The 72,089-nt window shown below is 34.0% G+C and overlaps 3 protein-coding genes across 4 annotated transcripts in view; 1 reads left to right on the forward strand and 2 right to left on the reverse strand.

Moving 5' to 3' along the window:
• LOC145586386 (protein TORMOZ EMBRYO DEFECTIVE-like) overlaps nt 1-6,389 on the reverse strand; it is a 12,740-nt gene extending 6,351 nt beyond the window's left edge. The window contains exons 1-6 of the mRNA XM_081643216.1: nt 5,973-6,389; nt 5,300-5,482; nt 4,266-4,415; nt 843-1,054; nt 422-707; nt 206-340 (exon numbers count right to left, since the gene is read on the reverse strand). Coding sequence (XP_081499342.1) covers nt 206-340; nt 422-707; nt 843-1,054; nt 4,266-4,415; nt 5,300-5,482; nt 5,973-6,269 — 1,263 coding nt within the window. The 5' untranslated portion in view covers nt 6,270-6,389. The remainder of the gene's footprint in view (nt 1-205; nt 341-421; nt 708-842; nt 1,055-4,265; nt 4,416-5,299; nt 5,483-5,972) is intronic.
• A 14,366-nt stretch (nt 6,390-20,755) lies between these two features.
• LOC145586387 (small GTPase LIP1-like) lies at nt 20,756-26,995 on the forward strand. 2 transcript variants are annotated; one of them, XM_081643217.1, is made up of 7 exons: nt 20,757-21,141; nt 21,952-22,043; nt 22,227-22,368; nt 23,711-24,015; nt 25,125-25,178; nt 25,345-25,472; nt 26,502-26,995. In XM_081643217.1, the coding sequence occupies exons 1-7, from the start codon at nt 21,051-21,053 to the stop codon at nt 26,692-26,694; spliced, it is 1,005 nt and encodes a 334-aa protein (XP_081499343.1). In that variant the 5' UTR covers nt 20,757-21,050; the 3' UTR covers nt 26,695-26,995. The 2 variants fall into 2 exon arrangements, with proteins under 2 accessions (XP_081499344.1, XP_081499343.1); XM_081643218.1 differs by lacking the exon at nt 25,125-25,178 and having other exon boundaries at nt 20,756-21,141.
• A 675-nt stretch (nt 26,996-27,670) lies between these two features.
• On the reverse strand, nt 27,671-31,296 carry LOC145585133 (uncharacterized). Its single transcript, XM_081641867.1, has 2 exons — nt 30,881-31,296; nt 27,671-28,072 (listed from the first exon to the last, which is right to left on the reverse strand). The coding sequence occupies exons 1-2, from the start codon at nt 31,253-31,255 to the stop codon at nt 27,857-27,859; spliced, it is 591 nt and encodes a 196-aa protein (XP_081497993.1). The 5' UTR covers nt 31,256-31,296; the 3' UTR covers nt 27,671-27,856.
• Between the last annotated feature and the right edge of the window lie 40,793 nt (nt 31,297-72,089).

Consider the following 72,089-nt stretch of genomic DNA (forward strand, 5'->3'; position numbering starts at 1 on the left):
TACAGTAAACAGTACCAATATTAAATTAAAATAAAAATAGGTCTATGGAAGTGAGTAGAGGATATCAGCTGTTCAGCTAGCCCATAGAAGATCTCTGCTGTCTAGATAACCATCAAGAAACTTTAGTTAATTTACTTAATAACTATTTTTCCGCAAAGGGCAACCAATAACAAACTACCGAAATAAACAATGAATGGCCACTTACACTATTGTCCTTGCTGCCAGTTACAATAAGTGTAGTTCCAGAAGTTGTTGTGAAGGTGTCAAGACACAAAACGATCCTGGTATGACCAGCAAGTACATAGGAGCATGACATTGAAGCAAGATCATAAACCCGTACCTGTATTTATAGAGGATCAATAGATTAATATTACATACATCATCTCCTAACTAAAAAATAAGATAGTAGAAGAGAGTCTACTTGTTCCAGGTTGGTGGCAACAGCAAGAAAGTTTTCATCTTCACCTAAGAACTTCATATCTACTATCTCTTCATTGTATCCAATCAGCCTCTTACAGAGACTCAAACACAGATCTTCTTCAGAATGCTTCAAGGGGGAATAAAAAAGAAACTGCTGATCAGCAGTAATACATAGCAATCCTTGATCTGAGGGTAGCATGCAGGCGGCAGTGAAACCTCTTCTTAAATCATTTTCATCTGGACTAAATGCTACATCTGAAGTCTTCTGCTCAAATAAACAAACTGCACTGTAGCAGAAAGAGGATGAGTAGATTATAAATAATATTATCAATAAATTGAAAAGTAAAACCTGCCTATATATATATAAATAATTAATGCTAAAGAGTAATGCAGGAAATAACTCAACAAAGTTGTCAAATTACCCTTCAGTGTTCCATATTCGGACAATCCCACGTTCACCAGCAGTTAAAAAATAAACTTCTTGCATGATATTTTTGCCCTTCTTAGGCCTTTGTGATGACAAACTGTCATAGAATACAGTTCCGGAATTAATAACACAAACGGCTTCAAGCACCTCATATGTCGGTATGGTTGTCTTGCATCCATAGCTTTTGAGGTCCCACATATTAACAACCTACAGTAATTTCCAAAGTCATTAAACTGCATATATAACATTTAAGATTACAGCCAGATCAATTATAGGCTTCATAAGTTGATAAGATAGAACACAAGCCAGCATATATCATTAGGGGTTACATAGCATTGTAATGTATCACATCTCAATGCTTTATTCATTTCCCTAAAGACAGGGGAGTCATAATGATTCTTCAATGTGTAAGTGAGACAAGTAAAAGAGTTACAATACTCCTTCATTGCCCAACGATTTGTCAAGTTACATGTGAGAAAAATATAATGACACCATTATTATTACACACCCCAAGCTTGTCTTTAAATCCAGTTTAGCACATCTTCCTTCTGTATCAATTTCTTAAGAGGATTTTGTTGTGTGGTGTAGTCATGGATTTTGCCTTATTCTATCAAGGAGCTTTTATTGAATTCTGGGGTTACTAAGAAAAAGGTCATGCAGCAATCTTTTGGTGTATTTGGTTAAAGAGGAATTACTTATACATACTTTGTAACAAAAATATTCAACTTTTTGGACCTATAAATTTCCTTAAATTAGTATTAGATACCTGATAACAAAATAAGAACATCGGAAAAAAGAAACTTGACAAAAATTAATGAACAGATAGAATATATAAATAAAGATTAAATATCAAGAGGTGGGAGTTTAAGAGCCACATAGCAGGTCAAAGTTCTTTATCAACACAATATTTTCTCATTCAAGTGATTATGCTCAGTCGATGAACTTAGCACAACAGTTGCAACTTGGCTTGGAAAAATTCAACCTGAATTTCCAAAACAATTTTCAGTGAACATAGATTAGCAACGACCACACAATCTACATTCTAAACAGATTTATTTCATAAATAAACATCAAGGTAACTAAATATATAGAGTTGATAGTAAACGAAGTTGGGAAATTGCTTTAAACCAGATGATTGAATCTAAATTTAACATCTCATTTTATAGTTGTATGAGAGCACTTGGTTCAGTTCTAGAACGGATGTAGTCTCTAAGAGCATCCAGGGGTAGGCTAATATATCTTCTAACTTGTTATGCCCTGTTATTTTCCCGAGCTAATTTATCTTCTTGCTACATTAATGGTTAAGCTAGTTAATTAATTTTTTAAAAAAAATTTTAAAATAATATTAATCTAATTAATAATTGCCAAGCTAATTAGCTTGCCAAAGCTAATTAGCAAGATGTGCAACCATGGTGCAGCTAATAGCTTGGAATTTTTAATGATTGCAAACAAGTCCCTTTTTTAAACCATTGGAGTTGCTCTAAGCAATTGTTGGGTCAAGCCAAAAGACCAATTTTTCAGTTAAAGGCATAAAGTTGAGCGCATCAACTGCAAAGCCTCCCCCCCCCCCCCCCCCCCCACACACACAGAGACAAGCTTTATAAGAAGTAGTTACTGTAAGTTAGTAGGGTAAGAATAAGTATAAAGTATAATACTGGAGTATATAAATTTCAGGTCCAAAACATCAGACTTCAGCAAATTGTGAAGAAATCTGCTTTCTTTATATCATGAACTTATATTTTCAAATCATAAATCAAATTTTAAGGTATTTGAATTTGTGAATTTACAGCAAGACTCAGAACCTTATAAGTAATTCTTGTCAAACACTCAGAACATTAGTTCTTATCTTCATTTACTTCATAATAAAATATCTGTAAGACTGTAACTGCATACTCATACAAAGATTATGAAAATTAAATATTTGGAAATGCACCTTGAGATGAATTAAACAAGAATCCATTTGATAATGTTTTTTCCCCTTATACATAAGTGTAAAAATACGGTCAAATAGTCAAACAATCAGATAAAACCTATTTTTTTCAGACCAAAACACCTTACTTCAGGTGAAGAGAACATCTATCTCTATGATTAAGATGTCTGGCACATAGTTGAAGTTCCCAAAGTCGAAATATTCTTCTACTTGAAGAGTGAAAGGAATATCAATCACAAACAATCAAGTATGAAGTATCAACTCCCTAGAATATTCAATTGCTACTTAGCAAGACCTCCACATTTTTAAGATTGATATGAATTTAAGACTATAACAAGAGACAGTGAGGATTCCATTTAAAACCAATTTCAGTTTTTTACATGAGAACTCACGAGCGGCCATAAACACCATGATTGAATGGTCTAAATCTTTTAAACAATTGAAAAGGCTCTTTCGACAACACAACCAGAAACCGGCACAACACGAATACAAAGTTAGTGAGAGAAAACACGAAGTCAACACAACACGACACGAAACCAACCCGAACACACCCCGTTTAGATGAAGTGGTCAAATTATGCAATTATCCAATATTTTACATAGTTTTTGATAGATTTTGTGAACAACACGAAATTGACAAGAGACCAAACACGAACACGACACGATTCAACTTATTGACAACTTTACTTTCATGCATGAATGATGAATTTAATGCATTAAGAAAAGCCTGAAGCGTATACAAAGGCAACCGACTGAGAGACACCATAAGACTTGCATGCATTTATCATGGATAAATCTACAAGCAAGACAATTATTGATAAATTTTCTTAATAATAAAGGGTTTGTTCACTTCACATGAAATAAGGTGTTGTGGTTTGATTCAATAAGGTCTAATCTGGCATGATAGTGGTCTAATGTACTCGTTTAACTAAAACTTTCACCGTATTTTTAGACTAATGTATAAAAAACAATATTATCAAGTGCGGTCTTGTTGAATTGTCTTAATGTAAACTTAATAATTTTCATAATTTTTATATATACGCAATCAAAAAATTTTAGCAATAAAAAATTAAAAATGGAAATCAAAATTTCTTATCTGAATATTTCTCACGAGAATTACTAACAAGTTTCCGAAATAAATTGAAGATAACAAGTCAAAAGTAGAAACACTATTAACATATTCAATTTGAGTGTTATTTAGGCCCAATAGGTTCTTTTTTATGGCTCATGGCTAAAAATTACTTTTCAGAATCTATAAAATCCACCTGTAATTGGAAGAAATGTATTTACATTTGAATAAGGGTATCAATAATTTATTTACTAACATTTAGCTCAAAGTATATATGGAAAACAAGAGGCACAATAAATTACTAAAATTAGTTTTTTAAATAGCGAAGAACTGAAAATCCGCATTACTGGTGAACTTGCAAATAGAAAGACTCAATAACTTTGAATTCCAATTATCAAACAGGAATAGGAGATAGCAAACCTTATCTCTTCCAGCACTAAGTAAGAACCTTCTATCTTCAGACATCGCCAAGGAAACTACTGCAGAGAAATGCTTTTCCATTGTTGCAGCGCACTTCTTAGTGATAAGATCCCAAACCCGGACAGATGCATCATCACTTCCAGAGAAAAGCTGTAAAACAACGCCAAATACTAAATTAAGACATGCAAGATATACATAAAACAAGCACTAAAAAGATATGCCTCGAAACAAGAAAATTCCAACAAATATAATAATATCAGTAGTACAAATGACTCACAGGATTTACAAGTCAGTTAGACAGTTAAAAAAAAAAAAAAAAAATCAAAAAGTTTAGCACCATCAAAGGATGAGACATATTGGAACAAGTCTACATCCATGCATACATCTCACACATATTCAAAGCTTCAAGCCCCATCCCGACGTATCAAAACCATGCCACTAACACTTAGACAAACAAAAGTGTTTGTCCCCTGTTCAAAGCACCTAGCTACCTACACACATCTAAAAAGTCAGATACCACCTTTTTCATAACTAGTAATTTACACTATTCACATTCTTACACTTAACCTTCTTTATTGTAAGAATGTGAATAGTGTAAATTTTCTCATGTGGGGTGTTGTTAGATTTTTTTTTTTTTTTTTCAATTTATATTTTCACAATATTTAATTCTTACATTTTTTTTTTTTACTTATCTATATTTGAAGGTACAGATAGTTAAAACTATGCATTGGCAAGCGTGAAAAGCAAAGTGTTGCAATTAAAAGTATATGGAGAAAGAACATCAAACAAGTCTAATAACTAATTCTAGACTAAATCTAAATGGCTAATGGTTCTAAGGCAACTTCAAAAGGTAATGCAACTTAAGCTCAAAATAGAAAATAAAATATAAAAACAATGAACATATATATCAGCACACTCTACAAAATGGACCAATGCACACAACAAATATCCTAGATAAAAGCAAAAAAAAAAAAATCACCCCAAAAACCAAACTCAAGTAATTAATTCACAAAGTCAAAATTGTTAGCACTTACAAGAAGGCAATCAGGATCAGGATGAAACATGATGCAAGTGACAACCCCTTTGTGACCTTTAAAATAATGCGTGCAGAATCCACCATCAACGTCCCATACAAGAACTTTCCTATCAGCTCCAGCAGTTGCTAGCAATCCTCCTGATGCATCACATGCCATAGCCATCACCGGCCCGTCATGTCCCTTCATCAAAATGTAACATCCAATTTTCAGACCAAGACAAAGTAACAAACAAAATCCTTTTGCCAATTCCAGATCAACACAAACTAACAAACAGATTTTAAATTTAATTACTCCCTCGGTTTCATATTATGTGCAACAATTACTAAAAATTGGTGCTTGACATTATATGCAACAAATGTTGTCATTTCTCTCTATCGCTCTCCTCATTGCATGCATCCCTACCTTTCTCTCTCCATTTAACACTCACAAATGAATTTTTATCCAGGAGTCCATAGGCCTTTGTTGCACATAATATGAAACGGATGTAGTACATAAAACCAATTTCGGTATTCACCAATCACCATAAAGATTAATTAAGCTACTCGCGCATACACAGCACAACACCAAATGTATAAAAACATTACACAAAACTAACCATTACACTAAGCAACACATATATAAGAATAATGAATCAAAATCTCAAATATTATTATTATTATTATTTATATACCTTCCAAGAACGAATACATTTGAGCGTAGAGAGGTCCCAAACCCTGATTTGACGACTATGGCTAGCAGAAAAGAGGAATTTATCATCAGGGCTAAGCGCAAGAGCTGTAATTGGCTCAGAATCACCTTCAATGGTGGATTTAATCGACGCATTCGATGAATCGACGATTTTGATAGAATCATCGCAAGTACAAACAAGGAATATGCCGTCTGAAGAAACAGTAAAGGGGCCACCAGTGTAGAACTGCTGCAATGATTGATTAGTACGGTAGCTCTTCTTGTAGCTTAAAGCCGCCATTGTTGCAGTTGAGCTCCAAGGTTTGAAGGTGAGAGAGAGTAGCAGAGGAGAGTTCTAAGAGGTTGGGACTGAAATTTCACAGTTCTGAATAGGGTTTAGGGTTTAACGTTTTGTTTTTTATTTTTTGTGTCTTTTTTTCATCAGAGGGTACAAACAAGTATTTGTATACTTTCTCGGTTTTTTTTTCACTGTATGTTACACTAATTTGACTTTTACACTATTTAATTTTGACTTTTACACTATTTAACTTTGATTTTGGACTCTTACTTTTTATAATTTGACTTTTCGCTATTTAACTTTGACTTTAACTTTTATGTAATTTGACTACTACGAGTGATATATGGGATAATTGTATACTTTCTCGATTTTTTTGTTACTTTTTATTTGTGTTTTTTTTTGGCGCAAGGTACGAGTAATAGGGTAATTACTTCCTCTTTTCTTTTATACTTAACCTGTTTATTTTATCATAATTATCTTGTCGATGCACAACTTTAACCATCAATAATTTTAATTTATCCCTAATCCCTAAACCTATAAAAGCACCAAGCATCAAAATATAAATGGCTCCTTATGAATAGTGCACTGCCCATATTACCCCTAAATTTTAACTAGCATTTCCTTATGAATAGTGCTCTTCCCAAATTGGCCCTCAAAATTTTCTCTCTCCTCTCACCTCATGAGCACTTTACTTTGACCTTTGGTCCAAATTTCTTCACTATCCTCTCTCCCCTCTCTCTCTCTCTTATTTCATTTTCACTCTCTACAAATTTCCTCTCATGAAAGGGTTTTACTCATACTTTTCTTTGAGAACCTCAATTAAAGCTAATTTTACTGTAGCATCAATTACTATGGCAATGTAGACTGAGAGAGAGAATAATGGTAGAAGGCTCGGCATCTTCGGCAGATGGGTCCAAGTACAAGGAGTACTTGGCTGGCTTGATCGCCAGCGTCGCCGCCGTCATCATCGGCCACCCCTTTGACATTCTCAAGGTCTAATCTTTCTTACTTCTACTTTTGCATTCCTCAATTTTATTCAATTTTCCACCAATTTTATACAATTTTGGCACCCGTGTTTTTGTTTCTTTAAATTTGTTGTAAGCCATGATTTTCTTCAGTTGGAAATTTGAGTTTACAACTACCAAAATTAGTATGCTATTCTTAAATCACGTTTACAACCTATTGCTTCCTTCAATTAACACTTTTTTGTCTATAAATAATGTTTTGTAGGCAACGAGTTTTAATAATTGGTGGTGAAGCACTCTGTAAATATTGGTAGGGAGAGTATCTTCTACGATATTAAGAAGTTAATTGAATATATTGTTGAGGTATAATCACCTTCCCATCGGAAGGTAATCTATGAATTAGGAAGTATTCTGATCAGAAATTTTTGATTTGCAGTTTGATTTCCTTCTCCATCGTTGCCGGAAAATTAGCCATCTAGCGCTGCACCCAGTGGAAGCACCGCCGCTATTAACGTTTTAAAATGCTGCAACGGAGGCGCCGAGAGTGTAAATGAAGGATCTTCAAGGAATTCCGACCTTCCCCGTACACCAGGTTGGCTTATGTTGCATCTCTCGCAAGGTTTTACTTTATTTTCTTTCCCAAATTTTTCTTGCACAATTCTCTGATTTTTAGTTATTCTATTTTGATTTCATCATTTTAATTGAATTAATTTTGTAGGCTGATCTGAATCGAGGCTATGGTAGGTACAACACCAGATGGGCATTGTTTCTCTAGCATCACTTTTTTCCACTAGTATTTTCCCTATTGATTTCAACTCTCTATAACCCAGATCAAGTTTGGGTTTCTATTTTTTAAAAAAATTTAATTTTATTTTATCTTAAAAGGGACATTTTTGGATCTCAGGGTATAATACCCCTTTTCATGCTTCAGTGTTGTGGTTCCTTGCTATGAATCCTCTATAACCTTTTATGGTAAGTATCCATTCATTTAATTCTTTTCCATTCTTGATTGCTCAGATATGTTCTTATTGTAAGATGTGATTTTGATGATTTGTTGTTGGGGCTTGGTAGATTGTTCTTAAAATGATTGAGCTTCGAGAATTGGACACTGTCCGAGCAATTTTGAGGCAGACCCAAGTGATGGGTATGATGAAGCAAGAGCACCCAGAGAGGTACTTGCAGTTGGAGCATCTTCTTGTTCGGACATGTTTTGATCCGCATGAGGTACTTGTTTTGATTCTAAATCGTCTTATGTTGTTATTACTTCCCTAGTGTAGCAATATTTGGATTTTTGAACTATTTATGACAGCTGGTGAGAATGAGATTACTGTTGGGTTTATTGGTGAGAGTTGAGAAATGAGAATAGTCCTATTTTTGTAGATAAAGATTTATGTGCAAGGGTGGGGCAGGGAGGAAAGGAACGGTGGCGTTTGAGGCTTGCTACTTGTTACTGACCAAGAGAATAGTGTAGGATATAACCTCTTGGAAAAGTTCATACAATGAAGGTTCGATCTTGGGATTGATCGACATTGAGTTAAATTCTGTGTATGACTTAAGTGGTTAATTTTGAGCTTAGCAGATGACGTCTACTTGGCTGTTATTAAGAATATTAAGAGCCTAAGAAGAATATTAAGAATTTAAGATCTTTGTAACTTGAATAAGAAGGATTTTGATGATGCTAATGTTTCATGAAATGATACTATGAGGAGCTTTGCACTTAATTTGATAGCTTAGAAGCTATGGGTTGTTAGTTCAGGAGCTAGATGGATTGTTGTAAAAAGAGCTGAAGAGTTGAGGAGTATGAGTAAGGAAATTTTGAAGTGGGTTAGGTTGTGAGAGGGAAGGATAAGTGGAGGATGTCATTGGTCATTATGAAGTACACCATCTCTTTTACAATATGATGATGCAATCCCGTCAAAAGGGATAATAATAGTATGCTTATGGAAGGAACATGTGGAAAAGTAGATTTGCTTACAAGTTAAAGTGCACATTTTCTCCTTTGAATATCATTTATGATGGTATGTTACTGTTGATCTTTGAAGCAAATTGTACTCCATTCCCTTATGTGCTTCTCTACAAACCCAATTGATCGACTGATGTTAATTTATAGTTTGTAGTTTACTGAATACTTCTATATTTTATATGTTCATTAAACTCATTAATATATTCTAATATCTACTAACAGTAAAACATGACCTATGTTGATGATGCTTAGTTATATATGCTTGTTGCATTGCTTATAGCATGGAGAGTGTTACAAATATATTCTTATTGTTGTGTAACTTACACTGACATTTTAACACTCCTAATCTTATAATGACAGCAGGTTACAAATTGGTTTAGTATTGAATTCAAAGTCTTCATCAGAAAACACGCCTAAATTAGCAAGGGAGAAGCCTTGGGGGTCTAAAGACAAGAGATAGGAATATGTTGGGAAGCTCTATTCGTGGAAAATTTGACAGTCTTGGGTTTTCTCTCCTAACCCAAACAGTGTAAAGCATGAGTATCAATATCTCATGGGAAAATGGCATGGAATTGTGTAACTAAATTTGAATATATTGTTGATCGTTTCTCTCAAATGTAATATGTAATCTTGCATATAGATATTGAGTTGGAGAAAATAGCATATGTTACAAGATAGGGATTATTCATGGACTTTTTTTGGGTAGTAATTATTGCACCTTTGTGAGACATTTTGGTATCAAAAACTAAGAATAATGCTAGGGAGAATGAGACCACTTAAGAAAAATCAATTAAGAAGAAAGACCACTCATTTAAGAAAAGAAAGATTACTTAAGAAGAAAGATCACTTAAGAAGAAAGGTCACTTAAGAAAAGAAATATCACTTAAGAAAATCAAGAGACCACTTAAGAAAAGGGTAATTAGGAAAGTTAGCTTGAGAAAAAAAATTAAGACAATTATTTTTTTAGGATAAGGAAAGAGTGATAGAGAGATCGCTTAATCTTTTATACGAAGTACTATAAGATATTCAGGTACTAAATATTGTGTCATGAAAATTACTAATAGATAAAATGTGTTACTCCTGCAAAATACTTACAATAATTAAATAAGTCATATTTCTGCTAAAAAAACAAGAATTTCATATGAGAGCACCTGAGGTCGCAAGAACATAATCAATTAATGACTTTTGACTCATCATAATTATTTACACAAACTTCATTATAAATATCCTTCATTATACAAAACTTGTATCTCGACACAACATATTATAACCTAACTACGTAATTCCCTATATGATTGATAACTGAGTAGAAAGAAACTAAGCTACGACACTAATTAGCACGCGTGCAACATCGACAACTAACATATTAAATGTCCTATTTTAAGAGAGAAAAAGAGAAAACAGCCACTTAAGAAAAAACATTTTTGAAAATAAGGACAATTGGCTTTAGAGAGATGAGAGATCAATTAAGAAAGATCATACACAAAAAACGAGGCAATTAGCTTATAAGGGAGAAAATGAGAGAGAAAGGGTCCACTTAAGAAAGATCATTTAATAAAAATGAGGCAATTAGCTTAGAGAAAGGGTTACTTAAATGAGATGGAGAGAGAGAAAAAGAGAGAGAGAGAGCATTAGTGAGAGAGACCACTGAGGAAAAACCATTTAAGAAATTAAAATCAGTGCAATTAGCTTAGGAAGCGACCTACTAGAGAGAGAGCATTTACGAAAAATCATTTGAGAGAGACCACTTTAGAAAGATCACTTAACAAAGAGAGGGGGAAGCCACTTGAAAGAGAACTTATGAAAATAAGAAAAATTAGGTTAGGAAAAAGAGTTACTAAAATGCTAGAAAGAAAGAGATACCACTTAAGAAATAACAATTAAGCAGAAAAATCCCTCAAGAAGAAAGAGAAATCAAGGCAATTAGTTTAGGTGAGAAACTTAGGGCAATTAGCTTAGGAGAGGAAAAGAAAGAAACCATTAGTGAGAGAGACCACTTAAGAAAGAAAACTCACTCAAGAAAAAGAAAGATTACTCAAGAAAAAGATCACTGAAGAAAGAAAGATAACTTAAGAAACTAGGGTAATTATAAACAAATAGTTTTGGAAAAAACTTAGGGCAATTAGCTTAGGAGAGGGAGAGAAAGAAACCATGAGTGAGAGAGACAACTTAAGAAAGGTCCATCACCTAAGAAAGTTAGGATGATTAGCTTATGAAAATACGATTAGCTTAGGAAAAAGACTTACTAAAATGCGAGAGAAAAAAGAGAGTACATAAAAGATCACTTAAGAAAACCAAAGCAACTATCGTAAGAGATAAAAAGAGAAAACAACCACTTAAGAATTATCATTTTTGAAAATAAGGTCAATTGGCTTTGGAGAGGTGAGAGACCAATTAATAAAGGTCATACGCAAAAATCGAGGCAATTAGCTTACAAGAGAGAGAGAGAGAGAAAGGGTCCTCTTAAGAAAGATCACTTAAGAAAATTGAGGCAATTAGCTTAGGAAAACACAATCAGCTTAGAAAAAGGGTTACTTAAATGAGAGAGGAAGATAGAGAGAGAGAGAGAGAGAGAGAGAGAGAGAGAGAGAGAGAGAGAGAGAACGCTAGCAAGAAAGACCACTAAGGAAAAACTACTTACAAAATTAAAATCACTGCAATTAGCTTAGGAAGCGACCTACTAGAGAGAGAGAGAGAGAGAGATCAATTACGAAAAATCTTCACTTGAAAGAGAGAGCATTTACGAAAAATCATTTGAAAGAGACCACTTTAGATAGATCTCTTTACAAAAAGAGGGAAGCATCTTGATAGATTACTTATGAAAATAAGAAAAATTAGCTTAGGAAAAAGAGTTATTAAAATGCTAGAAGTTAAAGAAAGAGAGACCACTTAAGAAATATTAATTAAGAAGAAAAGTCACTCAAGAAGAAAGATCACTAAAGAAAAGACGGATAACTTAGAAATTAGGGCAATTAGTATAGGTGAGAAACTTAGGGCAATTAGCTTAGGAAAGAAAAAGAAAGAAACCATTAGTGAGAGAGACCACTTAAGAAAGAAAAATCACTCAAGAAAGAAAAATCACTAAAGATATAGAAAGATCACTCAAAAAAAAGATCACTAAAGAAAGAAAGATAACTTAAGAAACTAGGGCAATTATAAACAATTAGTTTAGGAGAAAACCATAGGGAAATTAGCTTAGGAGAGGAAGAGAGAGAAACCATGAATGAGAGAGACAACTTAAGAAAGGTCCATCACTTAAGAAAGTTAGGGTGATTAGCTTATGAAAACACAAAAGCACACTAGCAAGAGAGTCCACTAAGGAAAAACCACTTAAGAAATTAAAATCAATGCAATTAGCTTAGGAAGGGACCTACTAGAGAGAGAGAGATCAATTACGAAAAATCCTCAATTGAGAGAGAGAGGGGGGGGGAGATAGAGAGAGCATTTACGAAAAATCATTTGAGAGAGGTACCACTTTAGAAAGATCACTTAACAAAAAGAGGGAAGTGTAACACCCCCGAATTACTAGCTAATAATAAACAATAAATGAAGGAAAAATAAACAACCTTTAAATACAATTGCGGAAGCATACACCTAAATCGGAGGTATTACCGCCACACTCGACAACCTGTCAAGTGTTAAGACTTACAAAATCCCAATAATTACAACCCAATAAATCTAAGTGAGCTATTTGTACAACTTTATAAACTCGTTATAACAAACTAATCGAAACACTTGAGCTCCTTTAGCTACGATCACTTGATCAACCTGTTTAAACAATCTTTTCTGCTCACCATTAAGGACAAATTCCAAAATAGATCGTCGCAGGGCCACCATAAGAAAAAGACATGGCCGCAAACACAAGTAGCACAACAAAATAACACACACACGTCAGCAAAAAGCTGAGTAATCACCACATATCAGAATACAGAGTATAGCAAAATAATCAACATTACTAGCTCAATTAAACAATGTAGTTCAAACTACATTACACATTGTACTCTGAGAAAAGTAACCATTGATCAACTCAACTTCGAATAATAATACGAACCTTTACTCAATCATCAACTCATATAACCCATAAGTGTGCCATGCTCATTGTTCAATACCTAGCCTTGGACATGGCTAATTCGAATAAAACCAACAAGTATAAAAACTTGAATACTCCCAATAACTAGAAAATACCTTAAACCAGACCACATACGGGCCAATTCCCACTGTAGGGGACCATAGGAAAATAATTAATAAAGATTGTACCTCATTCTTAACTTATGATCATTATCTCATTACCAACATGTCAAGGACTAAGGTCTATAACGCCGAGCCTCAAACCAATAATAAAATATAGTAATTCTCAACCTTTTGATCTCACACATCGATCAAATAATTATTCATAAACAATCTCAACAATGGCACATGTTCCCAAATAAATAACAAACAATTCAGTTCATAATATCTCAACTCTTAAAACACATACTAATAACCCAAATATAATCATATCTCAACCCAAAAATAATACTCTGCATTAATAACCCTAAAACCTCAATAAAACAATACTCCCTATAGCAACAACATTAAAACCCTAGAAATAACAAAACATAAACAGTAAAAGTAATACGATACTCATATCCAATCAAATCATCTAATACCACGCACTTATATATATATGTAAATCTTGATCATACGAATAACAAAATTATAAATTTACACATCAAAATACAAACAATACGACAATAATTAATTATTAAATAACTTCGTCAATATGCGTGTGATTACCTTGCCGAACTTATGAATTGTGTGGGTAGCAATTCAAGACATCATACGTAGAGCTCGGAATTACTTTGCATATAAAAGTATTTGGTCTCACATGTAGTGATAATTGTATACCCATAATAAAAGGGATGGAGGTGGTGAATTGATTTTCACGCACCAACAAAATAACAATGTCAACAAGAAGTTAACAACTTATGAAAGAAAAAAACACGGCTGCACCTTATATTAATAGGGTTAAAATAGTTTATATATGCTTAAAAGTATAGAGTCATATTTAAATTAAAAAAAATAGGGTTTTAAACCTCTCCGAACTCTAATATAAAAATATGAGATTAGGAAAGTTATATAATAAGTAAAAATAAACTATATTTTTATAAAATATATTATATAAAATCATAAAATATTTGGGTATTACAGGAAGCCTCTTGAAAGATTACTTATGAAAATAAGAAAAATTAGCTTAGGAAAAAGTGTTATTAAAATGCTAGAAATTAAAGAAAGAGAGATCACTTAAGAAATATTAATTAAGAAGAAAAGTCACTCAAGTAGAAAGATCACTAAAGAAAAGAAAGATAACTTAGAACTCAGGGCAATTAGTTTAGGTGAGAATTTTAGGGCAATTAGCTTAGGAGAGGAAAAGAAAGAAACCATTAGTGAGAGAGACCACCTAAGAAAGAAAAATCACTCAAGATAAAGAAAGAGCACTTAAGAAAAAAGATCACTAAAGAAAGAAAGATAACTTAAGAAACTAGGGCAATTATAAACAATCAAGGCAACTATCTTAAGAGAGAAAAAGAGAAAACAACCACTTAAGAAAAACCATTTTTGAAAATAAAGTCAATTGGCTTTGAAGAGGTGAGAAACCAAGCAATTGACTTTATTTTTTAACCTTACCAAAAACATTATTATCAATTTTTATTAAAGTTACCCAATATACATTTCTTTCCAAACTCATTACCTACTTGAAAAAAAAAAAACCCACTTTGCCACATCTCAAAGCAAGAATGACACATTAAAATTCACACTAGAAGGCGCGCGTAGCGCGCACGAGGTCCCTAGTATAAATAAAATAATAAAAGTTATTTATATTGTGAAAGGTACTTATTTAGATCATTCTAACAAGATCTCACATATACATGAGCATGTTTCTCCTTAAAAAATGCTCAAAGTTGGACCCGATTCGACCCGAATTCTCGATTTTTAGTCGGCTATTGCATAAGCTAGGTCCAATTTAATTTAGAGAAAGCCCAAGTTTATAACCTATATAAAAAAAATTATGTTTATCTAATTGCATTTTTTTTAAATAAGTTGTATTGAAAACTGTGTTTTTTGATTAAAAATATTTGTTTACTGTTCGTGGGCCACTATGACAAGTTGGACAGATTTTCAAAGTTAACACCGTTAACTCTCCGTTTGCTACTATTCATCATCTTATTCCTCCCACCTTCTTCTTCATGTTCATCTTCTTCATCTGTTCATATTTTTTCTTCCCACCCACCTTAATCTTCTCCCTCCAAGTTCTCCTGACTCCATTTCAACCGGCGAATTAAACGAAAACCCTAATAATAATGGCATAGTTAACCCTAAAGGGTAGTTGAGTTTTCCTTCCTCCATTAAATTCGATTTCGGACCACCATTTCTAACGGCTTCGCCGCCAAAATTAAACGAAAACCCAAATAACAAAGTGAGAATAACGGGCATGGTTAACCCCAAAGAGTAGATAAGCTTTTCTCCCTTCATTGATTTCGACTTGTTTGACGTCATATAGTGAAAAAGTGTACTTCTCACCATTGAAATTGAAGGTTGAAGGAGGAGAGAGAAAACAACAAAAGGTTGAAAGATGAGAGAGAAAATTAGAAAATTAAATATCAAAATACCAAAAGGTTGAAAGAGGAGAGAGAATGCAACAGTTAACCAAAGTTAGATGTAATTTACATATACACTTCTTGATAAACAATTCTTGTTTATCAAGTTTATAAACTTGTATTTTCTCTTTAATTTATGTGGTTAACTTTGATTCAAAGTGAAAAGCTCACATAACCTTAAGGATGCAGCACAATTACCGAAAATGATGGTGTCAATGGATACGAAGAAGATGAAATTGTCGGGGGCATAAACACCTATTTTGGGGTTATTTTGTTTTGTGTATAATTGTGTATGTTTGTTACGCGTAGCTTTAGATGAATAGTTCTTTTCAGCGTTAGTTTAGGATCGTGTTCCATCGCTGCGAATTATCATCCCTAGCTGCAATTGTTCATCCACTTTGATAGTGGATTCATGGCTCTGACATCTTTCTTTTATGGTTATTTCGTTTTTGCTTTTTTTTTTTTTTGTTTTCCTTTTTATGACTTGTTTATTTCAGTCTGGGTTTTGTATCCTTTCGTCAATTTTGATGAACATTGTTAAATAGTGAAGTAACGTTACCTTTTTTTTTTATCCCCCGCGGTTAATATGTATACAATAAATTTTAATTTGGATCAATGGTATCAATATTTATCTGACGCTAATTGGGACAGCTAGATTTCATACGCATCACATATTGCATATCACTATTCAAAACACTATTTGACACTATTCAAACACTATTTGACACTATTCAAACAGTATTTTCCGTTACTCTTATTTTGCCGACGTGAATTTGGTCTTCTGTTTTTTTTTCGTTTTCCTGTTGTTTTGATCTAATTTTGTATCTTTTATTTTTTTTTTCTTACGACTATGATAAATATAAATTTGTGTTTTAGTAGAGTGAGGCAAGATAAGAGTTTAACCTTTTTTTAAAGGCCATTCGGTTAAGGGAATATATTTTACTCTTGACTACCTTAAATTTATATCGTATGACTTAATATTGTATGATTTTACATGTGTATTTTCACTTTGACCATGTCAATCTTATGATTTTATATTATTTACCTTACTTTATACTTTTAGTAAGGGTTATTGTTTGTAATGCTCGTATTTATAAGATTTTGTCGTATGGTTAGATGTTTCTTTGGTAATTTATATGTACTGTCTAATAAGGGCAAGGGTTATTTTTTTTATTTTTATTTTTATTTTTTTTTTAAACTCTGAAAATATTTTGTCCAACCCTAATAGTATTGTTACCTAATGTCTTTGTGTAACTTTCAGAGCTGACATCTTGGGGAGGTGTTTATTCTATAAGTATTGTTTTAGTACCTTGGTGAGTATAATAGTCACTAAATAAATTTAAGCACTCTGTCATACGTGTACCATGTGAGTATTTTTGAGTTGTGACATGACTTGGTTATATATTTTCTTTTTGTAATACCATGGCATTTTAGAACCTTTTTATTATATGAAGTCTAATTTAATTGCGATTTTCTATATTTTTCAGTTTAAGTGTTGCAAAACAGATTAAGTAGTTTGTTACATATAAAACGAAAGAATTTAATATCAAGATTCTCATTATTACCAAAATCTTGATATTTACCAAAATAATCCTTGAATTATATTTTATTTACTTTTTTTTATTTACAACTTAACCCCTTTATTTTCCTATAATACCCCCCTAATTTTCTCATTTTAGGACACCCAAAATTTCCTACAAGTTCTCTCTCTAAAAATTCTCCTCTAATATTTTGCTTTTGTTAAAATCTCTCTAATTTAGCTTTACTTTTAAGTTATTAGCTTATTAAAAGCATCATATAATTAAGTTGTTATTTTTATTTAAATATTGTTATTATCTTCAATTCCTATAAAAAAAAAAAAAAAAATTCAAGTTCAATTATTGTTGTTATTTTCATCTTTGTTAAAAAATTAGTTTAATTGTTTAAGTATTCCTATTCTATATTAAAACCCAAAAAAAAAAAAGTTTTTTTCTTAAGATTTAGTTTTATTTTTCAAGTTTATTTTCTATAATCGAAAAGAAATAAAAAAAAAGTTTCATTAGCTTTATTTTGCACTAATTTCTTTTAATATCTCAAAATTCCAAAAAATAACACTTAGTCTCTTTTATTTCATTTTAATCTAGGAGTTATCATCTTTTCATCCTTGATGAACAAAAGAGGTTATCCAAAAAATTGCTGCATCTAGCTCAAGGTATTATCTTTATTCCTTTCTTAATTTCCTTAATTATTATTATTATGCTAACTAATGTGTTTGTTTCCATGTGATGATACCAATAGGGGTAATGACGATATTAGGTGCTAAATTAGCCCTAAATCTTTCATTACTCCAAATTAGACAGCCAAACCTATTGGTGAGGTGATAGGTTATAAAGAGGGGGGTTAATTGCATTTTGCATTGCATCTCTTTCTAATGCATTTTAAATATGAAAGGTTAATACATTTATGTGTTTGTCTAAGATATTAAGACCTAAGGAATTAAGAGTTTATGTAAAGAATGTTCAAGAGTGAAGTGTTACTTACCACATCCCAAAGATGGCCTATGAAACAACCCTTACGTCCAGAAGAAGTTCTATTTCTTTAGCTCAAGTGATAGAACTTTTCAAGCCAACCATATCTCACAATAATTTTTTCGATTTTTCTATGATTTTTAATGATTTTTTTAGTTTAAGCTATCAAAGAGATGAAAAAGGCACTTTTTTTTTCTCTTGATTGCTTTTTTAAAATTGTATTAATTTATTTTTAAGAAACTAATGGTGTCATGGAACCTATATTACACTATATTATGTATTTTTCATTTATGGAACTTAATTATTAAGAGTCTTAAATGCTTTAATTTTATTTAAGAGATGACTTTAGAAATAAGAGTTTTAACAAGCTTTAATTCTAAATGTTGTTTTAAGAAATCTTAATCTTATTTTAAAGATGACTTTAGAAATAAGAAATTTTGACAAACTCTAAATCCAAAAGATGTTTTAAAAAAAAATCTTAAATATTATTTAAAAGATGACTTTCGAAATAAGTGACGTCTTAGGGACTTTAATTTTATTTTAAGACGACTTCAGAAATAAAAGTTTTAACAAACTTTAAAAAATTTTATAATTTTGTGAACCTTCTTATTTCAAATCCTTTTGTAACACAAGAATGAATCATAACTTTGCTTGTTTATTTCTAATAATTAATGATAGTTAATATAAGGTTATGGCCTCATTTCTAAACATGAGGTTAAGATTAATTATATAGTTGTATAAGGTTGTAACAATTGTCCATCTCCATAAAAACAATCTTATATCCCATTATAATTACTCGATGGATTAATTGACAATCGGATATGATTAAATAGTTTATTGTTCCCTTTTATTTGGAAGTAAGGCCTTGACAGGTGTCGTGTTTTATTTGGTCAATTCCATTAAGCCTAAGCACATAACCCTTAAAACCTTACCAAAATTGTCCTTGAGTGTTTTTAAACCCAAAGTGAGATTATACAGCGAACCCTTACAGCTTCACTAAAAAAAAATACCTTCACCCACTAAAAAGTCGTCAATTGGGACGCATTTGTTGAATTGTCTTGTTCAGAAGACATTTTTGGAAATCACTAATCAGGGTGATTTTCCTCAACCAAGGTGGTTCATTTTACTTTTATGAGTGAATCCATCAAAGATCACTAAAATCCCACTTACAAAAATGACATTTACGTCAACTACCCAAATTAAAAACCCAATGGAATTAGTTATTTAAAATATGACATCTGTCCGAACTACGAAGGTTTTGATCCGTGAGTGAATTCAAAATCTCATGATGATCGGTACGTAGTGCAACTTTGGTGCTCAAACCTACCTTATATTAATTATTGTATCATTTTTTTTTGTGAATAACATGTCTTAAAACTTGACTTTTAACAACGCAATAGTAAGAGCCCGTTCCTTAGAACGGAAGGGAAGACGAGTTCCAGACGTTTGATTCTCTTAACCTAAACCCCGAACCCTGTGCCTTATTTATCTTTATGGAGTTAACAGTTGATTTTTTTCCTTAAAATTGACTGTTTTAAAATCCGTCCTTATTCGGATAAAAATAAGGTGGCGACTCTAAATTTTGTTTGTAAGTCTTATCAGACACTTAAGTGGAACCTTTATACACTAATCTTTATCCACTAAAAACCAGGTACCACAAATAATAATAATAATAATAATGATGATGATGATGATGATCACAACTACTAATAATAAAATTCAAAAAGCCACAAATAGTAACATTAACAATATTAATCATCACTATTAGAACACAATAATAATAACAAATTGACTAACATAACATTAAAAATAATAAAACTCAATATTAACTAATATAATAATAATCAGCATAATTATTTACAAGCTCAATAAAAAATTAAAAAAAAAACCTAGGCGGAATCGAACAAAAAAAACCGCTCGTGGGCGGTGATTTCTTAAACTTTTCCGATTTTCTGACTTGTTTCCTCATCAGCCTCGTGGTTGAATTGCGTCAAGTAGTTTTGATTCGTGGTTAAATTCTAGTAGTAGTAACGGTGTGGTGGTTGAATTGTAATAGTAGTAGTGTTGTGGTTTGATGAAGCGAGATCAGACCTAGAAGTCAACAAAGAGAAGTAAAATTAATTTTGAGGGTTAAAGGGGTTATTTATTTGAGGTATAAATAAGTTTGTTCATACAAGAATATGAGAGGTCAAGCACTTGGAAGTGTGGATAAGGGTAAGAGATCCTCATCTTCAAGTACCACAGTTGAGAGGATTCGACCTTGTGACCTCAAGGTTACAAGGTAAATTCCTCTCCAACTACACCAAGCCAAGCGTTACTTGGTTATACGAGCATGGTAACACGAGCATGGTAACACCGATACAATTATTTAAGACAAAATCAGATCAACTAAATAGGGCCTAGATGTAGCAACACACATTCACAAATCACAATAGGTACTCCCTATTTAGTTACTTGAAATGTGCAACCGAACCAGAATTCACAGATCTTAGTGCTCCAACCACCAGGAACTCAGGAAGGCAGGAACTGCATTAGAAGTCACCAAACCAAAGATTGCAACGTCTAATCATTTCCCTTTCATCTAAAAAAATCCACCAAACTGACCTAAATTACTCTCATTGAACTTTGCTGCTCTTCAATCTGACATTCAATCAATTTTTGTATTGTGAAGAGATGTTCTAACTCTGCTGCTCTTCAATCTGACATTCGAGATGTTCTGGAGAGAAAGAGAGAGAGAAATCAGGGATAACAATGGCGGCCCCCCTATTGGCACGGTCCGTGTCTTAGTTGTGGGAGATTCTGGTAATTATTTTTATCATCAAGTAGTTAATTTGATGCTGAAATTTTCTGGGTATTGTTTATTTTTGCTGTTTGATTTATTGATGTTCATTTATCTTTACAATTGATTCTTTTTTTGTGGGGTTTATGTTGATTTTTTCAAGTTTACACCTTGTTTAATATTGGAAGAAAATAGGGTTGGAAGAAGATATGATGATTTATATTATTGTTTCCTCTTATTATTTCATTTGTGGATTTTATAATTAGTTAGTTATGAACATTGAAGAAATGGTTATAAATCTTATTTGTGGGGTTTTGTTGGGCATTTCTGATCATTTTTGTGTTATGAACTTATGAACTTTTAACTGTATGTGCTGTAGCAAACATGATAGTGTAGTATTGCTTAGTCCCATCTCCGGAGACCCGTGTTTTGGTAAACAGTTGCCGGAGCGGCTTTTAATCTTTAGACCTATCCATATGATGTAAGTGCATGGAAGGTAGACATTGTTGGAGGTTCAAGCAATGTTTATGACATCGAATCGATGTTAAATTGGGAAAATCGGAAAACTGCTGTTTATTCTATGCAATTCAGTTTAAGCAATAAATTCACCATATTATTGCAATTGTATCTTTCCTTCTTTATTATGAATAGTTTGATTTGAGGTAAGATAAAATATGGACTTTTCATTGTGTTTACAGTTTGTTACATAGATAATTTATCTGCTCAGATATGGACTTTTCATTGTGCAACTTATTGCCTTCACTATAGTATTCTCTTCAAATGAGCTGCATTGGTTGTGAATTTATGAAACATCAAATTGGCTGACTTGGCAGGTGTGGGTAAGACATCACTTGTCCATCTCATTCTAAATGGTTCTGCAGTAGCACGTCCTCCCCAAACAATTGGTTGTGCAGTTTCAGTTAAGGTGCACTTCATGCTCTTTTCCTGAGTTTAAGGTGATATAGAACAGTGGAATATATATTGCTATCTCGGCCTTATGAATTGGAATTAAATTAATTAAACCTTTGTAGATTCATATAGTAGGTTATGCACTTATTCAACAACTTGTTCCACTTTCTTAAGGACCTATTCTTTCTTTTGGTGGCAGCATATTACTTATAGAAGTTCTGTGAGCTCATCAAATGGCTTGGAGGGAGATGTAGATAGAGATTTCTTTGTGGAACTTTGGGATGTTTGTGGGCATGAACGCTACAAAGATTGCAGATCTCTTTTCTATTCACAAGTGAATGGTAAAGGAGCCTTTTGCTTTATGGGTCCAGAGAAAGTATGGCAATTAAGGACACTGTGGTCAACAATCTGTTGACTACTCGTCTACTCATGCTTCATGATGCATCTAGATAAAAATGAAAGAGCAATATATAAATTATACTTATATCTTATCTACTGAAAAAAAAAAAAAAAATTCATTAACCATTGTATGGTATGTTTTAACTTGAACTAATTTTAATTTTCAAAACTCAATTGATAAAAAAAAAAAAAAGTGCAGTTACTTCTTATCACTAATTCAGTTTCTAAATACTATCATGTGTACGCAATTGTATCATTTGGAATGAGGGAAATGTAGACGTGTAGCTAATTGTTCTAACATGGGTGAGTGTTCACACAGTTAGTGATTATTGGATTGTTGTTGCTTCATAATTGCTGGTGAAATTAAATAAGAGTGTTATTCAACTTCTTTTCATCTAAATCTCCAGCTTCTGTACCTTACTACCCATGGACGGATCTTTAGAGGTCAGGACTTTTGCTTCACCAGTTTCATCTCTAAGAGAATAGGAGGTGGAACATCCATCTCAGCTATGTTAAATAAAATGTCCAGGAGCCTTCATCATTTATTTCTGCCTTTCTGGTTGTATGAATCTTCTTGTCTCCTGTATTGTACTTCGATAACCTAAGATTGCTGCTTCTACTGTATCCTTCACTGCAGCTGGTTATGCAAATGAAGCCATGATTCCTTTCTTTTACTGATAAAAGAACACTAAATTCTGTCCTTATATCCGGTTATATTCAACTTTTGGGACCCCCATTGTGTTAGAATGGAGATGTGTTTTGACACATATTATAGATGAAGGTATTTCTTTTGAGAAGAATGTCCCTGTAAGCCCCAGTCTAATGGCTTAATAGTTCTCTCCTATCCACCAAAGTTGGTAAATAGGCAATTTTGAATTTTTGCTTATCTGGGTTAAAAACTAGGCCATATTCTGCATTTTGATTGGCCTCCCTAGTTATTGTTCATCTAATTTGAAGTGTGTGCGATTTGGGATGAACAACAACCAGTAGGTGGCTGGATTCTGTATAAGTGTTGCTTTCTTTGGTTCCTGAATATTAACTCTCTGATAAATGACTTTTTATTAACTTCCTAGTGGGTAATGTTCGAATAGTGGAATCTTGAATGTTCAGGACTCCACATATATGGAGGAAGCATTTTTAGTTACAACCTTATCTATTTCCATGGAAGGAAAAATAACTTAACTTATTTGGCAGGTTCAAATTTTCAAGTAGTATCATCTAGGGGGGAATGTGTGCATATTATCATGCTGGCTTATGCTCGTATCTTTTGTGGAACTATTGCAGGTGTTATTTTTGTTTATGACATCTCTCAAAAGAGGACAAAATCAAGCCTACAGAAATGGGCTGCTGAGGTCACTGCAAATGGGACTTTCTCAGCACCTCTGGCATCTGGTGGGCCTTATGGGCTTCCTGTTCCCTATATTGTAATCAGCAACAAAGCAGATATCACAGCAAAGGAGAGTGAAAGAGGCAGCAGTGGTAATCTTGTTGATGTTGCTAGGCAATGGGTTGAGAAGCAAGGTTTACTTTCATCTAGTGAAGACCTTCCAACGACTGCAATTTTTCCTGGAAATTCAGCCCATATTGCTGTAAGTATTCAAAGTCTCAAACTTTGGCCTATATTTGCTCGTACTGGAATTTCCTCTTTATTTAATAAGCTGTTTCTACTTTCACTAAACATGAGGGGAGGGATCCTGGGAAAAAGTGAGATTCTTATTTCACGAATGAATTTATAATGCATATGTAGCGAAAGCTATATCTGGGTACATGTAAGATGCCTGCATTACCAAGGGTTTAAAATGTCTCCTACCCCAAAAACAGAATTTATATCAACTGCATGCTTCTCTAGTGAAAGCTAAATGCTATAAATTGAAATTTTTGGAGAAGGGGAAGTTAGGAAGTTGCATAACAAAATTGTCTAATAGCTTGTAGGAAAAGACAGCTAGTTAGTAGGGGAAAGCTTTATTTAATAAAGCTAACTAAGGAGAGATTATCATGCAGAGAGAGAAATTTTCTTGGGAGAAAATTCATCTCTCGAAAGTGGAATTATTTTATATATGGCTGTAACTTCCAGACTTTAATCATCAATCTCCCCCTTCTTGCATTATTCTTGCAATGTAATTCCAAATTTCAGTCCATGGTTATGATAATATATAACACTATCATAAGAAACTTTTATGATGAAATGGGCTAAAATTATTAAATAAATACTGTTTGCATTATTGTAGAAAACAATAAGAAAAGTAGGTATCGCTCTAGAGAGGGGATTTATAGACATGCACAAAAACACTGGGACTACTCTGTGTGTGTGTATGTGTGTGTGTAGGCAGTAGTTTATGTGCATGTGTATAGGTAGTAATTTTTGTGCTTGTGTGCACGTGCACGTGTGTGTGTGGCAAATATTCATTATGGGAAAAAAGAGTCTCCTAGTAACTGCCACAAAGCCCTTGCATTTGGTTTAATATTTACAGCCATCTGTTTCTTTGGAGTCATTGAAGTATTTCTGACTGCATTAGTTGTATTGCCTCATTAACAAAGAAGTGTTTGTTAGAGAGTTACATTTTATCTTCACTTCTTCCAGATTTGACTAGACTGTGTGAGGATTAGTTCTGTTATGACTGGATGGTTTATGTTACTGACATTTTTCCAATCATGCATATTTAATGGAATCTGATATCTGTTGTTTGTATTTACATAGGCTGCCAAGGAGGGTAGATTTGATAAGGAGGCTCTGATGAAGTTTTTTCATTTGGTAACCTTGAACATTATCTCCATTTTGGTCTGATCATGCTGTCCCTGGGTTTCTTTTTCTCTATTCCCTTCTGCGCTTTCCACTCTACAATCATAATTAATGTAAGTAGTGTGAACTGTGAATGACTGAAGGCTAACATTGACAAGTTTCCTTTTTTTTTTTCCAGTTGATCAGGAGGAGGTATTTTGCCGATGAAATACCTGCACCATCTCCTTGGGGTCTTACCTCGCAAAGAACTAGTCAGCATTCAACTGAAATCTCAAGTGATGACGATATTTTGCACCCATCTGCAAGGTTTGTTTTATGCTTTCCTTTTTAATCACTGCACTTCTTGTTTTTACCACCTTGAAAGGAACAAAACTGGTCTGACAGAGATTGCCAAGTCATATAACTTTCTACGAAAGTGATCTCTCTTCGAGGGTATAATTTATTTTACAGTGCAGTATCCCATTATTGCACTACTGAACCCTTCTTGGGGCAATTTTTAACGTGTAAAACCTTATTATATTTAGTGGAAAAGCAAGCCCAAAGCATTTGTAATTTCAGTTTTTCAGAACAGTAAGAACTAATTTTAAAAATGAAGAAGAAATGAAGAAAACAACTTCTTCAAAGGTCATGGCTTGGTAAAGATTATTGCATTGGCAAAATCAGGAGCGATGAGTTGATGGTTGATTAGTGTAAGATTGCGAACTGCTTGTACTTTGAAATATGCTCTGTAAAATGTCTTGCGGTCTTGCCACAGCATGAGCATTTGCAACCTGACAATAAATTCCAAATAACTAACTGGTTCAGTTTTTGAAGTTTTTCCATTGAATTTATTGAGGTTTTATGAGTTCAGGGTTACTGGAAGGGGTGAAAAGGTACACATGTGACCATGTGGATTTATATTAGCAAAATACCTCAAAAACAGTCAAGTTCCCCTTTTAAATTATATTTTTGATGTTTTCATCATTTGCTAAATATTTCAGTTGCTGGTTGATACTTGGTTACATACATTATCTACATCATCAAGTAGTTTCATTGGCTTTATATTTGAAGAAAGTTTCTGGCAGGGGGGCTTTAATGAAAGGAAGCTGATGTACTGTTCTTATTTATACTCATTGATCTACGAACATGGAGTGCTATATGCAGTGTGTAAGAGATACTATGTCATTATGTGGCATATGCTTGTTTTCTGATTTTCTTAGGGCATCGGCACCAAACATTGTAATCTAAGTTGACATTTAGTACATTAAACTGAAACATTCTCTGTTTGATATTGTTAGTTAAATCCAGACATTTGTATCCTCTTCGTAATCTTTAATCTCATGATGTATATTGCAGGTTGAGCAGTAATCTGTACAATCATAACGTCCATCCTCCTCTTCCAGCTCAACGTAATCTTCCACCTCCTCCCACTTTGTACCCTCAACAACCTGTATCCAATTCTGAGAACTATAGTTTCGCAAGAATCTATCAAAATATTTCTTCAGAGTTCAGTTACTCCAAATCTAAGCGAACTGATATTGATGTCTAGTTAGTAGGGAAGCTAACAGCCTGCAGGCTCGGACAGGCTCCTTTTAAATGCTTTGGTTAGAATTGCCAAATTGCCGGCTGGTTATCATGTTTGTTCGAGTGCAGCAACCTCATGTGGTATTTGTTTTCTTTTCCTTCTAAAACTAGCCGATGGGTGTTTTACAAGGCTAATAGAAGTTAGAGCAACATTGATCCTTTTGTTGTGTGTAAATGTGGGTGTTGTTTGTATATATTCTTCCCACACAATGATATGGCTGATGTACAGGGATGTCACTATAATGAAAATGAAAGTTATTTGTCAATTGTTTGTGTTAAGAGTTGAAATGACCGACTCTATTTGTATTGTATACTAGTTTATCTTTGAAATTGATGGTGGTTCCCATTCTACCGAGTGTAAAAGAATTTAACATTGTGGATGTCAACTAGAGGATGTCAATTAGCTTAGTTGGTTAAAATATTGGGGATGGTATACAAAACTTAAAATAAAATTTTGTCTACATCATTGTCTTTGCAGCTCTCTACACACCAAAAAGAATCTAGGAAGTATGGCCATTTAAAATTGCCCCCATATTGTTTTTCGCAAGATGGCTTATCAACTAACTTGTTTCATGTAGAACACTTCTAGTAATTGTTATTACCTTTGTGAAAATGTGACCTTTTTCTTATAGGCTATTGAATAATGGTAGTTCCTGTTCCTTTATCTTGGATGGTGTACTCTATTGAAGTGGTTAGCTATCTAATAGGGTTTGGCTTAGGCGTTAAGAATAGTATATAGGTAGTGATTGATGAGATAATTAAGATTGGATATCGAGTATGGGAGATGACATACTTGGAAAAGGAGAGAAGTATGAAGACATTGAACCATAAACTATGTATTTTTATTTTAAACAATAAATGACATAATTGCAACATTGCTAGCTCGAATTTATGGATGGTTGAGTTGCACCTTCAAATCATTGGTAGCATAGAGTTACCTGTATTTGGAAACACTGTATAATTTGTAGAGCAAAATCAGCAAATATTACTACACATAAGACTACCTTGGCAAAAATGTACAAGATATAGAGAATCTATATTTCTTGTTTAGTACACGTGAACTTATTGGAGAAAATATTGAACAAAAAGGAGGGAGAATGTTAGCTTTCAAAAGGTAACAAGGCCTGTTAACACCAGCCACGATTCTGCAAAAATTCCTTTGTTCTCTTCCTCATGCGAGTGAAAACAATGATCGCACAGGTAAGAACCCAGGGAGGGATTCTCCATCCCTTCATGTTAAATTTTTCAGCCCAGACCGGTGATTCAGTTACCACAACAGCTATCAAGACTGTCATAAGGGCCACACCAACAACAATCCTTGTAACAGGTTTGATCATGGAGTCCTACAAGAAAATCACAACAATAACAGGATTAGTCAATAGGCTTATAAACCAAGGAGAACAAATAAGTTAATAGCAACCATTGGGATTGGTAACAAACTCGTAAATATAATCTCTCTTAGTTAAGACACAAGCATAACAACAGGACATAATATAGAGATGGAAGCAGCACAAGGAAAGCTCCTTGCTTGCGATAAAAGTTACATCAGAGTTTTCACCAAGGATTAGGGGAGCTTGTAATCCTAATTTGCTAACAGCACAAAAGTATCTTTAAGGCTTGTAATCCTAGTTTGATAGCGAAGAGAATAGTTGTGTTTCACGTATGGCTAACAACGGCAAGGAGACCAAAAACACAGACATTTTGGAAACCATGAAACGGATTTAAGCACTTATAGGAAAATGCAGGATGTGCTTTCCTACTGTGGGATGGGGAAACAAAGACTGTGATATGATTGCAGGCTGGAAGGATGTAGATGAAAAGCTGAAGAGGAGGACTGCAATTTTAGCGTGGTGTGGTTGGGTAGAGAGAAACAAAAAATATTTGAAGACAAGAGTACCCCTGATGGAGTTTTGATGGACAGAGTGGCAAGATTGAGTACCCCTGATGGAGTTTTGGTGGACAGAGTGGCAAGATTGGATATGTTCAGCGAATTTATGCTAGACCAAACAACAAAAAACAGCAGCAGCAGTGTGTTTGGAGTGCTCCACCTCAGAATGTGGTCAAGTTAAATTCTGATGCAGCTCTGAATATTGAAGGATGGGTTGGACTCGGGGTTGTGGCAAGGGATGATCATGGAGAGGTTATTTTTACTGCTGTTCGTAGACAGCAGGCCTGGTGGTCTCCTAGCATCGCTGAGGCAAAAGGCATTGTTATGGCTCTGAGGCTGGACAGAAAGTATGGTTTGAGGGATGTGGTGATTGAATCAGATTGTGATCTGATTGTAAAGAAACTATGCAGGGCTACTATCTACTGCACTGAGCTTGATTCAATCCTTGAAGACATCCTTGTGTTGAGTAGGCACTTTAACTCCATTAGTTTTTCTCAAATTAAGAGAGAAGGAAACAGTGTAGCACATCATGTAGCTAGAATTCTCCCTTTTGGTGTTGAGCAGGTTTGGGAATGGCATAGCCCTCCGGAAATCGCCCCCTATGTATTGATGGATAAACTTGCTTAGAGTTAATAAAATTTGAGTTTGCGTTTTGTCAACAAAAATGAAACGGATTTTTGTAAAATGGTAAGTCTGTGGAAGGGCTCCAAGATTTGTTCAAATTTAAAAAAGCAAAGAATCAAAACACAAATTAAAAACTTATAAGAGGATTTTAACGAGATGGCTCTTGATATTGCATCTGATAATGATGACTGGATGATTAGGGAGCCCGAGGACCCAAATACTAGGAAAAAAGTCACTAAAGTCCAAGACCCAATTTATCAGGTTGTCACTATTGAAGATTCTGAAGATTAAAAAGATCAAGAATTGTATATCAAGACTTACGATGAACAGAAAGACAAAGTGTCAAACTTCATATACCATGAAGTTCCTAGTTTCAAAGATGGAGATTTTTACTAGTGTTCTCTTTTTATCATTATTATTGACTTTAAAAGTACTCTTATTGTTGTTGGTAGAGATGATACATTAGTGGGGTCATGTTCATTAGGGTTGTTGCATCTAAATCATCCAATTTATTATTTATGCTAATTTCCATCAGACTAATGACAAAGACATCCCGAACACTAAAGATTAAGTAGAAACATATCTCTCTAAGAATTAATACCTCATAAAATTCTCAAAGTGTCTAAATCAATCCGATCCTCACCAATTACAAGTTGTAACGAGTACCCAATAGCAACCAAAATATTAAAAATTGGATATCTATTTAATTACCACATAAAACCTCATGATCACCACATTAATCAAACAAAACGAAATTCAAAACAAATGCATCCCATCATATCAAATGAGCTATAAATACAGTAACCTACTTCTAGCATTCATTATTCATCATATTTGCAACACTTCCCTATTACGGCAATTTCCAATTAATTTCAACATCACTTTGTTTGGTAATTGCCTAATTGGTTCTCTCTATCTCTCCTCATCGACCTCATAAATAATGGAGCCTCATGGCTAGCACTTATTTTGGAACGTCGAAAGTATAACCATTCAGCCCCTCATATCATATATCCTAAATTCCTTATAAACATAACAATCTATGAATTATAAATAAAAGTCAAGGTGTTCATCACTTAAGCTCAGAGGCATAAAGCTAGAAAATTCAAATCAATTACCACGCTATTGATCACTAGAATTCCAACATCTTAAAGGAATCAAACCTAATTCAAACTTTCAAACCAAAATATTAAATTACAAGATTTGAAACAATCCACAAATACCCAGAAAATCAATCAAACCAAATCACACTAATATATGATGAGGAGAGATAGAGAGAACCAAACAAAGTGATGTTGAAATTAAAGCAATCATATTTAAAACAATCCACAAATACCCAGAAAATCTTAAAGCAATCAAATCTGTAAAACTCCCAAAACTAGAATTCTAGTGACCACTCAATAATTCCAAAACTAGAGTCAATCAACTCCAATTTAAACCCAATTAATAACAAAATCCCAAAACCCCAGCAATTTTTTTGAAATCATAAATTCAGAACAAAATGATTCAATAACAGGGAATGAAGAAAACCAGTAGAATCAATCAAATCCAATTCAAACCTTATTAATAACAAAATCCCAGCAAATTTTAAGTAATCATAAATTAAAAACAAAATGAAACAAAAAGAGGGAATGAAGAAAACCTTGGGTTCACCATCAATGGAAATGACAGAGCCATCTTTATAAGTAAGCAAAGAGCGGCCATTCTTAGGATGAAATCGAATCGGAACAGTACGACCACCATCATTAGGATTAAAGGCATAAATACATTTGAATCCATATTCCTCCATTATATCTCGAACTTCTAATTGATCTTGATCCCAACCACCAAGAGTTGATTTTGCCACCGCAATCGGACCCTTTCCTTGTCGATAAACATGGAGTTCAATCTCCGGTACTTTTGTTTTCACTGATCTTCGATTTTGTTGGGTTGGTGTTTCTTGTTCTTCGATTGTTGTTGAAGGGGTGATTTCTTCGGATGTGGGTTTTAGAAGAGGGGTTGTTTCGTTGGAATCCATTGCTGATTGACCTTCTCTCTCCTCCGCAATGGCTGTTTTGTGAGGGAATCAGTGAATCACGCTCAACAAGAATACTTAAAATATAAAAAAAAAAAAATAAATAAAAAATAAAGTGGTACAATATAAGAATGTTTTGTAATAGTATAAAATACGCTGAATGGAGAGCTGATACACATAGACTAAGGCCTTGTTTAGTTCACCTTATTTTTACTTATTTTAGAAAAAATAAGTTCAAATCAGATGAGATCAGAAAAAATAAGTTCAGATCAGATCAGATTAGGAAAAATAATTTTAGATCAGATCAGATCAGGAAAAATAAATTTAGATCAGATCAGATCAGATCAGAAAAAATAAGTTCAGATTAAATACAAATTATTATTATTATTATTATTATTATTACTATTACTATTACTATTATTATTATAAAAAATAGCACAAACAATAAACGATAATAATTAAAATTTCATTATAAGCTCCAAATCATAAACGTTTACAAATATAATTTCCATTACAAGAAGTTCCAAATTTCCTTCGCTATATTAAGTTGTACTTCGTTCATTACAGCCTTACGATTCTCGTTAAACAAATCATAATCTGCTCTTGGTTCGATTTCTATACCACTATCAATGTGTATATCCAACTCATGTAATCGAATAAAATGTGAAGTGTGAATGCAACAACCATAATCGCCAATTGATGTTTAGTGTCCATATTTGGCATCATTGTCAGTATTTTCCATCGAGATTTTAATTGTCCAAAACATCTCTCGATCGTTGTTCGGAGTGAAGAGTGAAGATAATTAAAATGTTCAAGTATGCCTTGAGGTGGTGGACCATTTCGAAATTCGGGCATATGAGTTCTAATATCTTTATCTTTTATTGGACTCTATCCAACGATATTCGGATATCCAAAATCTACTAGATAATATTTTCCTGTTACAAAATAAAGTTATACAGGATATTAGTATAGTGTTATTGTATGGAGTAAAAACATATACTATTCTAAATTATACCTAGAGGTGGATGGGGAAATCGAAATTCTAGTACAGTTAAGCAATGGTTCCATACGGTAATATCATGAGCACTACCTTCAAATCCAACGTTGATAAACGTGAAAAGTCTATCAAAGGAACAAGCAGCCAAAACATTCCATGTTTTTTTCCTGAACGCCCTCAATATGCCACACCATCATCATCACTCACAACTGCATTTATGTGAGTCTCATCCAATGCTCCAACACAATCCTAATAGTTCATAAACATTTAATGATATGATACATTTTATACGCAATTATATATTGCACATGCATAAAAAGATAAAATGGCAATGCAAGATTATAATAATATTTCTTAATACCTTGAAATATGGCCAATATTTTGTGTTGTCACTTATTTTTTTTGGCACCTTGCTCAAACTTTGGTATGGTCTTATGATCTCGGTAGACAAATGAACAATTGCTTGCAATACTTGTTTGAAGTACAACCCAATTGTTGCAACGGAGTGTTGAAATCGACCGGTAGCATCACGATAAGAACTGCCTTTTAGCCATGATATATAAAAATATTCCTACTTGCTCAGCCACAGATATGTGACGACTATTTGATAATAAATTTTTATTTTTCATGCAAGTAACAAGATCCACAAATATGTTTCTATCTAATCTCAATTGTTCTTTGCATAAATCAGGATGGACATGTAGTAATCTGTTTATGTATTTGCTACCAGATTCTCCACCTAACCTTAAAGGCAATCTCTCAATTGGTGTAAGAAGTCTCTTTAGCTCTTCCAATGCGATAATTGTTAAGCACAGTGGAAGTGTGTTATCCATTCTACAACATAAATCAACAAAATACCAACATCATTCAATTTCTAAAATAATATAAACAATGACTTTTTAAATAAAGACTAATTTCGAATGCAATAACATCACATGAAGCTACTTAAACCTAAAGGTCAGAAAAAATAGTAGCTTTATATGTAGAACCTTAATTAAAACTAGAATAACATCAAATAACTAACAAAGAACATACGAAACTGCAAAACAAGTCATAGGAAAACATAAGACAAAGTTAATTTCGAAAACTCATCAACCCGATAAACCTAATTAGGGACCTCCTAATGATGGATCTTGAAATGCCACCTTCAAATACATGATCTTCTGATCATCACTTCGGAGACCTAAGAAGAAATCTTCATTATCGCCAAGATGAAGAAAATTCATACATTGGTAAATAAATCCTTCTCCTTGTTGAACAATAGCCTCAATATTGTATAGAGCTTCCGAGACATCTTTATACTTATTACCACTCCCTTGCTTACAATTATTTTCAATAGAAATTTTCAATAACTCTATACAAGAGTCAATGTTACTACTCTTGTTTTTTTTTTAAGTTTACTAGTACACCCATCACTCTTACGTTTCCCCAATGAGGTACTTTTAGGAGGTGAAATGCTCTGTTCATCACCCGAATTAATTATTACCCTACTCATATCCATAGCTCCTATATTTTCATCATTATCCCCAGACATTTCCTCATTTTCTTTACCAATTTTTTCCCCACCTAATCCTGGAGAAAAACTCCATTTGCTAGTAGCAAAAGACCCTGAAAAAAGTGCTTGTAGCTTCTCTAGATGAGGCAATGGCCTCCTTAGGAATCTCGTCGGTATATCTTTATGTTTCTGCATAAATGCACAAGATTTCGATTTAATAAATTTAAAAATAAACATTGTAGAGGTCATAATGCAAGAAAATGGATAAGCAAAATGTCATACCTTCACAAATATCTTCCACCTATCATCTTGTTCAACTAGAGGACAACCAGTAATAGGATCAAAAGTAAGACAGTCCAATTGAGTTCCATTTCATTCCAAATTTTGAACTTTTTCCTTAAATCATCCCAATGATTTCTTGCTTGTTTGGTATTGAAATTCTTCCCACTTTTCACGTTCAAAGTACTCACTATTCTATCCCAATTAACCTTTGATAGTCCACCAGCTTTCATCTCCAAGCATATGTCCAAAAAAATTTCTGTACTATCATCAGATCATGCTACCCTACCAGCCATTACACTATGATCAAGAGCCTTTGAAATTATTAGTTTGATGCATGAAATATACAACAAAATATAATGTAATTTATGTTATATTAATAATTCTAGCCAATCAATTATGTTTCACAATATATTTCCCCCTCCACTGTTCACTATCTGATTTATTTTTGTAAAACCGTTCACTATATGATTCTGCCTCCACATGTTAACCAACAAGTACTGCATGATGATACTCCCCAATATATACATGTTGCTCTTAATATATATGTATATATATATATATATGTATATATATGTATATATATATATATGTATATATATATATTGTCTGTACACTCCACATAAAACATGATTCATACATAATTAAAACTTTTATACAATAATAATATTTGATTGATGATAAAAGCTTATTTTAGAAGATTTGATTTATTATCTTCATGAAATTGAACAAAAGAATACTGTCTGTACACACCAGCTAAACATGAAGTATAATAAAAATAAAAACAAAGAGTTAAAGTATTTACCTGCCGACGCTATTGTATACGAGCAATAGAAGGAAAATATTTGGGAGAAGTTGTTGTGGTGTGAGAATTATTGCAATACCCGAAGGATTATATATACAAAATCGAAACGGTACTACTAAACTACCAGTACTCACATTCAATGAAATTGTCGGCCAACCATGCAGAGTAGGAATGTTGTTCTAAAGTAAAAAAATATACATTACTTGATGTATAAAGTTTAACTACCAAAGTGTGCCAACCATGCAACATGCAATACATCTTGGTTGTCATTTCCTAGGAACATAAATTGTATATGTCATTTCCTAGTATAAATATACAGAGGTTTGGTCTGTGTCATTAATTGTCGGTAGTCAATTCCTAGTATAAAGTGAATTCCTTTCCTAAAAACTTGTCACTGATTCATTTCCTAGAACCATAATGTATTTTTTAATTAGAAAATATGTTAGTGTGCTTGTATTTTTCAACCACCTTTATGTTTTTGCTAAAACAATATTGCATGTTGACAGCTTTTAGGACAATATTATTTCCTAAGGTAGAGTTATATTGTCACTTCCTAAAAACAATTTAATATTTACGTGAATAAAAAAAGTATTGTCAATTCCTATAACAACATACTCCCTCCGTCTCTTATTAATAGCCATGTATGGGCAATTTTCACGGGAATTAATAAGCATAAATAAGTAGTAAAAATACATTGGAAAGATATATTTACATTGGGTATTCAAAAAAGTAGACGAATTTAAAAAGCAAATGGGATTAACCTTTTGGAACTAAAATTTAGCCAAAAAGGACTATCAAAAAGGGATGGAGGGACAGTGGCGGTTCTAGAGATTCTTTGTTATGGGCTCGAAATCCTTAAATACGTATAATAAAATCAAATAGCAAAATTGAAAATAAATATTACACATAATAATTCGGGTGTGCACATATTCAAATAATTACAATTGAACTCAAGGAGTCTTTCATAATATAAAAGTGTGTCTTATTATCAATTTATCACTTATCTCATCTTGATCTTGTTGAGCAATTTGTTCTTCACGTATACTAATTGGTTGATTAAAAATAACATAAATCAATTTGTTCTTCACGTATTACACATAATGATTAATTACTAATTGGTTGATTAAAAATAACATAAATCAATTTAATATAAAGTGGGTAGATGAAATGGAGAGATGGTGAGCATTGACCAAAATTACAAAAGGAAAATTACAAGATCAAAAATAATAGCAACACATTACTTTAATTGAAATTACTCCGTAGTATATAGTAACGTAGAAAATGTGGCCAGTTCAAACAAACGATAGAACCAAATACGGTACATCATAAATCCGATATTATTATTTAAGAACCTCTTGTGGTTGGATTTTTAAATGTCGCCTTTCAATTAGGTAACGACTTCACAAAATACTGATGGATTTTCAATTATCGCCTTTAATTAAGGTATTGGTCTCTTAAGAAAAAAGTGCTTGCATCTTCTCTCCATGAGGTAATGGTCTCTTAAGGAATATTCCAGGTATATCTTTATGTTTCTGCAAAAACAAGATTCAATTTAGATTAAATAAATTTAATAAAGTAACCAACAATGCACCGATAATAATAGAAACTTGTTTAAAACATGTCATACCTTCACAAATAGCATTCACTTATCATCTTGTTCAACTAGAGGACAACCGGTAATAGAATCAAATTTAAGGTCAGTCTAATTCAGCAACATCTCAGTCCAAATTTTAAATTTATTCCTCAAATCATTCCAATGATTTGTTACTTGTTTGATATTGAATTGCTTTCCACTTTTTACGATCAAAGTACTCACTATTCTATCCCAATTAAGCTTTAAATATCCAAATTCTTTCATCTCCAAGCATATGTCCAACAATATCTCCGTACATTCTTCAGACCATGCTACCCTACCAGCCATTACACTATGATAAAGAGCACTTTGGAATCAATATTTCACGCATAAATTATAGACATTAATGTTGAATTGGCACCAGGATTATAATCAAAAGGATTCTTTTGAAATAAATGAACTGAAGATAAAATATTAATTGTGCTTTACATTTTCATCGATATTACTTGCATTAGGTCAAATGTAAAATTCATGAAATCAAATAAATGTATATTTTCCTACATTATCAAAAAAACAATGGACAAATGATAAAATTAATGACATAGAGTGTTGAAGTATTTACCTATGATGGAAATAAAAGACAAACAACCTATTGAACAGATGAATAGAAAAATATTTTAGGAGATTAATTTAGACTGTGAAAATTATGACACTAAGATGTTGTTTTATATAGGAAAATAGAGGTGTTACCCATAGTTGTTCGGAATATTGGAATATGAAGTGATAATTTTCAATTCAATTTAGTCAACCATTTTGCATTACCAAAAAATTTGTAAAATTCCCTATAACAAAAACAAGTTAAATCTCTTTTTTCTATATAACAAAAAGCTATGAAAAATTTAATCTGTAATTTAGGTTTTGAGGATCCCATTTTAATACTTTCTTATAAACAAATTCATTTATGATGTGGGATATTGTAAATAATAAAATTATCAAATATTACAAGTCTATTACCTTGTACTCTATGATAATATTAATACTTCTAGGTTTCTTTTAAAATATTTGTAAGGGATCTAAAATATTTTATAATAATAATAATAATTTTCCTAATAATAATAATAATAATAATAGTAATAATAATAATAATAATAATAATAATAATAATAATAATAAATAATAATAATAATAAAACGTTAATTGATTAAAATTAAAAGTAGAATATTGAAATAATTAAAATAAGTTCAGATCAGAAAAGATAAGTTCAGATCAAATCAGATTAGAAAAAATAAGTTCAGATAAGATCAGATAAGATAAGATCAGATAAGATAAGATCAGATCAGATAAGATAAGATAAGATAAGATCAGATCAGATCAGACCAGACCAGATCAGCTTAAATCAGGTGAACTAAACAGGACCTAAGTCTATGTGTATCCTCACATATACATCCAATGAAATTGCGCAACGTCAACGTTCTTAAAAAAGAAAGAAAGAAAGAGAGTTGAGCGGGAGAGTTAAGCAGTAAAAAGGTGTGAGATTCCCACCTAAAAAGAGAGCAGCGGTAAAGGATGAAATTAAGGCGCCATTTTGTTAAAAAATATTACTTCCTCGACCAAGATATGTTATATGGTTTTAGAAACAATTTCTATGGTAATGGCCAATGAAGTTCTAGTCATTCGTTGAATCGAAACTGAATTAAGAAGGTCAAAATTTTATCGGGTGACATTGATAGTAAGTTTTTTAATCAATTGATTAGGTTTAAAATGTATAATTGAAAGTTTTTTTTCTTGATTTGACATAGTTGTAGCGAGTAAATTAGGAAATATGTTATATTTGATGAAAATGATTTTTACAAGGATATATAATTGGTTTGAGGTTATAAGGGTTGAAGAAGATATGCTTTTAGTTTTGTAATGGAATTCCAATCCATGGATTTATTTTTGATAAAATTTGGAAGTTTTTGTTTTGTAGGTAATAATGTATAATGTACCTTTCTTATGAGTTTTTAAGGTAAATTATTTTTAAGCAATTTTAGTGAGATATTAATTTTTTTAGTATGAATATAATTATAGTGGTATAATTATGTATTATTAGATGTACATAATATAATTATAGTGGGAAATAATTTATGAGTTTAATTGTGCTATGCAAGGTTGGGTTGTAGTGTAATGGCAAATGTGGAGGACAATTTGGAAAGAAACATTGATCTAAATGAGGTGTTTGAGGACTGTGAAGAAGAGGATCGGGGAATAGCAAATGATCCAGAAGTTGGAATGACCTTTGTATCCAAAGAAGAGTATGCCCAATTTTGCCACAACTATGCTTTCAAAAAGGGTTTTATGTTCTTCACTGAAACTAGCAAACTAATGGATGAGTTCAAGAACGACGGTGTTACTCGAATAGGGGTAGGGAAGTATGAGACAACGTACCATATGATGCAATGAATAAGATTTAAATGTAAAATGGGGGGGGGTGTAAACTGAGCAAAGGGTCAAACGTCACAGGATGCAAAGTGTTTATTGATGCTCGTATAGTAGATGGGAAGATGCAGGTATGTGGTTGTAAATTGGATCACAATCACTCAATTGATCCATCATGTAGCCGTTTAATGGTGAATTATAGAAGTGTAGATGAACCTACTTGTGAACGAGTCATGAATTTAGACAAGGCAGGGATTAGTATTAACAAATCTTTTAATGCCTTGTTAGTTGAAAGTGGTGGACATGAGAATATATCTTATAACATGAGGGACATTAGGAATATTGTCAACCTTGAAAGACGTTGTTCTAGGTTTCAAGGGGATGCAATTGCGTTGGAGGAATAGTTTCGTGTGCAAAAGGAATTCGATAGTACATTCTATAGTGCAATACAAAGAGATGAAGAGGGGAGATTAATGAATGCATTTTGGTCAGATGCTAGAAGTAGGGCTTCTTGGAAAGATTTTGGTGATATAATTACGTTTGATACCACATTTTCAACGAATCGGTATGATTTAAGAATTTAGAGTTTTTCACAATAAAAAAAATATAGAGTTTGTTACTTAAAAATAACTTTTCTTACTGAAAAAAAAATACTTTTGTTACTTTCAAAATAGTTTTGCTATTTGTTCGAATTGTTTAGTTGTAATTATAATTTGCATAGGTCATATAATATAAATATTGTTTGAAATAAGAAGTGTTTAGTGGTGCAAATTATAATGATTTGATTGTATAATGTTGTTGCATCTTATTGAAAGCATATGGTAACCTTGTTTATATGTAATTATTTTTGGTAGGTATCGTATTCCATTTGCTCCGTTTGTTGGGGTTAATCACCATGGTAAATCAATTGTTTTTGCCTCTACCCTTATTTCACACGAAGATTCCGATACATTTGTGTGGGTTTTTAGGCAATGGCTAGAATGCATGGGCAAGCCACCTTCCATAATTTTGATAGATCAATGTAGGGCAATTGGAAAGGTGGTGCAAATTGTATTTCATAAGGTTCCCCATAGGCTATGTTTATGGCATTTACTACAGAATGCTGCAAAAAGCCTTGGAAGTCATGCTAAATGGAAGGAGATTGATGTGGCCATACGAGCAGCTGTGCATGACTTTCTTGATCCCGACGAGTTTGATGAGGATTAGCAACTTATCATACAAAAGTTTGGGTTGCAACAAAATACTTGGATGAATGAAGCGTATGAAATAAGAGATCGTTGGGCTCCTGGATATTGGAGGGACACATTTTGGGCAGGATTGTCGTCCACACGAAGAAGTGAAGGAATGAATAGAGTTTTTAAAACATACGTGAGTTTGAATTCAGGGTTGACTCAATTTGTGAAGCAATACGAGGCAACAATGAAAGAGAAAGTTGAAGAGGAAAAAATCATGAACTTTGAGTGTGTGACTAAGCCCCTTGATGTGGACAAAAGTATCATAGTTGAGTACGTCTTCCACAAAGCCTATACTAATGCAAAATTTAGTGAGGTTAAAGAGGAGTGTAATGGTCTTAAACATGAATGTTAACAAGACGGGTAGCTTAGGATCAGTGTCGTTTACCCAATTTGGAGGAAAAGGTGGAAGTCATTCAACTTAAGTATAGATGTAGTGAAAGGAGACTTTTGTTGCTCGTGTAAGTTGTTTGAGTTAAGGGGAATTCTATGCAGGCACATAATCCATGTTCTTGAGGTCGAGGATATTGAATTCATTCCAGAGAGATACATCATGTAATACCTCGTATTTTTATACGTATTTTAATTAAAATAAGTATTTTAAGAAGTATTTAATTAAATTGAAATGTTTTATTTAAAGTAGTTTAATTATTTATTTTAATAAGTTTGGAAATATTTTATAAAAGGAAAGTTTATTTAATTAATTATTTTAATTAAGTTGGGGTGTAATTTAGGAAAGTTTTATTTTAAGTAAAGTTTTATTAGGGAAGGGATTAGGAAAATTAAAAGAGGAAAGATTTGGGAGAAGGGTTTCTAGAGAAGGGGTATAAATATCCCACATATGAGGCAAATCAACTTTTCCCAGAGTGGAGAAAACCCAAGGTAAACTTCTCTCCCTTTTCTTTTTTTTTTTTTTTTTTTTTTTTCTTTCTCCTTTTTCCCCTTCCCCTTTTCTTTTTTTTTTCGGCTGCTCCTCCCACCACCACTGCCGACCACCGGCAGTAGGTGGCTGCCGCCGCCAGCAGCATCAGCCGCCGGCAGCAGGTAGCCACCGGCGCGGGCATCCGGGGTGGTGGTTGCCGCTGCCTTCTTCCTCCCCTTTTCCGAATGTAAAAAAAAAAAAAAAATCTTCATTGTTAAAAACTAATCTATGCTTAAATCTAATTGTTAATTATGAGTTTTGGGATTTGATTTTGATGTTTGATTATAAGTATTATGTTAATTAATTTTTAGATTATATTTTTAATTAAAAAGCCCCAATTTTTGAAACCCTAGGTTCTTGATTTATAAATTATTGAAGGATTATGATATATAATGGTGTAAACCTTTGATTAAAGTGTTTTAAGACTAAATTACAGCAAGTTTTAATTAAAATATAGTGCTGGAATTTTTGGTAAAGCATTAAAAATCAAGTTTCTTTAAAGAATTTTAATTACCCATTAATTGGGATTAAAGTATGATGTTTTAAATAAATTATGAGGGGTTTTATAATAGTATATATTGGTGGAAATTTGTGTAGCGTGGATTTTAATACTCTTCTATAATTTTAAATTGTAGGAGACTTTGAAGTGAGCGATTTTTATTAATTGTGGCGATATTAAGATCGTATACAAGGTACGTTCGCGTACTTAGCATAATTATATTGATCTATTAGCATGCTAAATGTGGTTGATCGATTATAAGAAGTATCATGCTAGGTTTGGAATGGAATTTATGATTTGGATGTTATTGGTGAATGGATTATGAGGATGATTTATTTGTGATGGATTATTGATTGGAAAATAATAATTGGAGTATTATTTATGAACCTCATATTTATTTGCGGCATGTTAGAGGGCATGTTTAATTAAACTAAGTTTAATTTGGTTTGGAATAATGAAAAGGAATTTTATTATGGTTCATATAATTTTTATTGATGCTATAAGCATGAGGAAAGAGCTATATAAGTGTCTATGTATACCAGGAATAAATTGTATGTTGGTGCCTTAGTGCACTTAAGGTGTTTTTAACACCGAGGGATAGAATTTGTGGCGCTTCATGCATTTATGGTGTTTTTGACACCGAAGTAGAATTAAAAAGGGTTCAACATTTAATATTATATGGTCACTAATTATTCAAGAATTAAATTGTTATATTGAATTATTTGATTAATTATTGTTGATTGAATGATTATGGTTTGAGAGTCATCACCGAGTTTAATAATCTGTAAATAACGTAAAGTGAAAGAGATTACGCACCAAAACTCTTGAAACGTATATACCTTGAGTATGAACTTATGGGGGGAGTTATGGGGTTTTATATTTAACCATAACTTCTACTGGACTACAGGACGCTGTACATTCCTTTTATTATTATTATGCGCAGGAATTCTGCCACTTACGAGTGGTTTTGATGCTGGCACGGTTAGATCCCATGTCAGTAACCTCAATTTATTTGGGAGAGGTTAGTGGGAAACCCGTTCGATGCGTAATCAACGCTAAATAAATTATTTAGTGTCTAGTGAGAACTTTTATTGAATGTTGTATGCTTGAAAAAAAGGTGCAACAAGGTAAGTCGTGTGTTGATAGGGAATTGTATGCTAGTGTGTTAATTACGCTTATGTACTCAGCTTTGCTGATTGTGTGTTTTGTGTATTTGTTGGCCTTGTCTTTATCATGGCCCTATGATGACCCATTTTTAATGGAGAGTAGTGGAAATAGGTAGAGATAAGTTTTTCAGGTGATGAAGCATATTCATGAATGGGCATGAGTAAAGAGCGAATCATGCTAGTTTCTATAAGTTTATGATTGTGTTATTGCTTTATTTATTTATAACTTAATTATTATGCGTGACTAACGAAAAGAGTTTTGAGTTCAGTTTTGATTTTAATAAGGGCCTTAAATGGTTCCAAGTTGTAGGTTGATTTTATTTATTTCGTTTGACTTTGGTTTGAGTTTACTTTTGTTGATTGTCTTTTCAAGTTGACTTGTTTTGTATGGTTTTGAAATTAGTCTTCCGCTGTGTGTCTTTGATAGTTGCCTTAGCCGTTTTCACGGTGGCGATAATGTCTTAGATATTCCTATTTAAGGTTTTAAAAAGGGCAAAATATGTATTTTAAAAGAAAGGAATTTCTAGGGTGTTACAAAGTGGTATCTGGGAGCTTTGGTTGAGATTTTATTACCACTTAAGCCAAAAACGTGTTTTAATTTTAAACTTGGCTAAGTACTTATTTATTGGTAAAATTTTTAGAGAATTAATTTTATTCTATTTTATTCTAATTATTTTATTTTATTTATTTTTTATTTATTTTTTATATTTTTTTTATAATTTTAATAAGGTCTGAAATTTTTTTTATTTGGCCGAAACTTCTTGGTCTTTTCCCTATTATTTTAGAAAAAATTAAATTAAAGAGAGTCAAAAATATTTTTAGTTTGTTCATTTTGCACGAAAGCAAGGATTAAGGTAAGTATTATGTGTTTACGGTTTTAAAAGCATGTTGGTGAGAATGGGTAGGAAAGAATTTGGGCACATAAGTTAGAAATAATCATGTCCTTGTATGCATTAATATTTAGGTTGTGAATGTTTAATCATGAATGTATTGCTTGAGGATATGTATTTATGTGTTTAGAAATAAGAAAATTGTTTGATTGAACATTGAACCTATTTCATGCAAGAACTGTATTATTTTGTTTTCTTTGGGAAAGGGAATTCTTTTCTAAGTCTTTTCTTTACAGGATGCCGAATCTTCCTAGCAGATACACCGAACTAGGCACTCTCACTAAGAAACCTAACACTAGTAGAAAAACAGCAAGGGCACCGGTTCAAACCCGGCCTAAGGCACCGGTTTGAACTGATTACAATGTGGGGGGTGCCAATTACCCCTATTTTTGCCACCGGTTCAAAACCGGTGCCATAAACCGCGCAATTTATTTTGGCCACCGGTTAGCCGGTGCCTTAAATATAGTCCCGCGCAATTTTTTTTTTGGTGGCAGCAGTTTTTGGCACCGGTTAACCGGTGCCTTTTCAATTATATATATATATATTTATATTTATATATATATATATATTCCTTTTTTCTTGCAATAATATTAAAAAAAAACACCCTGTTATTCCAGCAATAATACCTGTAATTCCAGCAGTAATATTAAATAAAATAATTAATAATATTATTGTTATAATTACTAATAATAATAATATTATTATTATAATTACTAATAATAATATTATTATTAAATATTATAATAAGATACAAATAATATTAAAAACAAGAATTCATATATGTATAGATATAAATATTCCCAAATGCAATACAATAAAAAAAAACGTGTTATAATATATACAAATGATAGTAAGTAAATAATGAATAATAATATATAGTTAAAAAGTTAACATAAATTTATAATTAAAATGACATTTACATGTTGAAGGTGATAAAAGACGCCAACATGTCACGAACTTCATTAAGTTCCTTGATTGTCAACGGGCCATCCTTTTGTACCTTGCAAAACTTGAAATACAAAAAAGTTATGTTAGAATTAATTAATTAGGCTAAACAATATGTATTTTATCAAATATGACCTATATGACTTCTATTTAGCCCATTTCCTACATTTCTTATCAAATGAACTATTTCTTTCTCAAAACATGTCAGTGTCACCTAGTTTTATGTGTCTAAGCCCTTAAATTGAATCAAAAGACCATTTTATTAAGGTTTAAGACGCTTTTTACTCAAAATGGCCCAAATATGGCCTATATGACTTTACTTTGCCCATTTCCTACATTTCTTATCAAATGAACTTTATTTATCTCATAATATGTCAATATTATCTAGTTATAGGTGTATAAGGAAAGAAATCACATCAAAAGAGCGTATTAACACAAAATGGCCCAAATATGGCCCATATGACTTCTATTCAGCCCATTTTCTACCTTTCTTATCAAATGACCTACTTAATTCTCATAACATGTCAATGTTGGATAATATTAGGTGTCTAAGGCTAGAAATCACATCAAAATAGCATTTCATTAAGTTTTAGGACTTACCTCATCAAGCTGTTGACTGTCCGTACAATGAGTCACTATGTCAATCATGAATCTCATCACATACAAAGCACAATCAAGTCCATTTTCTTGTTATGCGCACTATCATATGATGAACAAATCACATCAGTGAAACATGCAAAGGAAATTAGCAAATATTTACTAACATAGATTTTGAAGATAATCACAATATCATGTAAATTACCAACGGTGACTTCCATGTTGGACCCTAAGGAGCACGACAATGTAGCTTCTTCATAACACTGTAGTAAATAAAGTACATTCAACTTTGATTAGTTGTTTGACTACTAAATTAGTTATTATTAGCAATAGTCATCACTAGGTAGCTATATATATTTACTTTTGCAATATAGACTTCACTAGCCACTTCTCCGATGATCGAGCTGAATCAAGGTGATAAATTGTGTTATTGGAATTACAAATAACCATGAGGCTCCAATGCTCCCTACATAAGTTCACAATAGACAAGCAAATTAATATTTAGGAGTTAACATATAATGAGGCCAATCGATTGAATTTGACATGGTTAGACTTACTCTCTATAACATGGAGCGAATATGAACTTGTCTCCCGCACGCACTAATTCCCTGATACTCTGTTCAACATAGTATAACACGTCACGGGGGTTGCCTATGATTCTAGTAGTGGATAATTGCTCGGGGCATAACCACCCAACTTTACAAGGAGAATTAGTTTCAGTTAAGTGCTCCTATAGTGCTCTGCGTGCATGAACATTGAATAATTAATCAAATGAAGGATAATCACCACAAATTTGAATAACTTGAAAAAATTGTAGATTATGTGGGCATTGAAGTACCTCATGAATGTTTGAATGAGGGAAATGTTAAGCTTTGCACCACGTAGAAATTCCTTCACATCTTCTTTGTTGATCCATGCAACTGCATCCTCATCATAGTGGAACATTGCCTTAGGAAGTGCAACTTCCATGGGATCGACCAAATGACAAGAACGGTTGTGAAGAAAGGTCATGTCAGCAGAGAGCGATTGAAGAACAATGTCTTCAACAAGTGGAGTAGGTTGCATGGGTGAACCTTTCGAAGAGTGCAACTTCGACGCTTATTCACTGTTGGACCGCTGTTCACTTAGCTTCTTGTTAGGTTGATCAATGCATTTAGGCTTCTCCACCCTCTTTCTCTTTGAAGTTTTGCTTCCATGTGAAATATTATATAGTTTGAGAAAGAATAAGTTTATAAGTTGAGAAATGAAGAAAATAGGCATATTATAAGTTATTTTGGCTTAAAATGGTTTTATTTTGATGAAATGGACCCATAAACATAGAAATGATCTTCTTTTATGTAATTTCAACTAACAATCACTTATAAATATGTAATTATGAGATGGTTTGAGAAAGAATAAGTTTATAAGTTGAGAAATGAAGAAAATAGGCAAGTGAGAAGCCATTTCGGCTCAAAATGGCTTTATTTTGATGAAATGGACCCAAAAACTTAGAAATTAGCTTCTTTTATGTCATTTCAAGTCACAATCACTTATAAATATGTAATTATGAGATGTTTTTAGAAATAATAAGTTTATAAGTTGAGAAATGAAGAAAATAGGCATGTTAGAAGCCAATTTGGCTCAAAATGGCTTTATTTCGATGAAATGGACCCAAAACTTAGAAATTAGCTTCTTTTATGTCATTTCAAGTCATAATCACTTATAAATATGTAATTATGAGATGGTTTTAGAAATAATAAGTTTATAAGTTGAGAAATGAAGAAAATAGGCATGTTAGAAGCCAATTTGGCTCAAAATGGCTTTATTTCGATGAAATGGACCCAAAACTTAGAAATTAGCTTCTTTTATGTCATTTCAAGTCATAATCACTTATAAATATGTAATTATGAGATGGTTTTAGAAATAATAAGTTTATAAGTTGAGAAATGAAGAAAATAGGCATGTTAGAAGCCAATTTGGCTCAAAATGGCTTTAATTTGATGAAATGGACCCAAAAACTTAGAAATTAGCTTCTTTTATGTCATTTTAAGTCACAATCACTTATGAATATGTAATTTTGAGATGGTTTGAGAAAGAATAAGTTTATAAGTTGAGAATTGAAGAAAATAGGCAAGTAAGGCAAAATGGCTTTATTTTGATGTAATGGAGCAAAAAACTTAGAAATTAGCTTCTTTTATGTCATTTCAAGTTACAATCACTTATAAATATGTAATTATGATATGGTTTGAGAAAGAATAAGTTTATAAGTTGAGAAATGAAGAAAAGAGGCAAGTGAGAAGCCATTTTGGCTCAAAATAGCTTTAGTTTGATGAAATGGACCCAAAAACATAGAACTTAGCTTCTTTTATGTTATTTCAAGTCACAATCACTTATAAATATGTAATTATGATATAAATTCAACGACTGAGTGAGTTAAGAAAAAAAAATAATGGCTCAAAATATTAAAAAAAAAGTGCACCTTCCGCCGAGGCCGGAACAACCGAGCCGAGGCCGGAACAACCGAGGGAGCCGCCGCCGCTGCCGGAACAGCCCAGGAAGCCACCACCGAGGTTGAGGCCGCCCTGGCAGCCCCCGTCGAGGCCACATCAGCCCCGGTAGCCGCCTGCCGAGGCTGCAGCAGCCTAGGCAGGCTGTTGCCGACGCTGCAGCAGCCTAGACAGGTGGTGCCGAGGCTGCAGCAGCCCAGGCAGCCGCCTGCCGAGGCTGCAGCAGCCCAGGCAGCCGCCTGCCGAGGCTGCAGCAGCCCCGGCAGCCTGCTGCTTCCGAGGCCGGAGCAGCCCCGGCAGCAGCTGCCGAGGTCGGAGCAGCCCGAGCAGCCGCTCCGGAGGCCGGAGCAGCGCAGGGAGATGGGGGCCGGGGAGTCGTGCTTTTTCGGCGGTTTTATTTTCGGAGGTGCAGTTAGAGAGTGCCTAACGGTTATTTAACACTAAAAAAAATGAAAATAAATAAATTACCTCGTTAATCAACCTCACCCACGCACGTGGCCAATCAACGAAGCTACCTATCACTTGCCAAAGCTTTGTTATCTCAACCTCCTCTATCGGTACGGGTGGTGGGATGTCTTCGAACCCCTCAACCACCGAAGCGATCCCAACCGAGTAATGATGTGGCCTCGCCGTAGCACCAGTCGTCGCTTGTGCACTACCATACGCCACGAAACTCAATTGCACACTATTTGCATGCCCCGGGGCTAGAAGTGCACACCGGGTGTCTTCCTACACTTGTACAAAAAGAAGTTATCTAAGTAGGTCTTTTACTACACCATTGATAATATAACGAAATTCATTAAGGTAGAGGGTTACAAATCACCTGTAAATCTGGATATTCATGCGGTGTTGGATTATCAATCTCCCTCGAGTCCGCATGTGTAGGAGTAGGAACCTGCAACATTTCATCAATCATGCCACCTCAGATCTCAATTAACTTAGTATTTTAAAACTTTTAATAATCCAATTGAAATTACCTCAAGTAGCACATTTTCTCCATGTATCTCATCTCCTCCATGTCTATCACCTTTTCCTTGTCCTTTTGGTTGAGAACATGAGTCGACCGGTGCAGTCGCGAGGAACGGCAAAGTCGGTAAGTTCATCTGCTTCGCCCAAGCATTGAATTCACCTACTAACTCGTTGCGTACTTGTTCCTTAATTGATGCCACCTTGGCATCCAACTCCCCCGGTGAGTTAACACTGGCTCGAGATCTACCCGATTTCGTGTATTCTGGACCCATCACCTTTTGCCATCCTAGCAATGGCCCTCCCGAACCTACTACTCATCCTGGATGGTATGGCCTTCCCAAAGCCATGGTGAAAGGGTCATTCTCCACACTTAGGACCAATTTTCCCTCCACCAGTTCTTGAGTGTGCTCAAGCTGTAGCAAAAGGAAGAAGGATGTCAGTAATACAGTTAATGGTTTGTATAGTGATTTTGATGCAAAAGCGACTTAAAATTCAACAGTTCATAGGTAACTTACAAGTTTATCTGCCATTTTTTTGGTTTCCGGACCCTTAATGACCCATTTTCCGGTTTCCTTATCAAACGTATGGAGAGAACAAAAGAAATCACCAGCATGACTCACCAAAGTAGTGACCGTGGAACTAGAGGGTTCCTTCGATGCCACTAGAAGCGATTTAGGGTATAAACCCTTTTTGATCCACTCAGGTCTCTTTTCAGCAAATGTCTTAGCCCCCATACAATGGGTGTACTCCTTCTTCAATGTATTTTTTTTATTTTGCTCTCGAAGTTCCTACATAAAAACAAATGTTAGTATCAGTACTACAAAAAGAGTAAAGCTATTATTCAATTGAGATTAGATTTACACAAACTTACAATGGCTTTCTTTTGAGTCTTCTGAATAACAAATTATTCCCAGTCTTCTTTTGACACGGTCGGCCATTTTTGCCACGGGAGAAGGTCATCCTCAACAACTTTCTTCTTCTTTGATTTCTTCTTCTTGTAGATCCATCCATTAGTCAAGGTGGTCTTAAAGCCTCTGAATCTTTCCGCTAATAAAGATTCAAACACCCTTCTCTTCTCGGCATCATTAGGAATAGAAAACAGCCTCTGCAAGCACAAATACAAACCGATTATTAGTTTCTATTTACTAACAACCATAAGGTGAAGGTTTCTTAAATTGTCTAAATGTGCCAAAAACACACTTACCCTTGTATCAACCCAAAAGGTTTAAATCAAACTCGGAGGTACTTGCCGCATTAGAAGTGTAATGGGGATTTCCCGCGCACATATGCCAACATGATTAGCACATTGTCGACGCCATTCGCCCCCGGGTTGGCCATTGTTGTCATACTCCAAGACCATGGGACCGTCCGGTTTCTTAAAACTTCTCGTCGGACCCCTTCCCTTTCTTTGAGCCGGTGCCTTAACCCCCCCTCCACCACCTGTGTTGTTTTGATCTTCTCCTTGGCCATGAGTTTCAGGAGTCGGGTTCTCACCAACAATCTCACATGCTGTATTTACAATAGGCGGTGCACGTTCAGCTGAAATTTCAAATTCTTCAAGCCTACGCTCAAACTCATCTTGACCCTGATCCTTTGGCTCACCCAAGTCAACCTCCTTGTTCACATCATAAGGCTCATCCTCGTCCTCATCCTCGTACTCGTCATCATAGTCATCATCCTCAATGTCCTCTACACAATCAGGGTCATGATCGTCCTCCATGAGATATAAGCACCTGTCAAAACAAACATAAAACAATATTAGTGTATAGTAAAGTATTAGTGCAAATGAGTACACTTAGGCAATTTCAAACTACAAACATGTTAAATATAATGAATATGAGTTGTTAGAATGATTAAATGTTAGTTCATACACAAAACAAAGGACTTGGGTTAACTAGAAGCTCATTTAAGCCATTTTCACCTTCTTATGGTCCTATAACCTTGTATATGCATGATAATGAGTACACTTAGGCAATTTCAAACTACAAACATGTTAAATATAATGAATATGAGTTGTTAGAATGATTAAATGTTAGTTCATACACAAAACAAAGGACTTGGGTTAACTAGAAGCTCATTTAAGCCATTTTCACCTTCTTATGGTCCTATAACCTTGTATATGCATGATAATGAGTACACTTAGGCAATTTCAAACTACAAACATGTTAAATATAATGAATATGAGTTGTTAGAATGATTAAATGTTAGTTCATACACAAAACAAAGGACTTGGGTTAACTAGAAGCTCATTTAAGCCATTTTCACCTTCTTATGGTCCTATAACCTTGTATATGCATGATAATGAGTACACTTAGGCAATTTCAAACTACAAACATGTTAAATATAATGAATATGAGTTGTTAGAATGATTAAATGTTAGTTCATACACAAAACAAAGGACTTGGGTTAACTAGAAGCTCATTTAAGCCATTTTCACCTTCTTATGGTCCTATAACCTTGTATATGCATGATAATGAGTACATTTAGGCAATTTCAACCTACAAACTTACAATGGCTTTCTTTTGAGTCTTCTGAATAACAAATTATTCCCAGTCTTCTTTTGACACGGTCGGCCATTTTTGCCACGGGAGAAGGTCATCCTCAACAACTTTCTTCTTCTTTGATTTCTTCTTCTTGTAGATCCATCCATTAGTCAAGGTGGTCTTAAAGCCTCTGAATCTTTCCGCTAATAAAGATTCAAACACCCTTCTCTTCTCGGCATCATTAGGAATAGAAAACAGCCTCTGCAAGCACAAATACAAACCGATTATTAGTTTCTATTTACTAACAACCATAAGGTGAAGGTTTCTTAAATTGTCTAAATGTGCCAAAAACACACTTACCCTTGTATCAACCCAAAAGGTTTAAATCAAACTCGGAGGTACTTGCCGCATTAGAAGTGTAATGGGGATTTCCCGCGCACATATGCCAACATGATTAGCACATTGTCGACGCCATTCGCCCCCGGGTTGGCCATTGTTGTCATACTCCAAGACCATGGGACCGTCCGGTTTCTTAAAACTTCTCGTCGGACCCCTTCCCTTTCTTTGAGCCGGTGCCTTAACCCCCCCTCCACCACCTGTGTTGTTTTGATCTTCTCCTTGGCCATGAGTTTCAGGAGTCGGGTTCTCACCAACAATCTCACATGCTGTATTTACAATAGGCGGTGCACGTTCAGCTGAAATTTCAAATTCTTCAAGCCTACGCTCAAACTCATCTTGACCCTGATCCTTTGGCTCACCCAAGTCAACCTCCTTGTTCACATCATAAGGCTCATCCTCGTCCTCATCCTCGTACTCGTCATCATAGTCATCATCCTCAATGTCCTCTACACAATCAGGGTCATGATCGTCCTCCATGAGATATAAGCACCTGTCAAAACAAACATAAAACAATATTAGTGTATAGTAAAGTATTAGTGCAAATGAGTACACTTAGGCAATTTCAAACTACAAACATGTTAAATATAATGAATATGAGTTGTTAGAATGATTAAATGTTAGTTCATACACAAAACAAAGGACTTGGGTTAACTAGAAGCTCATTTAAGCCATTTTCACCTTCTTATGGTCCTATAACCTTGTATATGCATGATAATGAGTACACTTAGGCAATTTCAAACTACAAACATGTTAAATATAATGAATATGAGTTGTTAGAATGATTAAATGTTAGTTCATACACAAAACAAAGGACTTGGGTTAACTAGAAGCTCATTTAAGCCATTTTCACCTTCTTATGGTCCTATAACCTTGTATATGCATGATAATGAGTACACTTAGGCAATTTCAAACTACAAACATGTTAAATATAATGAATATGAGTTGTTAGAATGATTAAATGTTAGTTCATACACAAAACAAAGGACTTGGGTTAACTAGAAGCTCATTTAAGCCATTTTCACCTTCTTATGGTCCTATAACCTTGTATATGCATGATAATGAGTACACTTAGGCAATTTCAAACTACAAACATGTTAAATATAATGAATATGAGTTGTTAGAATGATTAAATGTTAGTTCATACACAAAACAAAGGACTTGGGTTAACTAGAAGCTCATTTAAGCCATTTTCACCTTCTTATGGTCCTATAACCTTGTATATGCATGATAATGAGTACATTTAGGCAATTTCAACCTACAAACATGTTGTGGTCATTAATAAATTTTAATCATACTACCTCAATCTGAAATTCCTTCGTTGTGGTCTGATCGCATATAACCTGCTTCGTTGTCTATGTCATTTAGTACAACAGGTCTAGGAACAGTGAAAGGTGCAGAATCATCAAATGCATCATATTCTTCCTCATCCTCAACATCTCCAATTCCTAGGATTCTTCTTTTGCCAGCTAGCACTATAGACCATTTTGAATCGACTGGGTCAGTTATGTAGAACACTTGCTTAGCTTGAGATGCAAGGATAAATGGTTCTGCACTATCATTCAATTGGCCAAGATCTACAAGAGTAAAGTCCTCATATTTGACGTTACGCCTGATATTATCAACCCACTTACACTTGAAAAGAGCAACCGTGAAGTTACAATAATCAAGCTCCCATATTTCTTGAATTCGACCATAGTATTACAACTTTGCATCGACAGGTGATTTATACTTAGCACTTGCAAACTCCCTTGACGATGCCACAAGCGTTACACCACTGTTTTGGGTGGAGGAAGATTTCAAATCATGACCCTCGGTCCAAAAAGTGTACCCATTGATGTCATATCCCTCAAATGAACGAATATCATCCCTAGGACCGTACGCAAGCCACCGTACTGTATCGGTCACATTAGTATCATCCAATCGACTCATTACTCGATCACGAAACCAATTAACAAACCTCTTATTATGCAACTGCATAAGTGCCCTTTTACCTTTCGATGGAAATTCGTCACGCAAAATAGCCATGTGCTCGTTTAAATACGGGTGCGCACTGAAACATGGTGCAACACATAAAGGTGTGCTTGTAAGAACTGATCTCGATCAGGTGACATTCGTTTCGACCCAATTGTTCCATGACCATCAAGTCTACCTTCATGTCGAGAAGTAGGAAGACCAATAGGTTGAGCAAGGGCTATGTAGTCCGCCACAAAGTTACCTATCTCATCACCCACGGTCCCTTGCATCATACTTCCTTTAGGGTGAGCCCGGTTCCGTACTTTATCTTGTAATATACCCATGTGTCTTTCAAAAGGGTAGCACCACCTCATGAACACTGGACCGCACAACTTAATCTCACGCACCAAATGAAGAATCAGATGAACCATTATGTCAAAAAATGAGGGTGGGAAATACATCTCAAATTTGCACAAAGTCACAACCACATCTGCTTGTAAAGCATCTAGTGTACAAGGATCAAGCACTTTGCTACAAATTGTATTGAAAAACGAACAAAGGCTTATAATCGCTTCCCTCACGTGATTCGGTAGAATACCACGGATTGCAATCGGTAGGAATACTTGCATCATAATGTGACAATCATGGGATTTCATACTTGTCAGCTTCAATTCTCCATTCAAGGTTACAAATCTTTTCATGTTAGATGAGTACCCTAATGGAACCTTAATGCCGTACAGACATGCACAAAACATACGTTTCTCTACCCTTGACAATGTATAGCAAACCGGGGGTAAATAAGTCTTTTCATCCTTCCCTTTACCCTCAACTTTCTTCTTTGACGCATCTGTGGACTTTCCCTTTCCCTTTCCCTTGCTCTTCTCCTTCCCTTTTTTCGAAACATTTTCATCTTCTTTTCTCGGTTCCTTCCCCTTTCTAACCTTTTCCTGAGGCCACAATTCTGGACGAATCCCCATCTCTTTCAAATCTAACCGTGCACCCTTTCCGTCCTTTGTTTTGCCTTGGATATTCATAGGCGTTCCCAAAAGAGCATCACACACATTCTTCTCTATATGCATCACATCAAGACAGTGCCTAACGTCATGTTCTCTCCAGTATGGAATCTTCCAAAAGATTGATTCTTTCTTAAACAGAGCAACTGAGACCACAGTTTTTTCTGATTTTCCAAACACTGTTCGTATCCCTTTCACCCGAGCACAAATCTCAGCACCAGTCAATGGTCTAGGCGCAGTATCCTCTTCCACTGTTCCATCGAAAGCCTTTTTCTGCCTACGGTACGGGTGATCACGCCTAAGGAACCTTCGAGTCCGCAAGTAGACATCTTTGCGAGAATGAGTAAGGTATACGCTTGATGTGTCATCACTACATATTTGGCATGCTTTTTTCCCTTTGACCTTGTACCCACACAAGTTTCCATATGCAAGGAAGTCATTCATGGTCCACATAAGGGCTGCACGCAATGTGAACATCTCGTTCTGATGAGCATCAAAAACGGAAACCCCATCGTCCCACATCTTTCTCAAGTCGTCAATAAGCGGTGCAAGGTAAACATCTATGTCATTTCCAGGTTGCCTAGGCCCCGTTATTAGCAATGAAAATATTACATACTTACGTTTCATGCACAGCCAAGGAGGCAAATTATAAATCACTAAAAGTACCGGCCATGTGATGTGTTGGGTACTAAGAGTGCCAAATGGATTCATCCCGTCCGTGCACAACCCAAGCCTTAAATTTCTGACTTCATCACCAAATTTCTCAAACTTCAAATCAATGTTCTTCCACTGTGGAGAGTCAGCTGGATGCTTCAGCATTCTGTTTTTCTTTCTTCCCTCTGCATGCCACCTCAAGTTTTTAGCGTCTTTTGGTATTGAGAATAGACGCTTTAACCTTGGAATAATGGGAAGATACCACAACACCTTAGCAGGAGGTCCCTCCGTACCAGGATTGCAACTCATGCGCTTGTAGCGCGACAGCTTACATCGTGGACACTCCTGCAATTGTTCATACTCATTTCGATATAGATTACAATCATTAGGACATACATGTATCTTCTTATACTCCAAACCAAAGGGACACATGAGCTTCTTTACGTCATAGTAAGACTTAGGAATTTCATTCCCATCAGGCAACATATCACTTAATGCGGTCAACAAAGAAGTAAAACTAATGTTCGTTCACCCATGCTTCGACTTAATGTTGAAAAGTGTTAGCACGGCCGATAGTTTGGAGTATTTTTTGCACCCAAGATACAAAGGCTTTTTGGAAGCCTCCGATAATAACTCAAACACTCCACCTTCAACACTATGCAACATCTCATCCACGTGTTCATCCTCAACCTCATCCGCCTGATCACCATCGGCTCCATCCTCACCATTATCAACAATATAGTCATCATTCTCGTATTCCTCGTCTACATGAATCTCACTGCTTCTAACACACACATCAATCCGATCAAGATCCCCACTGTACTCTCCACCTTCTCCGTGCCAAATCCACACATGGTATTTATGCCTAAACCCACGACATAATACATGATCTCTAATGATTTCAACACTATCGACCACATTCACATAATTACAATCAACACAAGGACAATAAAGGCCTTTGTCACCCAGTTTGCGTTGATAAGCTAAAGCCTTCTCGCAAAACTCTTGAACCCCATTCCAAAATTCCAATGTATCGCGTCTACCATACATCCAACCACGATCCTTCTCCATTTAGTAAATTGTCTCTAAACATATATAGCAACATATAATGAATAATGTGTAATTGCTACATATTTTATGTAAATCAAATTCAAGTACAAAACGTGAATATACCATTCATATAGTGAAAAAATGCATGTTTCCAAAGGGTCCTTATCACTCCAACATAACCCATCCTTGAATGTCTACTTTCACTAGTGAATGTATGTCAACTTTCCAATTTTAAGGAAAATCCGGCAGCATTTCCCCCTAGTTTTCCAAGTACACGATGTAAATAATTAACTACCCACATATGTACCCAGAGAACATGGTGAGGAAATGGTAAGCCAAGATGTTCCTCAAAATCGAAAAGAAAACATACATTCACCCCCTAAGTGAGAGTACACATTCAAGAACAGTCCCAACCGGGGACTATTCAAGACTTTCTCCTAATGAGAAAGCCATGAACGGGTATCTAGGCATATGATGATGTAAGTATTCTATATATTGTTGTATTTATTTGCAATCAAACAATACACAAGTTGCAATATCATGAATAAACTTTTATTAAATGGATAAATAGAAAGAAATTTAGCTTAGTAAAGTTTATAAGTCATACCAATATATCAAGTACAATGGATGTACACTTATGAACTACCCACTTGAGCTCAATATGTAGTCCTCAAGCTAAACTCGTGCTTCAATTCACATATGAATCTATTAAAAAAAAACAAAAATTAGCAACGTCACTAATTCTCTAATATATTCACAATTCTCTAATGTATTCACAATTCTCTAATTTATTCACAACTAATTAAGTGGCAATATCACTATTTCTCTAATTTATGCACAATTCTCTAATTTAATAACAATTCTCTAAATTATTCACAATTCTCTAATGTAATCACAATTCTCTAATTTATTCACAATTCTCTAATTTAATCACAACTAATTAGTAGCAAGGTCACTAATTCTCTAATATATTCACAATTACCCATTAAAATAACCTAAAATTACACATTAAAACATACCAAAATTCAACTAATTAAGTAACATTTTTACTAATCTCTATTATATTCAAAATTACTCATTAAATCAACCTCAAAATAACCCATTAAAACATACAAAATTTTCAACTAAGGAACAAGGTAATGCAAAATTACTCTAATCTATAATATGTATTCAAAATTACTCTAAACATACAAAATTACTCTAAACATACAAAATTGCTCTAATCTATAATATGTATTCAAAATTTCTAAATAAACAACCAATTCAAAAATTAAAAAAATTAGGGTAAAATTATATACATTCCTTGACTTTAATTTGCTTAACAATAATTGTTCAAAATGCTATTGAAAATAATAGAATTACATATTTCAAAATAATTGTTCAATTTTTAACAAAAAAATAAAAACTTTACCCTAAACTAGTTGGAGGTGGAAGAAGCTAAGGGGAGGAGAGATTGAGGACGACCCTTGGTGGTGGAGGTAGCAGCGGTGGTGCGCAATGGTGGAGGCAGCGCGGCGGTGGAGTGGTGGAGGCGGTGCGCGGCGGTGGAGCTGCTGTTTTCGAACAATGCTGGTGGAGGCAGCAGCTTTGAAAGAGAAAGAAAGGGAAAAGAGAAGGGCAGGGGAGAATTGAAAGAGAATGGCGGTGGTTTTCGACACCCCTGGTGGCCGATGAAGGTGACGGCTGTGGTGGAGGGAAAAAGGGGGAGGGTTCGTTTCTCTGATGAAACAGTGAAGGAAGTCAGGGAATTGAAGCTAGGGAAATAAAAGAGAAAGAGAGGAAGGAGAAGAAAAGGTGCGTTTTTTTTTTTTGAAAAGGCACCGGTTCAAACCAGTGGCCTTTACATTTTTGCCACCGGTTCACACTGAACCGGTGCCAAATGTCTAGCCCGGAACGCTGCTTCAATCTTAGCCTTTTTGCCACCGGTTTTCCTTGAACCGGTGGCAATATAGGGGTGCCCTTTGCTGTTTTTCTACTAGTGTAATGAACATCCCTATGATTATGTTCAAAAAATTCGCTTTTACTGTTTCTACAGGAGCAATGTTTTAAGGGACAGAGTTTTTGATAGCCCTGATCGTATTTCAGCTATGATTATCCGTTGCTTGCCTGATGAGCCCCTTTATTATGCTGTCAAATCCAAATTTTCTGATTTCTATTTACCAGGGGACATCCCGAACTACTACAAATATAGGGACTATTATGGACAATGGTACCCGGATTACCGATTTTTAATTTCCTATCTTGTTAGGGTCGAGAAAGCCCATTGTCGACAACTTCACCTTCCATACCATGACTATTATTTCGAAAATCCAGTGGGGCAAAATCCCCCTTCTCCTAGTCATCAATCAGGAAGTTCTTCTTCCTCTTCTTCATGGGGAAATCAAGCAGAAAATGGGGAACAACAATAGGTTGATAGCTCACTTATGGAGATATCAAATCCAAATCCACCTCCAACTCCGATTGTGATAGACATCTCATCTGATGAGGAGGAAGAGAGAGAGTTTGTGCAAGTAGAACCCGAACCTGAAACACCTGAACCTATGGAAGAGACATATGATTCTGAGTTCGATCCTGAAAGCTACAAACAGTCCACCGACAAGCGAGACAACGTCCGAAAGGATTAGATTTTAAAGTTTTTCTCGTTTTGGATAATCAGCCTTAATTACAATCTATTTCTATTATTTCAGTTTTAAATTAATAAGTTGCATGACCACATTGAGTCAGTGAGCTTATGTAGTACATAAGTTCTAGAACTTAATATTATTTTGGTAATTCTAGTTTATTTTAATTAATAAAAATCCTATTTATTTCTTTGTTAAATGAGTTATATTGATAAATAATTTATATTTATTCTCCAAAAAAATCTTCCATTTCACATCACCATCCCGATAGCCAAAATTCCAAGCAAGTTAATTCTAATAAATTAATTCTAAGCTATGGGGATCCATGGGAATTACTTTTTATTTTTGATGTGATGCTTTATTAAATGCATGGTTGATTAGCAATCAATAATTGATTGACAAAGCTACAAATTTAGGGAATTCTTAGCTTTTTCTATCCCAATTTGTTAGCTTCAAATTTTACTGTGAATGTTTCAAGGGTGTTAAGTAATAGATGAGTGTATGTCTTGAGAGCTAACCATAGCCATTTTTAATATAGAACCTTGTTCTTAATTCAGGAGAAGCAAAATGGCAGGGGGAAGTAATTATGGTAATGATGGAAACGATTTGAGTGAGGTAGTAAGACAGTTGGCAGTTGTAGCCCAACAGTTGGCCAGGAATTCAACCAACAATGTGGATGCTCAGGGAGAGCTTTTCAAGAAGGTGGCCCAAAGCAAACCACCAACCTATCAAGGAGAGCTTGACCCTACCATACTGGAAAATTGGTTAAGGGAGTTTGAGAAACTGTTTGGGGCAGTTGGGTGCCCAGAAAATTCTAAGGTGGGCTGTGCTACTTATTACTTGAGAGGTGAAGCTGATCTTTGGTGGCAGCAAAATGAGAGAACTATTAGAGCGCTACCTGGATTCAATTGGACTAAGTTCCAAGAAAAGGTGAGAGACAAGTTTTACCCTGGCTTCTTACAGAAGCAAAAGGCTTAGGAGCTCTCAAACCTCAAGATGGAGGGCATGTCAGTGACTGAATACTATACAAAGTTTATTGAGGTGTCCCGTTTTGCCGAAGAGTCCGTCTCTATAGAGAAGGCGAATTCTAGGAATTTTGAAAGTGGTTTGACTACTGATTTGCAGTTGAAGTTGTGTGGACAAGTGTTTGAAACCTTGGATGAAGTGTATGGCAGAGCTGCACACTTGTATGCTTTGGAGTTGAAGAAAAAGAAGGAACTGGCTGATGTGGAAGTGAAAGAGAAGAGGAAAGAGATGGGACAGAACTCTGGGAATCAACAGGGTAACCAGAATAACTTCAAAAAGCATAAGTACCACCATAACAACAACAACTTCCACAACAACAACAACAACAACAACAATTCCCAAGGTAGCAATCATCAAGGAGGACGTAACTTCAATGGAGGGGTTAGAAACAATAACCAAGGGAATAATAGAAATGAGAGGCGTTATTTTTGCAGGAGGTGCAAGAATAACCATCCTGGAAAAGATCGTGAGGGCAACTTGGTTACTTGTCGTGCTTGTAACAAGCTGGGGCATCGAGAGTATGAGTGTTTCTCTAAATGTTCTAATGGGAATAAGCAGAATAATAATTCAGGAGGGACCCAAAGGAACTTTCAGGGAAACAACAAAAATTTCACTGGGAATAAGGGAGCACAGCAGAATGGAGCAAAGAATAACAACAACAGCAGGAATGGGAACAACCAGCAGAAAAGTGGAACTGAAGGAAAATTGAATAGGTTGAGTAGGCATGAGGCTGATTCCGCAAAAGATGTCATCACTAGTACTTTTTCTATTCACTCTTTTCCTGTTAAAGTTTTATTTGATTCTGGTGCAACTTTTTCTTTCATTTCGAAAAGAATTTTTTCGAAACTTAAAGACTCTTTGAAAACAGTAGAAGTATTAGATTTACCAATAACCATTCCAACGGGTGGGGTAGTGAATTGTACCAAAACCTTTAGGAATGTACCCTCAGATATCGAAGGGAAAGTGTTTCAGTCTGATCTGATCGAGTTTGGGTTAAAGGATTTTGATGTCATCCTTGAAATGGATTGGTTAAGCATGTACAATGCGAATTTAAGTTGTCGATCGCAGAAGGTGAAAATGAACACAAGTGAGAATGAGTCAGTGACTTATTGGATGCATGGTGAAACCAAATGCCCTAGGTTGATATCCGTGTTAAAGTTGGCAAAGTACATGAAAAAGGGACATCCAGTGTACTTCTGTAGTGTGAGAAACATGGATCATGAGGAGGCAACTAAGCCAGAAGATATAGAGGTAGTGAATGAATTTCTAGATGTATTTTCAGACGAAATCCCTAGAATGCCACCTAAGAGAGCAATTGATTTCACCATAGACTTAGTCCCAGGGACAACACCAATATCCAAGGCACCATATCGGATGGCACCGGCAGAGATGAGTGAGTTAAAGGAGCAATTGCAGGATTTGTTGGACAAAGGGTACATCAAACCGAGTGCATCCCCTTGGGGAGCACCAGTTCTGTTTGTTAAAAGGAAAGATGGAAGCATGAGGTTATGTATTGATTACAGAGAATTAAATAAGGTGACAATAAAGATCAAGTATCCACTTCCAAGGATTGATGATTTGTTTGACCAGTTGAAAGGCGTGACCGTGTTTTCTAAGATTGACTTGAGGTCTGGATATCACCAGTTGAGGATTGCAGATGAAGACATACCTAAAACTGTTTTTAGGACAAGATATGGACATTATGAGTTTACAGTGATGACATTTGGATTGACAAATGCTCCGGCAATCTTTATGGATTTGATGAACAGGGTGTTTCATCAATATATGGATAAGTTTGTAGTAGTGTTCATAGATGATATATTGGTGTATTTGAAGAACAAATAGGAGCATGTAGAACACCTGAGAGCAATTCTGCAAACACTCAGAGAAAACAATCTTTATGCAAAGTTCTCTAAGTGTGAATTTTGGTTGGAAAAGGTAGCATTCTTAGGTCATTTTGTGTCTAAGGATGGCGTGGAAGTAGATCCAACCAAAATCGGGGCTGTGAAGGGTTAGCCTACACCCAAAACAGTGTCTGATGTTCGGAGTTTCCTAAGTTTAGCAAGATATTATAGGTGTTTTGTGAAAGATTTCTCGAAGATTGCTAAACCTATGACTACTCTAATGAAGAAGGACAAGAAGTTTGAGTGGGATGATAAGTGTGAAGAAGCATTCCAACTCTTGAAAGAGAAGCTGGTTACAGCACTAGTGCTAACCCTGCCAGACGATAGTGGTATTTATGATGTATATAGTGATGCATCAAAGAATGGTTTAGGGTGTATACTTATGCAAAATAGAAAGGTGATTGCATACGCATCAAGGAAATTAAAGACCCATGAAGTAAATTGCCCAACCCATGATTTGGAACTTGCTGCAATTATCTTTGCACTAAAGATCTGGCGTCATTACTTGTATGGAGTGAAATGTAGAATTTACACAAACCATAAGAGCTTGAAGTACATTTTCACTCAAAAGGATTTGAACTCTCGCCAAAGGAGATGGTTAGAGTATACGACGGATTATGACTTAGACATCCAGTATCATGAAGGGAAAGCAAATGTAGTTGCAGATGCTCTAAGTCGTAAGACCAGTCATGGATTGAATACTTTGATAGTGGCTGATGAGTTATGTAGGGAAATGAGTAAAATGAACTTAGAAGTTATAGAATGGGGAGTACCAGCTGGCATTCTTGCGAATTTGACTATCCAACCAACAATATTCGATGAAATAAGGGAAAACCAAGCAGGAGATGTGAAATTGGATAGGATTCGTGAGAAAATAAAGCAAGGCAAAGCTACAAATTTCAAGATTCATGAAGATGGAAGTTTGAGGTACAAGGGTCGATGGTGTGTACCTTAAAAGTGTGAGGAAGTGAAGAGAAAGATAATGGAAGAGGGACACAATACACCCTATTCAGTGCACCCAAGAGGGGATAAGCTATATAAGGACTTGAAAAAGATGTATTGGTGGCCTAGAATGAAGAATGAAGTTGCGGAATTTGTAGCAAAGTGTCTGACTTGCCAAAAGGTGAAAATAGAGCACAAGAGGCCACAAGGAACTGTGCAACCCTTGGAAATTCCTGGATGGAAGTGGGATTGCATTTCAACGGATTTTGTGACTTGTCTTCCAAAATCAAAGAGTGGAAATGACACCATTTGGGTAGTGGTGGACAGACTTACAAAATCTGCGGTGTTTATACCAATGAAGGAGACTTGGAAGATAGAGCAACTTGCAAAAGCCTACATCAAGAATGTTGTGAGGTTACATGGATGTTCTAAAGGATATTGTGTCTGACAGAGATTCCAGGTTTCTTTCAAAATTTTGGAAAAGTGTACAGGAAAACTTTGGTACGACACTCAAGGTGAGTACAGCATTTCACCCTACCACAGATAGGCAAACTGAGAGAACCATTCAAACCTTGGAGGACATGTTGAGAGCTTGTGTTATAGACTTCCAAGGAAGATGGGAGGAAAGCTTGGATTTGATTGAATTTTCCTACAATAATAGCTATCATGCGAGCATAGGAATGGCTCCATTTGAGGCATTATATGGGAGAAAGTGTCGTAGTCCAATCTGTTGGAACGATATAAGTGAAACAATGATTCTAAGGCCTCAAATGATCGAGGATACAGTGAAGCAAGTAAGGGAAATTCAAGCCAAGATTCAAGCAGCTCAAGATCGCCAAAAGAGCTACACAGATTTAAAGCGTAGAGAAGAGGAGTTTGATGTTGGTGACAAGGTTTTATTAAAGGTATCACCAATGAAAGGAGTAATGAGATTTGGAAATAAAGGGAAACTAAGCCCAAAGTACATTGGTCCATATGAAATACTGCAAAGGATAGGTAAAGTAGCTTATAGGTTAACCTTACCTATGGAGCTAAGCAAAGTGCATGATGTATTTCATGTGTCTCAATTAAGAAGGTACATACCTGACAAATCCCATGTGCTACAACCTGAAACCATTGAGCTAGACCAAAGTTTAACCTATGAAGAGAGACCTGTCAAAATTCTTGACAGTAAAGTGCGTAGTACACGTAATAAGAATGTTAAGATTGTGAAAGTGCTATGGTCTAACCAAGAGTATGAGGAAGCCACTTGGGAGGCAGAAGATGAAATGAAAAAGAAATACCCAGAGTTGTTTCAGGTATGTTGAGTTACGGGGACGTAACTCGTTTTCTGTAGGGGGGTAGAATGCGGTAGAATTTCACGCTTTTCCCTATATTTTCAGTTATTTTTGTGCTTTTTGCACAATTTTAATGAGTATTTCGAGTTATTGTGCTCAATGAGACACCAAAAGGTAAAGGTATGACAAAAAGTACAGCAATATTATACTAAGTGAGGAAAAACTTTGAATTTCATTTCCCAAGTTTCGGGACGAAATTTCTTTTAAGGAGGGTAGACTGTAATATCTCGTTTTTCATACGTATTTTAATTAAAATAAGTATTTTTAGAAGTATTTAATTAAATTGAAATGTTTTATTTAAAGTATTTTAATTATTTATTTTAATAAGTTTGGAAATATTTTATAAAAGGAAAGTTTATTTAATTAATTATTTTAATTAAGTTGGGTTTTAATTTAGGAAAGTTTTATTTTAAGTAAAGTTTTATTAGGGAAGGGATTAGAAAAATTAAAAGAGGAAAGTTTTGGGAGAAGGGTTTCTAGAAAAGGGGTATAAATATCCCACATATGAGGCAAATCAACTTTTCCCAGAGTGGAGAAAACCCAAGGTAAACTTCTCTCCTTTTTCTCTTTATTTTTCTTTTCTTTTCTTTTTCTTTTTCTCTTTAAAAATCTTTATTGTTAAAAAGTAATCTATGCTTAAATCTAATTGTTAATTATGAGTTTTGGGATTTGATTTTGATGTTTGATTATAAGTATTATGTTAATTAATTTTCAAATTATGTTTTTAAATTAAAAAGCCCCAATTTTTGAAACCCTAGGTTCTTGATTTATAAATTATTGAAGGATTATGATATATAATGGTGTAAACCTTTGATTAAAGTGTTTTAAAACTAAATTACAGCAAGTTTTAATTAAAATATAGTGCTGGAATTTTTGGTAAAGCATTAAAAATTAAGTTTCTTTCAGGAATTTTAATTACCCATTAATTAGGATTAAAGTATGATGTTTTAAATATAATTTCAGCTTATTTTAAATAAATTATGAGGGGTTTTATAATAGTATATATTGGTGGAAATTTGTGTAGAGTGGATTTTAATACTCTTCTATAATTTTAAATTGTAGGAGACTTTAAAGTGAGCGATTTTTATTAATTGTGGCGATATTAAGATCGTATACAAGTTACATTCGCGTACTTAGCATAATTATATTGATGTAGTAGCATGCTAAATGTGGTTGATCGATTATAAGTAGTATCATGCTAGGTTTGGAATGGAATTTATGATTTGGATGTTATTGGTGAATGGATTATGAGGAATGATTTATTTGTAATGGATTATTGATTGGAAAATAATAGTTGGAGTATTATTTATGAACCTCATATTTATTTGTGGCATGTTAGAGGGCATGTTTAATTAAACTAAATGTTTAATTTGGTTTGGAATATTGAAAAGGAATTTTGTTATGGTTCATATAATTTTTATTGATGCTATAAGCATGAGGAAAGAGCTATATAAGTGTTTACGTATACGAGGAATAAATTATATGTTGGTGCCTTAGTGCACTTAAGGTGATTTTAACACCGAGGGATAGGATTTGTGGCGCTTCATGCGTTTAAGGTGTCTTTGATATCGAGGTAGAATTAAAAAGGGTTCAACATTTAATATTCATATTATATGGTCACTAATTATTCAAGAATTAAATTGGTATATTGAATTGTTTGATTAATTATTGTTGATTGAATGATTATGGTTTGAGAGTCATCACCGAGTTTAATAATCTATAAATAACGTAAAGTGAAAGAGATTACGCACCAAAACTCTTGGAACATATATACCTTGAGTATGAACTTATGGGGGGAGTTATGGGGTTTTATATGTAACCATAACTTCTACTGGAGTACAGGACGTTGTACATTCTTTTTATTATTATTATGCGCAGGAATTCTTCCACTTACGAGTGGTTTTTGATGCTGGCACGGTTAGATCCCGTGTTAGTAACCTCAATTTATTTGGGTGAGGTTAGTGGGAAACCCGTTCGATGCGTAATCAACGCTAAATAAATTATTTAGTGTCTAGTGAGAACTTTTATTGAATGTTGTATGCTTGAAAAAAAGGTGCAACAAGGTAAGTCGTGTGTTGATAGGGAATTGTATGCTAGTGTGTTAATTACGCTTATGTACTCAGCTTTGCTGATTGTGTGTTTTGTGTGTTTGTTGGCCTTGTCTTTATCATGGCCCTATGATGACCCATATTTAATGGAGAGTAGTGGAAATAGGTAGAGATAAGCTTTTCAGGTGATGAAATCATGCTAGTTTCTATAAGTATATGATCGTGTTATTGCTTTATTTATTTATGATTTGATTATTATGCGTGACTAACGAAAAGAGTTTTGAGTTCAGTTTTGATTTTAATAAGGGCCTAAAATGGTTGCAAGTTGTAGGTTGATTTTATTTTACTTCGTTTGACTTTGGTTTGAGTTTACTTTTGTTGATTGTCTTTTCAAGTTGACTTGTTTTGTATGGTTTTGAAATTAGTCTTCCGCTGTGTGTTTTTGATAGTTGTCTTAGGCCCTGTTCTTTTGAGCTTCTAGGCAGAGCAGAGCAGATTTCAGCAGAGCAGAGCAAAGCAGATTTCAGCAAAGCAGAGCAGAGCAGAGCAAATTGAAGCAGAGCAAATCAGAGCCGAGCAGAGCAGAGCAGATTTCATTATTATTATTATTATTATTATTTTTATTATTACTAATATTGTTATTATTACTATTATTATTATTATTACTATTATTATTATTATTATTATTATTATTATTATTATTATTATTATTATTATTATTATTATTATTATTATTACTACTACTACTACTACTACTAATACTATAATAATAATTGTAATGCTTTATTATTGTTATTAAATATTAAATATTATTATTATTATGATTATTATTATTATTATTATTATTATTATTATTATTATTATTATTATTATTATTATTATTATTATTATTATTATTATTACTACTACTACTACTACAACAACTACTACTACTACTAATATTATTACTATTTTTATAATCATTAAATTTTATAATTAAAAATTAATTATTATTAATAATATTAATATTATTAAATATTAATTATATTATTATTAATATATTATTATTAAATATTAATTATATTATTATTAATATTATTATTATTATTAATATTATTATTATTAAATATTAATTATATTATTATTAATATTATTGTTATTAAATATTAATTATATTATTATTAAATATTAATTATTATTATTATTATTAAATATTAATTATATACTTCCTCTGTTTTCTTTTACTTGCAACACACCTTTTAAGCACGCAGTTTTAGGAGATGATTAGTGAGGGTAAACGAGCGATTTTATCAATATAATTTTACACGAAAATTAGAATAAAGTTAAGTATCATTTGTAAAAATTATAATGAAAAATTTGTCCATTTACATTACATAAACCAGAGCTCAAAACACGTGCCACAAGGCTGTGTTGCAAGTAAAAGAAAACGGAGGAAGTATTATTATTAATAAATATTATTTATTTATTTATTATTATTAAATATTAATTATTATTATCATTAAGTATTAATTATTTATTATTATTTTTTATTAAATATACATTATTATTATTATAATTCAATATTAAGTATTAATTTTGAGTAGAGCAGAGCAGAGCAGAGCAAAGCAGAGCAGAGCAGCTCTAAAGAACGGGGCCTTAGCCGTTTTCACGGTGGTGGTAATGTCTTAGATATTCCTATTTAAGGTTTTAAAAAGGGCAAAATATGTATTTTGAAAGAAAGGAATTTCTAGGGTGTTACACATCATGAATCGATGGAGGAAGGATGTTGTACGAGATTATGAGGATGTTCGAGTGTCATACCATGATCTAGATGAGTCAGTGCGTGTTCAGAAATTTCGTGAATTATCTCGAAGGAATAATTATCTAGCTAGTCTTGCAATGCACAACGAAGACACTTTCAACATGTATAAGGAAGCAACACTCAATATCCGAAGTATGTTGGAGGATGCTATAGGTATTGACAGGAAAAACATCGATAACAATGGTAGTTGGGATATGAATGATAGAAAGGTTTTTGGGAGGCGTAGGTTGAGGCCTAAGGAAAAAAACCAAAGACACCTTATTAGGACTACAGAACCAGCAGGTGAGGATTGTACAAAAGATCCTATAGACAAGCGCCATACGGGGAGGGCAAACAAAGGAAGGAAAGCTAATCCATGTGAAAAAGGTGCGCAACAGAAGAAAAAGCAAAAACTTACCCCTGAGGAAATCGAGATAAATGAGGTCAGTGAATTTTATTCATGTATTTTGCATTTTTCTTGTCATAGAAGGAATGTAATAGAGTATGTAATTTTAAATGGTACAGCAAATTATAAGTGACACGTTTGGGTCAATGGCTTCCATGAGGGTCCGAGATGGCACAATGTCAAAATCGGCGAATGGTGTCAAACTTAATTGGTCTGAATTTATCGTTGGACTCTTGGCATCATTAACATTTAGACATGGGTGAATAGATGGATTAGGAGACTATTTTAAAGACTATAGAAGAGTATTATATGTATGATGAACATAATAGTAGTTGATTATAATATTATTAGTATGAATATTAGTATTGTAGTTTTAGTTTTAGTTGTTAGTGTAAAATGTTGAAGGTTGGAGTACGACATACTTATTTTTTGCTTTATATCAAGTATGTGCTATTATTTGGTTTTTAAAATTGCTAGAAATATTATTCTGCATTAATTTTGGATGAATTTATCCCGATTTGGGTCGTGCGGTGTTGTAAACTGGAACAGGTAGCAAAAAATAGATTGACCTATTTTGATTTTGTTTAAAAGTAGTGCAAGTTTTTATTTAGTAGGAAATTCATAAAATAAGTAAGATTTTGCAAAGAAAAATACAATACATGAATAAGACACAAAAGATTCATATGGTTGTTAAGAACAGAGATGTGACTTGACTTGTCACTGGTTCACAGCCTATTTATTCAAAGTGACAATCATATACAAGTGTGTAAAGAGGGTGATAAGATGTAAAATATGCAAAAATCTTAATAAGAGTGTTGTGAGTAGTTTCCTCTCCTGAAAATTAAAACTACTTGTACTAGGTGCACTACCATAGACAGTATGTTGAATGGAGGGTTTCGTTCAGGTCACATCACATAAATATGTGGTGATGAGGCAACAGGAAAAATACAATTGTGCTTGCAAATGATGTTAGCTGCTCAGTTGGCTCCGTCAATGGGCGGTTTAGGATCTTCATCGGAGTACATACAATCAATTTTTCATTTTCCATCGGCTAGAATAAATGAAATGATTTCGCATGTTTTTGGTTCAACACCAATACAAGGTCAGCACCCGTTGGAGAGAATATTAGTCAAAAAGATGGAATCTCCTCATAATCTAATAGGAACCGTGCAATGGCTTGAAACATTCTTGCAAAGCTCAGTAGGTACTATAGGACACTATCGAGTTGTTGTCATTGACTCTATTTCAAGTATATGTATTTCACTAACATAAGAGATTCTATGATGGAAAGGACGGCAATTGTAAATGTGGTATCAAATGGACTTAGGTCGTTGGCAAAGAAATACGATCTTGTTATTGTAGCTGTCAATGATATACGATCTTGTCATAGAAGTGTCCCGAAATGATTACGAAGGTGGTACCAATATGATAGTGTCGAACGGGAGGAAGGTGCGACCTGCACTTGGGAGTTTTTGGTGTAATAATATTTGTATAAGGATATTTATGTCGAAGAAGTTCAATAAGAGTGCTGAAGTGTGGGATAGAACAATATTGTTGTTATCATCACCCATATTAGATAATGATGGGTGCACTTTCAAAATTAGTAAGGCAGGTATTGTTGATGTATGATTAAATTATTAATAGCATTGTTGTCCGAATTGTATTGCATTAGTAGGTTGTGTTGTGTGAATTGTATGTCATTAGTATGGATTTTAGTTTACATCATTAAATCATTTTAGTTACATGTATTTTCAACAATTATTATTGGTTTATAATAAAGTATCATCATAATAATTTTAGTATCAAATTTGCTATTAAGTTATTAAAATTAAAAATTTCATGAATTCTAAAACCTACCATTAGTGTTTCAGGAAAATTTAAATTAAAGCAACAATGAAAATATTTAAAAACACAATGTAATAAAATAATTATATATATATATATATATATATATATATATATATATATATATATATATATATATATATATATATATATATATATTGAATAGCTTAGTTTTGCATTTTGCAATCTCAAAAGTGAAGTTGTGGAAGTTTCAAAAGTTTAATGTGTAGTAATTAACAATATATTTAAGGCCAATCGAGCATTATTACCAATGATAATTGTTGAAAGGCGTAATAAATATTAGCATCAATCTCACAAATTCACCTTACTAACCTATTTTTGTTTAGACCATGTAACTGATATTTCAAACATTGTTATAAAAATATATACATAGTTGTCAGGAAAGATATGAAATTGAATTTGAAGTGTTTACCACAATGTAGTCTTCATTGTTATCGAAACTTGTAGCACCAAGTAAATACAACATGCAAATCATTCCACTGTCCACCCGTAACTTCTCCGGTGGACGCCTTGTATGTATTTCATTTCCCACTTGGCAGCAGTCCATGCATCCCCCACTTTAGATTCGGTCAGAATTCTTTCATTGCATGCAAGCTGGAAAAGGAATGTTAGTGGTACCGAAATTTACAATGCTATTATAGTAGATGTAGTCGATGTCATACCAAGTAAGGGACAATGGCAGCGTGCCAGTCTTCACGATTAGATTCTCTACTGTCAGGCACATACATCACTTTGGTCTCTCGAATGAGTAGGTAGACAACCCATCTATCTTGATACAAAACTGGCAAATATAATTGAAAAAAATTTGTACATTAGTAGTTATTTATGAAGGTTGTCAAAGGAGAAAAACATAATTGAATATCCATGAGACAACCTTTTTCACAGTGTTTAGGTTGGTCCCTTTCATGATGTCGTGCTACAATTGGAGATATGCCATTGAGAAAATACAATCATCATCTTGATCGGCAATTGCTTTGCTCAAAGCCTCCGTCTATCGTCGATTTACATAAACCAGTTGAATATAAAAGTTGCACTTACAAACAAAATGGAAAAAATATTAGGTTATATATTAGTAGGATCCACACTTACCAAGAAAGTTGAGGATATGATATATGTCACCGTTTCAGTGCCGTCCTTGTTCTCGTTATTAAGAACGTATGCTAGAGCAGACATCACCTGTGTATCAACACATGAAGTTCAGTGTAAATTTTAATTACAGATAGTTGGTGGTGATTGAAATTGATTATATTTTTAAATTACAGTAAGGGAAATAATGGACCTGAAGGGGGATGAACCCATTGTTGGAAAATGAAGTACACATAGTGCCCCATGTTAGACTGATTTCCCTTGCCTTGAACACCACTTTGTCCTTGTCACTGATGGAGGTATAATAATAAAAATTAATATTAGGTTTCCAAAAAATTCAACGTAGAACTTAGAGGGATTTCTTACAAAACAGGACAAACACTGCAACAAATTAACACTTATGCGATGAATTATGCCATGTGAATTCAAAATGCGTGGCATAAGTTGAGGTTTCCATGGGAAAAATAAGTCAACAAAAAACATAAACAGACAACAAAACATTATGCCACGGGAAAAATAAGTCAACAAAAAACTTAAGAAGACAATAGAAAAAGTCTCTTGGTTTGCCGTCGGTCTTGTACTAAATGAGATAAGTTGATTTGATGAAGCCATTTATAGACATAGTAGGTATATAGCTTGGAAAGAACACGTGTATTTACAATCTCTTAAGTTTTCCTTCAATATAAATTTCTGCCTACCCTTCCCAATATCTCTCTTCCAATATATATTTACAATCTCCATCCCTAGGATGATTCTGTGATAGACTGGTTTAGTGGCCCGAGGCAACCAGGTCAAACACCTATGTTGGTTTAGTCAAGGCGAGGAAAAGGAGAGAACAAGGGGGTCAGCTCAACTTGAGGAAGTGAGCAGCAAGGAGTAGCAACCAAGTAGCAAGAAGTCAAGTTTAATTAAAGAAGAATTCAGGAAATAAGGCAGCTAGTTTTTTTTTGTGTTTGCTTAATGTTTTTCTTAATCAAGCTAAGTACGCACATGAAC

Source organism: Chenopodium album, chromosome 16 (assembly GCF_948465745.1).
Source record: "Chenopodium album chromosome 16, dcCheAlbu1.1, whole genome shotgun sequence".
Classification (NCBI taxonomy): domain Eukaryota; kingdom Viridiplantae; phylum Streptophyta; class Magnoliopsida; order Caryophyllales; family Amaranthaceae; genus Chenopodium; species Chenopodium album.

Excerpts from the sequence above, each read along its gene's own strand:
- LOC145586387 (XM_081643217.1), top strand. The coding sequence starts at position 21,051 with ATGTTCTGGAGAGAAAGAGAGAGAGAAATCAGGGATAACAATGGCGGC. Across the intron at positions 21,142-21,951 it reads CTTAGTTGTGGGAGATTCTG|GTGTGGGTAAGACATCACTT; the intron begins GTAATTATTTTT and ends CTGACTTGGCAG. Across the intron at positions 25,473-26,501 it reads ATTTTGCACCCATCTGCAAG|GTTGAGCAGTAATCTGTACA; the intron begins GTTTGTTTTATG and ends TGTATATTGCAG.
- LOC145585133 (XM_081641867.1), bottom strand. The coding sequence starts at position 31,255 with ATGGATTCCAACGAAACAACCCCTCTTCTAAAACCCACATCCGAAGAA. Across the intron at positions 28,073-30,880 it reads CCATTGATGGTGAACCCAAG|GACTCCATGATCAAACCTGT; the intron begins GTTTTCTTCATT and ends ATTTTCTTGTAG.